The sequence below is a fragment of the Pinus tabuliformis genome, chromosome Q (assembly GCF_031772625.1).
Source record: "Pinus tabuliformis cultivar Carrire ecotype Pingquan chromosome Q, CPIR1, whole genome shotgun sequence".
Lineage (NCBI taxonomy): Eukaryota > Viridiplantae > Streptophyta > Pinopsida > Pinales > Pinaceae > Pinus > Pinus tabuliformis.
The window spans coordinates 127,255,126-127,327,214 of NC_142296.1; positions in this window are offsets into that span (position 1 = coordinate 127,255,126).

The following is a 72,089-nucleotide window of genomic DNA, read 5'->3' on the forward strand; positions in this document are numbered from 1 at the left end:
AATGTTGGTGTGGGGTGAGGGTTTCGTTCCTATAGGAGTTGGTGTTCTAAGTAACATTAAGCTTCAAGGAGAATTTCAGTCTAAGCCCTTAAAATCCTAAAACTTTCTAATTCTAAGTGCTATAGGAATTCACAATTGTATATGGGACCAGATACCTTATCATCCGGTGAGAGTGTATCCGGGTCAAATGTACTTAAGACCTAACAGATGCATCCACGAGTCTGGTCATCCAATTAGGTTTCACTTGTGCATCTTATGGAATGCACCAGGTTTTAAACAACCTAGATATTTTGCAGGGAAAGTGAGAAGGGGTGAAATTTGGTGTGGGGCCCACCTGTGGGGAGCTAGATAAAATGTTGTATGGCACATGTATCCAGGAATATAGACATCTGATCGGTTTTCAATTTTTCACTTTGTAAATGCATCGGATTTGGTAATAACCTAGATATCCATTAAAACTAGATAACAAAGGAAATTAATGAATTGCATTAACAAGGTCGGGCCCATTGGGACCCACTGGCTAGGCGTAGGTGGAAAGAACCATGAGGACTTGGTGAGGCTATGTGGATGCCACATGAAGATTCTAGAGGGACGTGGATTTTTTGACGTGGCCAGAATGATAATGTGGAACATTATCAACATGACACATGGTAAGTAGAAACGACCTTTTGGAGTGGCCAAGAGACCAATTTTTGGATGACATGTGGTACCATCAAAGGATGCCACATGGTAGGGTTACATCACCATGACATCAATGTAACATCATCAAGACATGGATGGAAACGTGACATTGAGATTAAGTGAAGTGAGCATCATGTAGATGCCAAGGTGGCACCACGTATGACATGTACATAAGTGTGGTGGGGACCATGGTTGCATAAATGAAAAATAGCAAACCCCCCCTTGTTATCTAACGAGAAGGCAGAGGGGCCTCACTATTAATATAGGCCATCAATGTAAAGAGGTGGTCACATGGAGAAGATAAAGTAGGGGGGAATTGTGAGGGGGTTTAGTCGCAAAAGAAATAAATTATGGACCCCCCTCTGTTAACTATCAGAGAGGTAAGGGGATCTGCAATTAATATATGTTGTTTATCTATTCAGTTTGGTCACATGAGAGCTTTAAGTTGAAAATGGTTTAACATTGTCCACGTAGATGCCACATGGCACCACCTGATTAGTTCAAATTTGAAGGGACATATTTCTCAATCTAGAGGTCATATTCATATATAAAATATATCACCAGAATTCTCTTGATGAGATGAATGCAATGGTATTATCCAAAGTTAATTATGTCAACTTTGAAAAAGAAGAAATTTTGTAACCCCAATTCCATAGTGAGACCATGGAGGTTGGGTTAGTTAAAAGTAACACCTCCCATCAACTTGGAAAATTCCAAGGGTGTGGGAGGGAGCATTACAGAGTGGTATCGAAGAAAAGGTTTTACATTGGACCTTTGGAGACATTGGCACTCTACTACAAATTATGGTATTTAAAAAAAAAAAAATTGTGAAAAATGTGTGTTGGTTGTGGTATTATGATTAATGACTTTGTGTTATATGCATGTGTTGATATCATAATTGTGAAATGATAGGAATGGTAGATTCTGATATGTTAGTTGTTTTCTAATTAGCATACTAACTTAAGGTTTTGTGTTTTATATAGCCTCACATCCACATGCTTATTATAAATAAGCCTAAGTGATGGGTACAAATTTGTTACTTATATATGTTATGTGTGTGTAACAGCACATAAGAAGACACCAAGGAAAAACAAAAGAATAAAGGCATGAGAAGCAGAATGGTGTAGTACAATATTGATAGATCCCATCATGGTTAGGAAGAAGAGTCAATGGAGAAAAGGAGGAGGAAGGCTCCCCTAACTGAATGGACACCCTCAAAAGTTTAAGGGTTGAGCTAAGAAGTTGCAAGGAAATATAATTGCAATCCCCTGATGATGGACTCACCTTGAAGTCTGAAACATTGGGTTACAAATCTCTTAATAGTTTTTTCCATATAGCTTTATAAAATGAAAAGATTTCGAGAGCTCAAGAAAAGAAAGAAAAGAAAATGCAGTTATATTGCAAATTTTATCAGATTTGCAAAGATAGAAGTAGCATGATCTAGGTTCCATCTACCTAGGGAAGTATCAGTACAATCAGATTCCATCAGGACTTGGAAACCATTAATTAAGGATTTATAGTGCAAAGCAATATATATAAGAAAATGCATAAGTGGACAAGTGAAGATACAGTGAGAGGTGGAACTCCATTAAGTACTCCATATAGGATAATAAGCAATCATGGGCAACGGTCTAGTGCTACAACTATGAGACACTACGAGTGAAAAAAGAAAGAGAAGGATTTAATGCCAAAAGAATTTAAATATGAAAAACCTCGTGTATTTGATGGAGAGGTGAAGAAGGTTGAGGAAGAAGAGGCATGGTTATTATGAATGAAGGAGTATTTCAATGTGTGATTACCCTGAGAATATGAAGCCAACAGTAACCATTTTCATCTTGAAAGAAAAGGTTGATATATGGTGGGAATACCTAACGAATGTCAAGGAAATTAGAGAAAAGGAGTTGTCCTGGAGGATATTTGAGAGGTATTTTTGGGAGAAGGGCCTATATAATAGGTACTACGATAGCAAGGTTAAGGAATTTCATGAGCACAAATTGGTGTAATTGACAATTAATGAATATTCAAACTAATTTTTGGATTTGTTGAGGTTTGTGCCTTATGTAACATCCCCTGGTTGAATTTCCATTAAAAAAATATAAGACCAAGGTCATGGTACATGTATTCTAAGATGAATGGTGGGAAAAACATCCTAGTGGGTGTTCATTTGTTTTATTATGGAAAAGGAAATTGGCAAAGGAAATGGCAAAGGCAAACAGGCATTAATTGGCATTTATTTATGAAAATAATAGAAAATAGGAGAAAAGGAAGGTGAAAGGTCACAGATTGCATGTGAGGAGGAAATTCAAGGGAAAAAGAAGGAAAATGAAGAAAATAGAGGCCTCAATGATAAAAAGGCTTTTGAGGATTAGGTCACAGGATTTTTGTTAGTAAGTTTTAGCTTGGAGCTCTCTATTTAATTCTCTCTCTCTCATACCCTTGCACACTTTGAGTTTTCTTGGAGAACTCTTGGAAGAGTGTGGGATACTTGAGATTTGGAGCACGAAGCCAAAGGAAAAGATGGAAAGCACAATGGGATCAACAGCTACAGTTGGATTGCTTTGTAGGTACCTAAATATTGCATGTATGATTTCCTTGCCAGTTTTGGCATGCATCACACATGCATGTGGTTTCTTAGTTTTGATCCATCATTGGCATGGAGGATTTCCTGGATTGACAGTGGTTTTTCCTAGCCTTTCCATTTCCTGGATAGCCATGGTGTTGTGGGTTTATCTTTTTTTCTAGTTGGTGATCATGTTCCTTAGGGTTGTGCGTTGAGTTACTAGTTCCTAGAGCCTTGGTTGGACAAACGCTCTGGAAGCCCTGTAACAACTTAGGTTGATTTACTAGTCTTAGAAGCCTTGGTTGGTCAAACTCTTTAGAGCCCTTAGTGGATTTATTTACTAGTCCTGGAAGTCTTGTTTGGACAAACGCTCTAGAGCCTAGCAGAAAATGTGTGTTGAGTTACTTGTCTTGGAAGTCGGGTTGGAAAAATTCTCTAGGTCCCTTGACAGCTTGGATGGAGACCGATCTCATGATTGTTAGTGATGTTCAATCATGGGGTGGAATCAATAGTTGAGGGTTAAGGTGGTTTGGCCTTTGGAAGCCCTGGTTTGGTTTTTTTTTTGTTATTCCATGAAATCTCACATTCATGCTTGCAATATGGTACGGTTGAAAGAAATATTTGGTTCAGCCCAGTGTATGGTTGGGTGGTACATGGAAGTCCCTAACTTGGTTGGAATTTTCATATGTAATAATATGTGTTTCCTATTGTGATCTATGAGAATATGTATTGATTATGATGGTGACATTATGGTTGAGTTTCCATGGCTAATATGTTTGTTATTGTTGGGTTACATGTTGGTTATTAGTTGTTTATATGTTGGTTATATGATGTATATTGTTTATTGCTCTTGAAATGTTTCATGAATATGTGATTAGTTATTGAATGAAGGACCTAATATATGTTATTGCGGCTAATATGAGATGTCATTAGACCTTATTGATGATTCTCATGTAAGTATGAGACCCCTATGTTCAGATGCATATTTATGACCTGTAGATTTCATGTTCATCATGTGTTTAACGAAACGTCTGTCATGGTTAGGATTGTTTAGGTGAAGTCCTTGATCAATTTTTTTGTTAGAATCTTTGTCTTGGTTTCTTTTTTTTCTTGGAAAGTCTCATCAAGTTATGGGTAGTGGTCTAGAGACTAGCCCTGAAAAAGTGGCTAAAATCTCATGGTAGCAGACACATAACTAGCTGAAAAGATTGTAGTCTCTCCCTTGTAGACATATAGGAGTGAATGGAGGCCTACAGTTGCATGGATGCAAGCTTTTGCATGTTACTGGGAGTCTTGTTAGTGAAAAAAAAAAATTAGGCTAAGGTTTTGGGCACTTGGAGGGGTGGTTTAGCTCCTGTGGGTCTTATAGCTCCTGAGGAAGGTCAGTAAGTTTGTGGCTTATCAATTCCACTTCCTTAAGGTGGTCTAGGAGGTTGAGTCATATCATAGTAACTCTTTGTCACATATTTACCCTGGTGGACCGGTAAGCTTGGGTAAGCATGGGAGGAGGGTGTTACACCTTACATCAAGGATGAGAAGGGAAAGATCCAGAGGTACCTCAATGGATTGTTGCAGGCTTTCAAGGACATAAATGAATTCGATGAACCTAAAAAATTAGAGGACACCATCGGGAAGATGAAGTATTGCTATGAATAGTAGAAGCATAGGACTGAGTCCTGAACTGATTGGAAAACAAAAAATAAGCCCAGCTTTTGAGGGAAAGGGAAAAAAACTCTGGGACATCATCCAAGAGGAAGGAGTGTTAAGCTTACCACTCAAGTCAAAGGTGAACTTCAGTAAAAATCCATGACTGTTAATAAAGATTGGTTCTCTTGCTCTATAGGGGAGGAATTAGGGGGGTCCATAAGAGAACCTATGCAATGTCGGGCATGGAGAAAATCACATGAAAATAGATTATCCTCAACAATAGAAGAGCAACCCAAGGATGTACAATGTGCAAGAAGTGGAGAGAGTGAAATATGTGGCTCAAAGTGTGCCATGAAATTATCCCTCGTTGGACAACAGGTAGGGAGATCACCAAGCATCAGTGGTCAAGATGGAATTCATGGTCAATAACTAGCCTGTTTCAGTTTTGATAGACCTAGGTTCCAATTTCAGTTATGTTAGCCCAAAAGTTGTATATAAGTGTGCATTACATAAGATAGCCCATACAACATCGTGGTTAGTGTTATCCCTTACAATTTCCTAGGCTGAGGAGGAGATCGAGAAGGGTAACCTTGAACCACTTTCAGCTCAGTAACTAGCCCTACTGAGCCAGAGAGGGATCTCTCAAAGTTTTTTTCAATGAATAGCTTTAAAGAACCATGTTTTTAGGCTAGATAGATATATTTGTTTGTGTGTTGATGAATTTGAGATTTTAGGGTTTGTTGGACTAGGGTTTAGAACCAGTGATTAGGTCTAGGCTTTAGGAAGGTAGAGACAAATATAGAAAGGAGCTAGATATCAGAAGGCCATGGTGTACTTGGAATATTGTCAATGTAGTATAGAATAGAAAGTTTTGAAGAGACTAATGAGTATATGAAAGTATGAGTTCATTAGCTTTTAGAAGAAATAAACACAACTATGAAAACCATATAAACAGAGCTTGAAATCAAGAAACATGTCTATTTAACTCCAAGGTAATCCATAGAAAGAAGACAAAACGTGTGGAAAAAGATTATTTAACCATTAAAAAACTGATAGAAAGAATAACAAACACCATGCACTCACTGGACTAGAGTTCCTTAAAAATAGCTACAACTGCCTCTGTATTAGCTGAAGAAAACATAAACATGTCAGCCTCCTCCACAAAAGTCCAACCTTTCTCTCTGAAAGAGAAATTATACATATAGACTCACTTATCCCACTTCTCCACCTTCAAGAGTTGAATTCCTAGGTGGTGGAACTGACTCTAAGATTCCCTCAACCAACAGGTGAGAGTGAGAAGGTAAAACTCAAACACTTCTTGGAGACTTTGTTTAGGAGTTTGCTTCCTCAATGAGGCCTATTAAACATCAAAAACAACCTATCATGTACATTTATTCATGCTTACATCATCTAACCTCAAAAAAATTTCCACTACATTAAGAGTTTTGACTTTGACCAAGTCAAACTGAAAGTTAGAAAATTTACATAGTGAAATTTACAATAAAAAAACACAGGAAATTGCAAAAGCTAGCGCCGACTTTGAGACCACTCTTAGGTGCCTTAATTAGGTCAAAATTAAGCTCTAAGAGAACAGTCATCTAGCCTTTTAAGTCTAGTTTCCAAAACAACTTAAGTTTTGAAACTGACCCATGAGATGACCTTCAAAAATCAAATCTCCCAAGGTCGCTCCACGCGCGCATTGCCTGTCAAAAAGAGGTCCAAAAAGCTGATTTTTGGCCACTTCTTTTCATTTTTCTCAAAATTTAGGCCTCCTCTGGAAAATATGAAGAAATGGGTTTTGAGAGGAGGCCAAAGGGTTTCCAAAAATGTAAAATTTTCTTTAATTTAGTGCCTGAGGAAAAAGCACAGCGCCTGGAACTGCTAATTTTCTGCATAAGGCACCAAAATTTGTAAAAAAACAAAAATGATCAAAATTTCCTCAAAATTGTTCAAGAGTTGTAAAATGAGGCATGTTAAGCCCTCATGGATGCTTAAGCAAGCATCTCCAGGTTTCCTTTATCATTTTGGTCCTTTTGGGCTTCTTTGAGTTTGTTTTCAAGTTGTTTGACCTTGACATTGCAAATCATGTTCTAAGCCTGGTAATGTTGTGCCATGTGCCTTAGCAGTTGATTGTCTCTATTAGCTTTGTATATAAGCTTCTCCAAATGGTCATTGACCCTTTTTACCTAGTACTCTTTATCTTGATTGACCTCTAAAGCAATTATGTCCTTTAGGTCTAGCTCCTCATTCAGTAAGATGTGTTTTTCTTCTTCCTCTAATGCCTTCTTAAGCCCTTTAGTTCTTGGCCTCTTTCTTTTACCTTTTTCTTGTGTTCCTTCAGGCTCATTTATCTCCATGACTGCTTTTCCCTTTCCGGCTTGCTGCAATAGTTTGGTTTGCTCTTTCTCCATGATCAATTGTTTTGCCTTCAGTTGACTATTTTCCTATTCTAGGAATGAGATGATGAACCTTGCTCTTGCCATGTTGACTATGAGTTCCTTGATCTGATAATCTTTGTCTTTGATCATCTGTTGCATGCTTGAAACCTAATTTTCTACCTCTTTGTCAACCAACTCAAACTCATGCTCAACCAAGTCCTTATCCTCCGTTGATGGTCCCTATTTTGCTGATGTAGAAGACTTGGCCCCTTTCTCACCATGAGAAGCAAACACAAGCCTATGTCCTCTTTTGTACATCCATTTCACCTCAGGTTTAGGTGCTTTAGGAATTTCCACTGATTTTCTAGAAGACCCTATTTCCATTTTTTGTGTTGGCATGCTAGAAGGATGAGTTGCCACATTGGATTCATGCCATTTCAGAGCTATCTCCGAGAAAGATTCCCATGTCATATTCTTCTCTGCAAGTTGATGAAGGACTATATTCTTGATCAGACTATGATGAAATAGACCAGGATATTGTTCTTTGTTCTTCATTTGTATCCTCTCTGACATCTTGGTATGGCTCCTACAAAGGTAGTAGCACATATTGAGTGGTTTCTAAGTTGTAAACTGCATTAGAAGCCGAATGTGATAGGAATATAGTCTAGAGAATCTTCCTTCACATGTGAAGAATCTCATGACAACTTTCATCAAAGGAGCATACTTTTTCCCTGTATGGTGTTTTCAAGAAAGGTCTATAATGTTCAAGATCTAAGTTCATCCCCTTGAACCAATATTCACTGTGATGTGGTAGCCCTGTAGCAAGTGAAATAGAGGCCACTGAAAATGTGAAGTCAACACCAGCAATAATGGAACTTTCTCCTTTCAAATGAGTAGCAACCCAATCTGTCAACTGCTCATGGAAACCCACTTCACACACCCTTTTGCAAAAATCTAAGCAATTCACATCTTCAAAGCATTGTTTGATAAAGGGTGATGAATTGATCTCATTGCAGTTTGAGGGTTCATATCTAAGAATTTTTCCTCCCTTGTGATGTTTCTTCCTCTCTGGTGAAGAGTCTCCTTCCATGGTGATAGAAATCCTAGCAGTAGGAAAATGAGAAAAAACAGTGAGGGACGAGTGAAAAATGAAATGAAGGGTAGGTGGAGTTGAAAAATGGCAAGGGGAATTTTTAGGAGGTGAATATGAACTATGAACAGCTTATGAAGATGAAAGGAAGTGAAATGAAGGAATGATGTATTTGTGGAAGGGGAAAAACAGGGTTTCTAGGAAAACTGTCCAAATCCCATAGGAATGAGCTAGGGTTTCATTTTTAGTGAAGTAATTTAATGTTTTGAAGTTGGTTCAGTGGTTCATGTAGCATATTAAACATGTGTAGAGGTGTAGGATGAGGTTTTACATGTTTAAAATCATGAAAACTAAATGACCATCATCAACCCTATCATCATTTCATGGCAAACTCACTAGAAACCCTAATGAAGAAATCTTAGCTTTGAATTCATCTTGCAAACTAAAAAGTATAGTAAGATGGTATACTTACTTGTAAATGAGTCTAGGATTGCAATAAAAAGGATGTGCAAGCTTAAAAATCTGATTTCGGTGAGTTTCGAGCGATTTTGAGTTGCTCTAACACAAGCACAGTGCAGTCTCTGGGAGCGCAGCGCCCAAGTGTAGCACAGTGTCTGGGAGCACAGCGCTGGCCTCCCAAGCGCAGCGTGGTGTCTGGGAGCGCAGCGCAGTGTTTAGGAGCGCAGCGTGGTGTTTAGGAGCGCAGCACCGGAGATTTTTTGCTAATTTTGCCTAGGAAATCGAGTTTTTCTCACCAATGGAAGGGAGAGCTCGATGCACAATGAGGAATGAGAGGCAAATAAGATGAGTTTGGGGATTTTTGGTTTATATAGGCAAATTAATTTCCTTTTTGAAAATAAATGGGACCCACAAACCTTTGAAAAACTAATTTTTCACTTTTAAAACAAAGTCACCTTAGAAGGCTGAAACCTGGGCTATATTTTCACTTTTTGAACACTGGAACTTCTTCTTCTGGAGCCTTTCAAACTGAAATCATGAAGAACTTGTGAAAAATCAACAAGTTAATGTCAAAGAGCTGCTTGTCATGCTTTATTCACTGTTGGATTTACACATGGTAATGATGGACCTTGGAAACCCTAATGACCTAATGAAAAACCTGAAACTAAATGGAATGATGATGATGACTGATATGAGGAGAACTTGCTTTTATTATGACAGCTTCATGTGAATGAGATAGGTGACTAGCATAAGTGACTTTTCCAAAAGACTGAACTCATTCCTAGACCAACTAACCAGTAACCAAATTTTACTCTGTAAACCTAGTGACATGGTAAAATTTGATTTTGAGACTCCTGACAAGCTTAGTAAAAGCACATTTGATCACTGGTGATAGGCAAACAAGACTGACATTAACAGTTAGTTCAGCTAAATGTGGGGATTAATATGCGAGTGGAAGACATGGTGAGAGTGTCCCTAGTGATAATAAAGGACATACCTACATCAGCAAATTTGAATATGTTACCACTATGTTCTCATGATGTGTTAGTCGACATGGATTGGCTAGTGAGCCACAAGGCTAAAATCAAATTCTATAATAAATTGATATAATGCATAAACGATGAAGGGGAGAGAGTAACGCTAAAAGAGGTAAAGAATCTTGTTACTATTCAACAAGTATTGTCACTACAAATAAAGAGGTGCAGCCAAAAAGGATGTGAGTTTCACAATGTCCAAGTGACTAGCGAGTCAGAGGTTGACAAAGACAAAATGGAAGAGTACTTGATTCTAAAATAACTTAGTAATGAGTTTCCTGAGGAAATCCCATGATTTCCATCAAGAAGAGAAATCAATTTTTCGATTGAGTTATTACCCAGAGCAACACCAGTATCAAGAGCCCCATATCACATGAGCACATTGAAGCTAGTGGAGCTAAAATCGCAATTAAAGGAAATTTTGGATAAGGGATACATCAAACCTAGTGTATTTCCCTAGGGAGAAATATTATTCATCAAGAAAAAAGACGACACCTTGTGTATTGACTATAGGAAATTAAATAAACCCATGATAAAGAAAAGGAATCATTTGCCTAGTATTAACGACTTCATTGATCAGTTGAGAGGAGTTGCAATATTTTCAAAGATAGACTTGAGGTCTAGGTACCATAAGGTATTAATTAAGGATGAAGACATTGACAAGATATCCAATATGGTCATTACAAGTCTTTGGTGGTGTCATTTGGACTCAACAATACCCTGACAACTATAATATACCCATCCTCTAACTCTTAAATTAACTATTTTGCATATGCAGCTATATATAGATATTATTTTAAGAGGATTATTTAATATTTAAATTGATAGGATTCTTATGAATTTATAATATTGACTAAAATAAAACTAGTGTAGTCATATAAATTAAATGGTTGATACACACAAATTGGAATCAATCCATAAAACACATTAAAGAACTTATTTCATAATACATCTCACATTGCCAAAATTTATTAAAAAAATCGTAATAACTTACTAAACTAGCACAACCATATAAATTAAATGGCTAGTAAACACCAATAGACATCAATCCATAATAAACATCAAAAAACTTACACACACTTCACTATGGAGATTCTTAATTTGTAAATAGGTTTTGTTACAATACCATGGGCTAATACTATGGCTTATCAATACCACATGCCCAAAAATCATAACGCATTTCATATGGCACTTGTTCATGTGAATTTTTTCTTAATTAATCAATTTAATTTAAAGGGAAAAAATGGCATCAATACTTTGAAATTAAATTTCAACCTATGAGTTGTGTATACTATTATGAATATTCCTTACTATCCACGATAATTATTCAAAATTAAATTTAAATTCTATAAACTCTATTCCAAAATAGAAATGCCTAACTTCGTAATTATAACTTTATTTTAAATTATTATTATTATTAACTATAAAAAGAATTAATATATAAGTCAAACATATATATATTTTTTTAAAACATAAAATGTGATCTTATCCATAAAAGTTAACATTAATAATATTTCTTAGAAAGAAAAATGTGTTGTGTCTTTTAATATTAAAGGCTCATTTTCTCTTTTAAACAGTATAATATTTTCTATTATATATGTTATATTATCCCTTTCACAACAAAAATTATCATTACAAATACATTACAACATTGTATTACATAAATCACTTAAATACAAAATCTATAACTTAGGAGTTTTTCTAAAGATACCAAAAAATTCATTAGATCTTGGTATTAATGAATTATTCTTTAATGCATACCTTGATACACGATAGAATATATATATATAATTTAGTTTTTTTTATCCATATGAGTACATTTGTTACACTTATTATTATTGCACATAGTTATATTCCAACTATATATATTTATTGGAAAGAGAAAGACGTTTTTCTTCCTCCATTTATCTTTTACATTTAAATATATATCTATATTTATTAAAAAAAACTTCTTAGAGGTTATATATATATATATATATATATATATATATATTATATTATTACCAAATTATTTTCTAAAAAGTTATTTAAAAATTGCCATAATATCATAAGGAAAAAAAGTTTACATGTAGACTGTGAACAAAATCTTAATAAAGCATACTCTCATTATACTATTGGAAACAAATTATAAAAGATTTAAACATTTTTTTAAAGAGTAAAATAAAATAAAAGTTACCTAAAAATATGGTTTGATAAATTCTTTCCTTCTGCGTTCCTCCCAACTATAACTTTTATTAAAAAGAATACCTCCTTGTCACTGCCAATTCCCAGTGCCCACTTCTATTATCTAAAAAAAAGGTTAGTTTGGCTTCTTCACTTTCTTGATTCTCACTTCTATTATCTAAAAAAAGGTTAGTTTGGCTTCTTGATTTCCACTTTTCTTTTATTAGTTTCAATTCTTCATTTATTGATCTTTTTACTAGCACCATCTCTAGGTGCTACCGTAGAAGAAAGTATCTCTTATTTATATTTAGCATAATTAGTTTCTTTTCCTCCACTTAGCAATTAACTACCCAAAAATAATGATGCCTTATTTTGCACCTTGGCCAAGGTTTTTTCATGCTATTAGAAACATAATAACTAAGAAAAATAAGCTTTTAATATTTTTTTCCAAATTTCAGGTTAACCCTAAAAACAACTTCCTTAAAATGTGTCACCATTAAATCTTTTTACAACATAGAGTGTTTTCTTTTTCGCACGTTGTATAGGTAGGAATTTATCAAAACTATTTTTATTTATTTATTCAATTATAATATTTACGTAATTAACATGCTATTTAAACAACTAATAATTGTAGCATTTTTGTCTTTTAATCAAACAAATCATACTAAACTATTTTCATATGGCGTATCAAAATAACATTTATGTGTATGATGAACAATGTTTTAAGTCCATATTTGGACAAGTTTGTGTTGGTCTTTGTAGAAAACATTTTTGTTTATTCGAAAACCAAGGACAAACATGTAGAACATTTGACAAGTTTTACTTTGTTGAGAGAGAACAAGCTTTATACCAAACTCAACAAGTGTGATTTTTCCCAATCACACGTTTAGTCTTTGGGAAAAATTAATTCCAAGGAAGGAGTAGCAGTGGATCCTAAGAAGATCAAATTCATCATGGAGTGGCCTACTCCTCATAATGTGGCAGAGGTTGGATCCTTTATGGGATTGGTCAGGTATTATCAAAGGTTCATTCAAAAAATTTCAAAGATCAAGCATCCAATCATAGTGATGCAAAATAAAGGAGTCAAATGCCACTGGACAGCAGAATGCACAAAAACTTTGAGAAATTAAAACATTTACTCCTACATGTACCAATATTAATAATAGTAGAACCGGAAAAATATTTTGTGGTATGCACATATGCTTGCAAACAGGGTTCAAGGGAGTCCTAATGCAAGAAGGACAAGTGGTATATTACGGATCATGGGAGTTGAATGAGCATGAGAGAAATTATGTCACTCATGACTTGGAGATAGTAGCAATAGTGCATGCATTGAAAATGTGGAGGCACTATTTTCTAGAGAGAAATTTTATCTTGAAGTCAGATCATGGAGGGCTAAGGTATCTATTTGATTAACCGAAGTTGAATGCAAGATAGGCAAGGTGGGTAGCCCTGATCAGAGAATTTGATTTTGAAATAAAGTATATTAAGGGCAAGGAGAACAAAGTAGTGAATGCACTTAGAAAAAGGCTACAAGTGGCTCATGTGGCAACCATTAGTACTTGTGAAGTTGACATCAAAGAAAATATTAAAGAAGCAATATTGATGGCCCTCGGTATTACAACAAGAATGTTGAAACTCCTAAGGGACTTAACTTTAATTATCAACTAACTTTAATTATCAACCCAAGGTTCATACAAACTTAAGACGTATCAGAACCATATATGAAGTGGGAAATATATTATACTTTGGCTTATATAATGCAATTGAAGAGAAGCTAAAATGCACAGAGACCACTTTTGTTATCTAGGGTACAAGAAATGCTTAGAAAACTAGTGAACAAGAAATAGATCTAATCTAGCTTGCAGGAAAGAAACAAAAAATAAAGGAATCCCTATTATATCTACAGAAAGAAAATGACAGAAGACGTCCCTAATCTAATTGCAGGAGGTAAATGACAAGAAATAAACCTACTCTATTTTGCAGGAAATAAATCTATGCTAACTATAGGAAAGTAAATGACAAGAAGGAAACATATGCTAACTACAAGAAAGCAAAGCAAATCATTTCAATAATGTTGGAGAAAAATCAATCCTACTCTATGATGCATGATAAATCAACTTGCAATTGAAAGAAGAGATACAAATAAAAAACCCTAATTGTAGAAAGAAGCCTACAACTACTAGGGTAAATTTTCTAAGGGGTTTTTAAACCTATAAACTCCATATCCAGGGTCCAATGAATGTTGTAACGTGCTTAGGAATGAAAAACAATATTTAGGTGCAAATATGGAGGTGTTCAAAGGCAATCTACGTACTACTACAGGATGGCCCTATTTTGCTACAAGAAATAGGTGAGAGCATCTTTATGATGTCTAAATGTGATCTAAAGGGTGAGGAAGGTGGGGGAATTTTTTGTAATGGTAAATGGATCATTTCCAAGCTCAGGTACCTCAATGGATCATTTCATGCAAGGAATAGTCAAAATTGGAGTTTCATGTAGCTCATTTACGGAGAAATCAACTTGCTAGAAGATTTCAAAAATGTGTAACAATGGGTGAAAATATGATGTTGTCGGTGAACTAAGTGCATTAAAGCAATACTAACTATACATAAGAATCAATACCATCCAAATTGAAGAAAAATGCATGATTGATGTAACACCCTCCTCCCACATTTACCCAAGCTAACCTATCCAGCGGAGTAAACATGTGACGAAGAGTTACTATGATATGATTTAGCTCCCTAATTGTAATTAAGGAAGTGGAACTGATGAACCAACACTTCAGAGACCTCCCTCAAGTGCTACAAGACCCCTAGGAGTTATTCCACCACTCCAGGTGCCCAACCCTTGATTTAACCTATCCTTTCAATGAATTAAACCCCCATTCACTCCCATGACATGGGCGTGCATTCGTTTGGGACCCTCTAGTCGCTCCCACCATGCCTGCAAGGGAGAGACTACAATATTTTTCATCCAATTATGTGCCAGAGACTGCGAGATTTAAGCCACTTTTTCAGGGATAGTCTCCAAACCACTGCCTAGAACTTGATGAGACTTTTTGAGACAAAAAATGACTCCAAGACAAAGACTCTAAAACAAAACTTGATCAAGGACTTGACCTAGCCAAGCCCAACCATGACAGTCATTTCTTCAAACATATCACAAATATGAAATCTACACGTTTCAACAACATATATGAGCATAAGATTCTCATACCTATCTGAGAACCGTCAATAAGGATTGATGCCTTCTCACATTAGCTACATTATCATCTATTAGGTCATCCATTCATTATTATTTCACATACTAATCAAAACATGATGAGATCCATACATCATAATTGTCATAAAACATGCTTATAACCAACAAATAACCAAAGATATATCAATGAGGAAATAACCATTAAAGCCACATAACATCAAGTACCTTTACTCATGAACATATCGGGGAAAAAATAGCTCTTATTAACATATGCAAATCCAACCAAGTCAGGGACTTCCACGTACCACCCGACCATAGACTAGGTTGAACCAAATATTTCTTTTAGCCAATCACCCCCATGCCATATTCCAAGCATGAATGTGGGATCTCACAGAATAAACCAGCCAAAATAAACTAGGGCTTCTAGAGGCCAAACCACTTCAACCCTCAACTAGTGATTCCACCTCAAGTCAGAATCACTAACCATCACGAGATCAGTCTCTACCCAAGATTTCAGGGAATCTAGATCATTTGTTCTAACCTAGATTCCAGGACTAGTAACTCAATCCACAACTACTATCAAGCTCCAGAGCATTTTTCCAACCAAGTTGGTCTCTAGAGCGTTTTTCCAACCAAGGCTCCAAGACTAGTAACTCAACCCACCAAGGGCTCTAGAGCGTTTTTCCAACCAAGGCTTCCAAGACTAGTAACTCAACCCAAGCCATTACAAGGCTTCCAGAGATTTTTTCAAAGCAAGGCTTCCAAGAACTAATAACTCAACCCACAGCCAAAGGAACATGAGCACCAACCAGAAAACAAAGATAAAACCCATAACATCATGGCTATCTAAGAAATGGAAAGGTTAGGAAAATCCATTGTCAATCTAGGAAATCCTCCATGCTAATGACTGATCATGACCAAGAAACCACATGCTTGTGCCATGCATGCCAAAACTAGCAAGGAAACCATACATGCAACTCGATACCTACAAAGAAATTCCATTGTAGTTTTTTATCCCAAAGTTAAATAACGCTTTCCTTCTCTTCCTTTACCTTCTTTCTCTAAATCCCAAGTATGCCACACTCCTCCAAGAGTGCTCCAAGAAAACTCTAAATGACCAAGAGTATGAGAGAGAGAGTAGAAAATGAGAGCTCCAAAATTGAACTGACAAAAGACTATGAACTAATCCTCATAAGAATTTTTATCAATGTGGCCTATATTTTCTTCACTTTTCCATTATTTTTCCTTCATTTTTCTCCTCACATGCAACATGTGACCTTTCACCTTCCTTTTCTCCTAATTTCCATTATTTTCATGAATAAATGCCAAATAATGCCTCTTACATTTCTAATGCATTTTCCATTGCCTTTGCCAATTTCCTTAGCCATAATAAACCGAAATTGATATCCACTAGGATTTTTTTCCCACCATTCAGCTTGGAATACGTGTTCCATGACCTTGGTCTTATATTTTTTCCCATGGATTTTTAACCATGGTTGTTATAGTTGACTGGTAAAAGCAAAGTGCATAGATAACCGATAAGTTACTAATGTGCAGAGAAGTAAAATGGAAAAAAGTATGAGTTGGATTTTAAATGGAGAATAGCATTGTATGAAAGAATTTTTTTTTTTTTAGTCAAAGAAAGCTACATAAACAAACTCAAAAAGAAGATTATTCATTAACCCTCCAAATGGAATACTTTTCTAAAGACAAGATTTGCAGAAAAGCATAACTAAATTAAATGCATGGAATGTAAATGTACAAGAAGGGGTCTTGAGCACCTGGGTTGGGCCTTAACCCAAGGAGACTAAGGTCCCTTAAAAAATAATTAGACTTATGACAAAAGAGTGATTTTCATTAATAAACAAGTGTGTTCATACATGAAACATGAAAAACTAAAATAACAGGAAAGGAAGCATTTCTCTACCGTTGACTATATTCTTTGAAGTTTTGAATCCCTACAAGGCTATGAAGACCTATTATTTATACAAAAAGTGCTTGAGGAGAAGCCTCCTTGAAGAGGGGACTACTTCCCTCCAAAATCCCTAAAATTTGGATCTAGTTCCCTAGTGGCCTCGCAGCTACAAGGAGGTGGAAAATGTCCTTGAGCCAGTCGAGTTGTGATTATCCTTTAGTAGGGGACAAGCCCCATAATATTCTCTTGTTATACTCCTACGTTATTTGCATAAGATATCCTCAATATCTTGCACAATTAATGCATTAGGCACACAATATATGGCAATTATCTCTTAACCTTCCTAAGAACATATTAAAGTTGAAAAATGAATTATCAAGTGTAGAAGGAAAGTTTAAATATTCATAAGGATGGTTAAATAGGCCTTAAATTATACCTATTTGGGAGGCCCATCAAATGCAACAGAATTAGAATTACCAACAAGTAAAATAATGCTTGTAGCAAGAGCTAGGAGGAACATTGAGTAAAAATTACTCACTCATAAATGATGGAATGCTAAAATTCAAAGGTCGGTTGTATATACCTTGCATGGGAAACTTGAAGAATCTCATCTCTAATGAATTCCATAAGATTTTATTTAGGTCATCCTGGGTATTAGAAGATTTTAACAACTATGAAAAAGATGTAATACTATCCAAGCATGAAAAAGGATGTTTATAAGTATTTTCAAATGCTTGGAGTGTCAGCAAGTGAAAGTGGAATATATACATCCAACGGGATTGTTGCAACCAATCCCCATTCCTGAATGGAAGTGGAAATTCATTTATATGGGCTTCATCACAGGGTTTCCAAAGACATCTAGGCAACATGACGCCATAATGGTGGTGGTAGATAAGCTAAGTAAGGTAGCTCATTTTATAGTTGCTAATTCAAACACAAGGCAATTGATATTGCTCATATATTCATGAAATAAATATTTATATTACATGGTATACCCAAGATGATCATCTCAGATCAGGATGCCAAGTTTTTTTCAAAATTTTGGAAAGATTTGTTTCCTAATTTTGGAAGCATGTTAGAATTCAGTGTCGTGTATCATCCTTAAGTGGATGGATAAACTAAACAACTAAACAAGATGTTAAAGGACATGTTTAGAATGCATGTCATGCATTGGCCTAAGAGGTGGGAAGATTTTATTCCTTTGGTAGAATTTTCCTATAACAATGGGTACCAAGAAGCATTTAAAATAAGTTCTTTTTAGGCGTTGTATGGTAGGAAATGGAACATGAAATAGTTGTAATCAAGCATAAATTAAAAGTAGCTCAAGACAAGCAAAAGAGTTATGCATATCAAAAAATAATGCACAAGGAGTTTGAAGTGGGGTAACATGTTTATCTCTACATCATACCAAGGAAAAATTCATTAAATATTGGTTCTTGTGATAAGTTAACACCAATATTTTGTGGACCATTTCAGATCTTATAAAGAGTGGGGTCAGTGGCTTACAGACTAACCTTGCCACCCATAGTGAAAGCACATGATTTTTTCCATGTTTATTTTCTTAAAAATTATGTACATGATGCTAAACATGTTGTTTATTGGTCTATGATATAGGTGGAATCCAAGGGAGAATTCCAACCAGAACCAATGTGCATTCTCGCACTCTAGAATCAAGTAATCGAGCAAGTCAATGTGCAAGCACTTTGTACCACATGAAGCCACTTAGGAAATGGTTGATCAAATGAAGGTATCTTATCTAATTTTGTTTAATATGTAATTAAATGTAAAAAAATTGTATATAAAGCTCGTTGTTAATTTTAAGTTTGGGTATAGAACATTGAGAACGATGTCCCTATAAGGGGTGGGGTCTATGACAACCCATTTTGTTACCCCGATTGTAATTGTCATTATGAATTGTAAATTCATGTAAATAATGTGGGAAAAAATATAAAATAATGATTGGCTGAGGAGCAGACACATATTCAGTGATCTGAGGATGAGGAGTTTGTTGTAAACCCATTCCACTACATTTATTTTATCACATATCCCCCTAATTAACTAATGTCCTTGTCGGTGCAAGCATTGAAGGGTATATGGGTAGCCTGCAGTAAAAGACAAAAGCTCATGCGGCCTCCCAGTCTTAGAGGACGTGTTGTGGAATTCAACATGTAAGGGGGAGATAGTATGCAAGGAAGGTATGTGGGGGGAGGCACACATACTACATAGAGTGGTGGATGCAAAAAAATATAAAAAAAAGAGAGAGAAAAGGTAGGTGTGCTCTCAAATAGAGAAACAAATGTCGCAGGCACAACGATGGAGGTTCAAGTAGATGAGTGAAGTTAAATCATAGTGAGTATGTTAGGATAGGCATACGTTACTTGTGAAGTGAACTTGCATAATGAAGGATCTCAAGGAGTAGTGTAAGAGCAAGAACAAAGTATACAGGTGGAGACACTTTGTTTCTGGATACTTGCAAGTTAGTGGGTGGAACACTGTGTGCTCTCGATTCCTATTTGACATAGTGGAGACTGTTTGAATTTGGATTCTTATAGGGGTTAGAAGGTGGAAGTATTGTGTGCTCTAGACACTTGCTGAGTAGGTGGAGACACGGGGCCTATGGTTCTCTATAGTAATTAGCAAATGGAGATATTGTGGGCTCTGATTCCCTGCAAGTTAATGAAGACATTGTGGACTCTAGATTCTTTGCAAGTGGGTGGAGACATTGTGAGCTATGGATTCCTCTGTGATTGGAATGATTGGAATTGGTGTGCATTCCCTTAAGCACTTTACTCCTCAAACACGGAATTTGTCTCAAGGGTGGTCAACTTCAAGAAATATGCAGTATAGTTGGAATTTGTTTGGGTTCAAAGTTGAAGCCCCTCCCTCAGTTGTCAGTCATTCAAACTAATCAAATAAGTTTACTTTCTTGTGTTGCACTATAAATAATGAATGATGTTGTTAGGTGTTATAACAATGTATGTAGTATCATTGTTGATGGAGGAATGGGTTATTATTGATTATGTTACAATGAAATGCTTATGTTAATTCTCTCATGGTTTTGAGGGGATTTCATATTATTGTGATTACTATTACTTTCCTAAGTTGTAGATCTATTTAAATGGTGATGTATGACTGCTTTATGTGCTCGGTAAAACGGTTTACATTATGTGAATTCCATTATTGGCATATCATGGATTTCTGATGGTTTAATGTTATTGATTGTCTTATCTAGTAAGGAACTATTAATGGCATAAAGTATGGCACATCAGTGGATCTAATAAAATTATTGGGATCCCTTCTATGGAAGGATTTGATACTACTATATGTCAATTTATAGTGTAATGTTAGCCACAGCTTAGTTGGTTTTAGTGCTTGTTACTGGGCATGTCGATAGCTTCTTTGAGTGCTTTTTTCTCTATGGAAACGTTTGAAATGTTGGTGCAAGAATGAGGGTGAGATTCATGGAGGATTTAGTGTTCTACGTAACAATAAGCTTCAAGGAAACGTTCAAGCTAATCCGTTGAAATCCTCATACTTTCTAGGTCTAAGTGCTACAGGAATTTGCAGTTGTATCTGGGACCATTTACCTTATCATATGGAAAGAGTGTATCTAGGCTAGATGTAATTAAAACCTAATAGTTGCATCTGGGCATCAGGGCATCTAGTTAGGTTGCACTAGTGCATCTTATGAAATGCACCGGATTTTAAAAAACTTGAATATTTCGTGGGGAAAGTAAGAAGGGATGAAATCTAGTGTGGGGTCCGCTTGGGGAAAATTATGATGAAATGTTGTATAGAAAATGTACCTGGGAGTCTGGGCATCTTGTCAGTTTGTAGTCATGCAATTTGTAAATGCACTAAATTTGGTAATAACCCATAAATCCCCTAAAACTAGATAACAAATGAAATTGATGAAGGGAGTCGAGCCCAATGGGACCCGTTGGTTGGGTTGTGTTGGAAATCATAATGAAGGCATGGTGAGGCTACATGTATTCCATGTGAGGATTCCATAGGGACATGGGTCATCTAGCATGGATAGACTACTGACTTAGCATATTGTCAGCATGACACATGGTAGGTAGAAACGACCTTTTGGGGTGGTAAAAATGTGAATTTTTGGATGACATGTGGCACCATTTGAGGATGTCACATGGTAGGGTGACGTCAGTGTGATGCTAGCAAGACATGGACAAAAGGGTGACGTCAGTGTGATGCTAGCAAGACATGGACGAAAGGGTTACGTGGAGATTAAGTGACGTCAACATCACATATATGCCAAGGTGGTTCCATGTATGACATGTACATAAGTGTGGTGGGGACCATAGTCACATAAACGACAAATAATGGACCCCCCCCCCTGTATTTGTCAGGAAGGAAGTTGCACCCCGCTATTAATATATCCCACTCATTTAAAGAGGTGGCCACATGTAGAAGATAGGGTAGGGGACACTACGAGGGGTTTAGTTGCAGAAGCAACAAATTACAACCCCCCTGTTAACTATCGGAGAAGCAAGGTGCCCCGTAATTAATATAGGTCATTCATCTATTCGGGTTAGTCACACAATGGCTTTAATCTCTAAAGGGTTTAACCATTAGCCATGTGGGTGCCACATGGCACTACCTAATTGGTTATACTTTGAAGGGGCACGTCTCTTGATGTAGAGGTCAGATTAAGATAATAAAAAAAAAATATTGCCAGAAACCTCTTGACAAGTTAGATGCAATGGTATTACCCAAAGGTATTTCTTCCAACATTGAGAAACAAGAAATTTTGTAACCCCATTTCCATAATGATACCATGGAGGTTGGGTTAGTTAAAAGTAACAAATCCCATAAGCCTGGTAAAGTCCAAGGGGGTGGGAGGGAGTGTTACAAATATGATACTCATTAAGAGCATGTGGTGTATTACCTAAGAGAAAGCTTCATTGTACCTAAGCTAAGGTTCTCACATTTAGAAAAGTTGGATTTAGCAATAGTAAATGACATCCCATGACTATCACATTATATTATTCTTTAAAAAACCATGGTATTGTAGATACAAATCCAAATCCCTTCTAACTTATGTTGACTTGATGAGTCAACAAAGGCAATTACAACAAGCGGATCATCTTAAATTCGCATCATCAAAGTTGAATAAGTATCTGGATTTCACCATATTGACATTAGGGTCATTGAGGGTGAGGAAGAGCTGGAGGCTAAATGATTTCCTTATGAGCATATATTCCTCATTACCTTGAGTAATATTTGGTATGGATACATACTTGTCTCTCCAAACTCAAAGTTCCCTTGTTGATTTCTCTCATGATGAGTGGCATTGTGTTCACCACCATGCCTAGAACTACTTTGTTACTAGTGACACTTTGTATCATGAAGGATTGAATTCATTCTTGCATCATTATTTAACACATGAGGAGGCCAAAAATTTGCTTAATAATTGGGAGAGTGGAGCCTATGGTGGTCATTTCTTTAGGCTAGAAATAGCCCAAAATATATTATATACTAGATATTTTTGGCAATCAATAGCCAAAGATTATGTCAAAGATATTAAAAAGCAACATATATGCCAAGTGTTTACAATGAAATTGCACAAACACATAACTCCACTTTTTACTGCCATCGCACCCAATCCTTTCTCCAAGTGGGGGATTGATTTCAAAACCTATACCTAGGTTCAACAAGTGGGGACAAGTACATTAACATGGAAGTTGGCTACTTTATCAGGTAGGTTGAGTCTATGCCAATGTTATTGAACAATGGTGAGATGAAGGCACAATTTAGAGTCAACCAAATTGTAGCTAGTGCTTAAAGAGATAGTCACTAACCATGGTAGTGATTTTCAAAATATGATGATGTCCAAGTTGGAAACCAAGCTAGGTTTTATTAGGCGCATTCATCACCCTATTATTTGTAGGTAAATAGCCAATTACAAGCAGTAAATGATTCCTTCAAAACCATTCTCCAATGAAAATTAATGTGAGTGAACCCAACTAGAATTTAATGGTATTCCTATCACTCTATTCTTACTAAACTTCTTTGAATATCACCACAAGGTTCACACTTTTACAAATAATTCATGAGGTGGAAGAAATTCTCCCGGTTGAGTATGAAATTGTGACATTTTCCATTAAACAAAAATTTGTGGGCATTAGTAAACTTCCAAACATATAAAATTACCTTGAGTGGGAAATTAGTCCCCTATTCCTAGAGTGGTGGTTACTCCATGTGATTGATTCCAAAAGGTGTGGCGATTAGTCCAACACCTCCCTACCTTGATGTAACTCAGGGGAATTGAACCTAGGCCAAGGCTTTGATACCATGTTGAGGTTTTCCTTTACACCAAAACCTAGATGCACTAGTAAAATTTCAAACTTGTAACAATTCCTTGAGTGGGAAGTTAGTCCCATGTTCCTAGGGTGGCAGACCATGTGATCGATTCCCAAAATTGCAATGATTAGAAATCCCTTCACTCAAAATAGCCATTGAGCTCCTCCTTAACACCACTACTTTAGAGGAGCACCTTATTCACCTGGAACAACTCAATAAGCAATGTAGAGATATGGCCATGGAAAATGAAGAAATGTGTCAATCCCCCCAATGATAAGTTTGTTCACCCTCCATTTTTCTCTAAAGGGCACTTGGTCTTGGTATATGATCAAGAAAAATATGTCTTGGGAGCAAGAAAATTTAACCCCATGTGGCATGACCCTCACATCATGAGGTGTGTCCTACATAAAGGAGCCTATGAATTAGAAGGCTATGAGGGGAATGTGCTAGATGAGCCTCACAATGGGCTATACCTCAAGAGGCATTACACTTAGGCATTAATGCCTAAGAATCCCCACTAGTAGTTGTTGTATATTAGTAGTTTAGCTTTAGTTAGAATTTGTGCTTTTGTCTTTTCAATATTTTCTTATCATGTTTTGTGTTTGGTTGGAAGATGTCATTGGATACACATGTTTTCAGGATTCACAAATGTTTCTAGCTACCATGGCCAAAACCTTTCCATGTATCACTTGGATGATCTATTCTCCCATAGAACAAACCATACCCATGGTAGGTTTCTTCATCGATCAAACAATCAATAAATAAGGTGGTCAACTATAGTGACATAATTGAACTACTTTAAAAAATCATTTCATATGGAATTCAACATATAGTAATTCAGCTAAATTCATAACTAGCAATGCCATTGTTAAATGGTCTGTAAAAGGTCTGTGATCCTACACTTCTTTGGAAGTTCTTATAGTTGAAACTTCTCAAATAATATTTTGGATTTATTATATACATTCAAGTTTCAATTATTTATCTCATGCATTAGCTAATTACCTATTAGATTTCCATTTGTCTCATTAATCAAAATCAAAGCATTCATGTACATTCTCCTGGAAAGTAAATGAATCATCATTAAGAATATAAGTAAAACTAAAAGTATGGATATATTATATCATAATATTATCAAGTATAAAATTTGGAGTATGGTTTAGAGAAATGGGCATCCTAACCACTAATAATACATATATACAAGATTGGTCATACAAAAATAGATCCAAAAATATCTAAGCCTCGGGCCCTTTCTCAACATGGGCCTCATGGTAGCAAACTATGGCATTTTACACCTTGTGAAAAGTCACACCTAGGATCATGGTACTCCAACCACCTAATGGTGGTTGTGCTTGGGAAGGTATTTGATCTATGCCATAGGTACCTAGTAGGTTAAACGCTCCAGATGTTGATTTTATAGCATCGGAAAGTATTCTACATTGGCTTTGTGTCTTAGCATGTAGAAGATATCTGATTTCCTCTTTATATTTTTAAACTAGCGTAAAATTGTAGTGTTCGTCGTTATAATTCTAGTGACACTTGAATCACCTCAATCCGATGTCGTATGACAAATTTGATCTCAGCAAGCCTACTAGGCACGTATAGACCAATCAAGGCTTACCAAGTGGAAACCTCGTACAGGTGAAGGAGGTCATGTTCTCATTGGTCGATTTTGGATTTTTGTGGTCTAATTGGAGGATTCCATGTGGCTCAACAAGAGGCCACCATGTGGCACCTCGTGGTTGGATAAATTCTTTATATTGGCTCCACAGGCCCAGCGGGATCGAACCTGTGACTGAGCACTCTATAAATTTTCTTAGATTGAATAGAGAAATCCCAAAGGTAGCCAAAAACTTCTTTTAGGCTAAGGTCCAGCCCCCCTAGCCTTGGAGAGGGCTCTCTCACTATGTTCTCCTATCAATCAATTGAATGACTGATGGGATCTAGGTTTTAGGCTGGTTATGATGATCAGAGAATGGCTTTGAGTTTGATTTATTGAAGGTGGGTGTAGAGGACAAGGCAAATCAGGATCAAGGCACTATTGAAGATCTAAATGAATAAGGGATATGGTGGCAATCCTCATAGGGGAAAGATAGTCAAATCTATCAGTAATATTTGAAAATCATTGTAGTGGTAGGATGAATGAGGTAGAAATGACAAACTGAGCATCTATCAAGGATGAATTCAATCTATCATAGAGGAAAAACACTTATAATGTTCAACAAGTTTATTCAGAGCAAACTCATTTGAATTCTGAAAAAAATAAAATAAAAAATAAAAAATAAAAAAATAAAAAAATCATCAAATTGAACATGAAGAGATAAAAAACATGGATCTATGAGATATAAGTATATCTAAAGAGATAATATCACATCACAAAGACAAACAACATACCAATAAAATCCAACACAGGTATCCCTGCTCAAACCGGCTCCTACCTTCTTCTATTCATTCATAAAAAGATGTACAATTTGCAGAATAGTAAAGCCTAGCCTCTAACACTCCAACCAGAACATTTTCCATGTCTTTCCATTCATATATACAAAGATAAATTCTAAATTACCACCTAGGTGGCTGAATTCCCTTCAAAAAAGTCAAATAGGCCAAATACAATGTACCTTTACTCAATATGCAGAAAAATAGGGATTGTTTTAGGAAAACCAATGAACTTTCATAACATAAACTAAAAGGGAATTAATTCTTAACCACTTATATTACATGACCTAAGATATTAAGCCACATATTTAACCACTAATATTCCCTTCTAGAACTCCAAGAATTTGAAATTTGCAAAGAGCTAGTTGATTGTCATACTAATCTCACTTAGAAAAACTATGAAAAGTGAGTCTCAAAGTGACCCCTGCAACTCCCAAATTGTAACATGTGTAAAAATTGATGGAGGATTTTGTATATTAAATTTTTATTGATATAAACCTCTCTCATTTTACTCAAATTCTTCTCTAGCTCCTCATAGTCCATTCCCCAATATCATGACTAAAACAGGAAATTACAAAGACTAAAAAATAGGCTTTAAATATGCATTTGAATATCCCAATATATGACACCTATCTAGATAGAAACTAAAGGAGGTTTTTGTTATTTTGTATTTTCTAGACAAAAACCTCTTCTGTTTTTTCAAAAATTCATCTCCAGTTGGTTGGAAAACGCTTTTGAAAATGGTGTCTAAAATAGTCACTTTGCACAACAGTTGCACAGCAGAATGTGGCAGACCTCCAAGCTTGGCATGGTTGTTGATGGTTTTGAATAAAAATGAGTATATGGGTGTGCTTGAGATGATGGTGTGTTGGTGTATAATCCTTTAAGTGCTCCTTTCCCCACTTGTAGGCTTCCAAACTGACCGATCCTAGTTTACGTAGCGAAGCATAACAGCTTGAGAAGTAGTCTGTGTTTTGGGCATATCTTCAAAACGGTGAGCCTAATTACAATGAAATTTTTATAGAAAATTAATATCATCATGACACTCCACAACAAAATTGAGCCAAATCCAACTCATGTATCTCAATAAAATCCAAAAATGGTTAGGTGACAATAGCTTGTTTTTCAAAAATCGTGAAGAATTTTGAGCTGAAATTAACTGAGGTTATTCATATCACCCCCATACATCTACTATGAGATTTTCAGGGAAAATGGGTACAAGGTTTAGGAGATATAGTGAAACTATAGTGATTTCGTGAGCATGCAGTGAAAAAGAGCAACGCCCTTCCATCTCCATGCTTTGACCAACTACTAACCTCCTTTGCACTTTTTCTTCCCTTCTAGAGACCCAAACTTCTTCAAAATTCGAATCATTATTGAGATAGATGATAAATGAGGATAGTTTGTTGAAAATTTTGATTTTTATGCCTTGTACATGTCCCTTTCATGAAATGATGATGAATTTTGAGTGGAGGGATGAGGTGACATGGAGAGAATCTTGTAATGATGATAGGTACACCTCACTAATAGCTTCATAACCACTTTTAACCAATTGTACCTGACTGACACGACTGACAAATGTGACCTATGATAGATTAAAACTCATGAAATGACCCCATTGTATAATAATGACACCCTTTTCTTTCCATGAGTGAAAAAAATAAAAATAGACCCCCTTATGAACCTTAGACTCTTATAAATTCAAATTAGGGCTTAAAGACCCCCTTTCATGACCCATATACTTGCAATAATTTGACCACTTCGACCTTTTTACATAAGAAACTCTCTTTAGACTATGACAATAGCAGTAGTTCATAGGCTAGACTACTGCTAAAAAACTAAAAATGAATGAATGAGACATTTAAGGTATTTGACCTCAAAACCCTAAGACCCTAACGTTGGCTCCAATGGGGATGGAAACCTCCTAGTGAGGTTCTAAGAACAAAACCATAGACTAGTAGTCTAATTAGACCATTAGGAAATGAAGTCAACATAAAAACTAAAAAATGTAACTGACTCACTCAAAATTAATTAATTGAATGACTTACATATGGTAGCAGATCACCATAAACTTAGGGCCCTCTCCTCGGGCTTCAAGTTCCAATGACAATTGTCCACATCTGCTGAAGATATATATACACTCATGTGAAGTGATCCCTCCAATGTAGCCAATCAAGAAAATGGCTACTTGCTTGAATTATGCTCACACTTTCCTTGAGCAGGAAGAAAAAATAAGAGAATGAGAACTCAAACTATAACTGAGACTGATATTTTGGTGTAGGAATGCTGCAAATCTAACTTCATTGATGACTGTAATAAATTCGCACGAGAATCTTGAAAATAATGAAATATTACTTGTTCTTGATGATCAACAAAAATAAAGGAGTTGTCTTCAAAAATAATGGCTAATTGTTCTTCTTCATTAGACTCCTCATTTTTTGAAACTTGATTGACTTTTCTTGTGTTTTCACTCTTCTCATCTACAAGAAAAAACTTTAAATTTTCTTTGGAGAGTGAAAGTGGAACAGATGCATCATGTATAACAATAGTATTAAGAGTTAACCTTTCATGTGCTTCAGAAAAAATATGATTTTGATCTTCAAAATATTTGTGTTTGTTACTTCAAGAGGCAAATTTTTTTGAATAAAGTCTTCATTTGAAAAATGCTCTAGAACAACTCCATCTTTTTCATTGCTTTCCTTTTTAATCTCATTGTCTTGAGATGCATTCTCATGCTATTGAGAATAATAAATTTCAAAAGGATTTATAGTCTACTTTTCTTCAATAATTGACCCAGAATATGAATAAGTTGATTGATTGTCTATTTCCTTCTCTTGATCATTTAAAATCTATTGAATATATTCCTCAAAATCATGAGGAAAAACTTGTTGTATTACTTCATCAATCTCAAGAGAATGAACATGAATATCTACATCAAATTCTTTATCAATTTCATCTTCAGCTAAGGAAGAAATTATTTCCTATTGGGAATCCACCTGAATATCATGGCAATTGTCCTCTACTTTTTCCTTCTGATTTTGAAAAGGATTCTCATGAAAGGCCTCTATAATATCATCATCCATAAACTCATCATCTCCATAAAAAATTTCCAAATTCTTAATGAAATTCTCAAAATGATTGCAACAATTTTGAACAAGTAGCAGAGATGGGTAAGATCCTTTATAATTTTCAAAAAAATATTGTATGAAAAATCTTTGAAGAACATAAACTAGCAACGGGTAATTGTTCATACCATGATCTTGCCTTTCCTTTTAGAGTATCCATGAACATCTTCATGATACAATCTTCAGGAAATTGAACCCACAGCTTGCATACATGTATGTGAAATTTAACCAAATGCAAAGCAACATCACCTCCATCTTCGTCTTTGAATCTTGGCAAATAATTTTTCCAATCTACACAAGGCATGTGGTTCAGAAAGCCAAGTATATGAGCATGATTCATAGGGGAATACCTCAAAGCTGAATTCATTTTATGCCAATAGAATTTCTAGGAAACTCTGATTTTTGGATCCTGTTGCCAATGGAGTCTTTGGATCAGCTTAAATATTGATTAGAGTCATTAGGTGAATGGTTTAGCCTACATATGTTTAACTATTTTCCATCATCGGCAATCAGATCTAAGACTTTAATGATCTTTCCTAGAGAAGATAGAGCTTTTGCTCATCGGCAATGGTGCCACTATGTTAGCACTCCATAAATTTCCCTAGGCTGAGTAGAGAAATCCCAGAGGTAACCACAAACCTCTTTTAGGCTAAGTTCTAGCCCCCGTAGCCTTGGAGAGGGCTCTCTCACTATGTTCTCCTATAAATCAATTGGATGGTTGATGGGATCTAGGTTTAGGTTGGTTATGATGATTAGAGAATGACTTTGAGTTTGATTTATTGAAGGTGGTTGTAGAGGACAAGTCAAATCAAGAGCAAGGAACTACTGAAGATCTAAATGAATAAGGGATATGCTGGAAATCCTCACAGGCACAAGATAGTCAAATCTATCAGTAATCTTTCAAAATCATTATAATGGTAGGATGAATGACGTAGAAATTAAAAAATTAGCATCTATCAAGGATGAATTCAATCTATCATAGAGGAAAAACACTTATAATGTTTAGCAGAGAAAACTCATTTGAATTCTGAAGAAGAAAAAAAAAATCATCAAAATTAACATGAAGAGATAAACAGAATGGATCTATGAGATATAAGCATATCTAAAGAGATAATATCACATCATACATAAAAACAACATACCAGTAAAATCCAACACAGGTATCTTTGATCAAACCGGCTCCTGCCTTCTTCTATTCATTCATAAAAAGATGTACAATTTGCAGAATAGTAAATCCTAGCCTATAACAACCCAACCAAAACCTTTTCCATGTCTTTCCATTCATATATAAAAATATTAATTCTAAATTACCACCCAGGTGGCTGAATTCCCTTCAAAAAAGTCAAATAGGCCAAATACAATGTACCTTTACTCAGTATGTAGAAAAATGGGGACTGTTTTAGGAAAACTAATGAAATTTCAAAACATAAACTAAAAGGGAATTATTTCTTAACCACTCATATTACATGACCTAAGATAATAAGCCACATATTTAACCACTAATATTCCCTTCTATAACTCCAAGAATTTGAAATTCGCAAAGAGGTAGCTAACTGTCATACTAATCTCTCTTAGCAAAACTATGAAAAGTGAGTCTAAAAGTGACCCCTGTAAATCCCAAACTGTAACACGTGTAAAACATGAAGGAGTATTTTGTAAATGAAATTTTTATTGATAGAAACCTCTCTCAGTTTGCTCAAGCTGTGTTCGATCTCCTCATAATCTATTCCCCAAGATCATGACTAAAACAAGAAATTACAAAGTCTGAAAAATAGGCTTTAAATATGCATTTGAATCTCCCAATCTATGACACATCTGCAGAAGATGGAGGTTTTTTTTGGTCTGGACAAAAATATCTTTTGGTTTTCCAAATTCATCTCCAGTTGGTCGGAAAACACTTTTGAAAATGGTAGCTAAAACAGTCACTTTGCGTAACAATTGTGCAACAGAATGTGGCAAACCTCCAAGCTTGGCATGGTTATTGATGGTTTTGAAAAAAACTGAGCAGATCTGTGTGATTGAGATGATTTTTTGTTGGTGTAGAACCCTTTAATTTGTCCTTTCCCCACTTGCATGCTTCCAAACTGATTGATCCTAGTTTGCAGAGCAGTGGCGCAGCGAAGCATAACAACTTGAGAAGCAGTGTATGTTTTGGGCATATCGCTTAAATGGTGAGTCCAATTACGTTGAAATTTTCACAGCAAATTAATATCATCATGACACTCTTCCAAAAAAATATTAGCCAAATCCAACTCATGGATCTCATTAAAATCCAAAAACGGTTGTAGGTGACAGTAGCTTGTTTCTCGAAAACCGTGAAGAATTTTGAGCTAAGATTAACTGAGGTTATTCATCTCAACCCCATACATCTACTCTAAAATTTTCAGGGAAAATGGGTACAGGTTTTAGGAGATATAGTGAAACTACGGTGACTATGTGAGAATGCAGCGCAAAAGAGTAGCGCCCTTCCACCCCCATGCTTTGACCAACTACTGACTTGCTTTGCACTTTTTTTCCCTTCTGGATTCTCAGACTTCCTCAAAATTCGAATCCTTCCTAAGATGGATGATAAATGAGGACAGTTTGTTGAAAAAAATGAGTTTTTTTCCTTGTGCATGTCCCTTTCATGCAATGATGATGAATTTTGAGTGGAGGGATGAGGTGACATGGAGAGAATCTTGCAATGATGATAGGTACACCTCACTAACATCTTCATAACCACTTTTAACCAATTGCACCTGACTGACATGACTCACCAACGTGACCTATGATAGATGAAAACTCATGAAATGACCCCTAAAGTCTAATAATGACACCTTTTCTTTCCATGAGTGCAAAATTTAAAAATATAACCCCTCATGAATCTTAGACACTTACAAATTCAAATTTGGGCTTAAAGACCCCCTTTCATGACCCATATATTACAAACATTTGACCACTTTAATCATTTTACATAAGAAACTTTCTTTAGACTATGACAATAGTAGTATTTCATAGGCTAAATTGTTGCTCAAAAACTAAAAATTAATGAATGAGACAAATGTGTTTGACCTCAGAACCCTAAGACCCTAACACCTACCTAATCAAACTTTCAATCCTTACCACTAAAACATGTGATTGTTACTTAACATGTACAGTTGACAGATTATTGTTAAAGTTTTATTGAAGGCGCATTTTGGGAGAGGGGTCGGGTAGTGAGCCATGGTTCCCAGTCACCTACAACCCCATAAGATTGATGGTGCAATCAAGAGGGGCTACAAATTAAGCCTAGCCCCAATTCATAGGTACTTCACACGACCCTGGAATAGTTGTTAAGGGAGCTAATGACTAAGGGGCCAGCCCATGGTCATGGTGGTAGCCACATGATCCTGGCAGAAGACCTTCGAGTGTTGAGGGGAGAGGTTTTGGGGATCAGCCCCAACCCTTGGTCATATTGCACCACGGGACCACAGGTGAAAGGAATGAAGGCCATGGCAAAGAGGGCTAGGCATAAGCCCCAACCCATGGTCACATATGTCACCCATAGGACCATGGTGCAAATCAGAAGGGATTTGGGTGGAGTCATAGCCTCGGCCCTAGGCATATGGAAGCCCATACAACCATAGGCAGACATATGAGAGGGCTCTGGCGATGAGGGTAGGTGGATAGCCCCGGCCCCTGACCACATTAACGTCTACATGACCAACATCCCAACGGATTTGGGGCCTAGGTTGGTAGGGGCTAGAAGTTGGCCCAGCCCTCGACCTTATGGCACCCATGTGGCCCTGATATTGCCCTAAGGGTCATTGGAAAAATTAATTGTCTAACAATTTTCACTAGATGCGGGCGAAATTTCTGCCTCCTAGGCAGATTTAAGGGTGAATTTGTCACTCGTTTAGTAGGTTCGTCCAATTTGGAGGATGAAATGTAGCAGAAACTTGGGTGAGCCATAACTTGATGATTGCTTGACCTTTTGGAGCTCAAGAAGAGTCCAAATAGGGGTTTTTAGACATGTTGAATCCAATGGAAGCCTTTGTTCACTAATTGGAGCACTTCTGAAGAGACTTTTTGTAGGTTTGATTCTATGGGTGTCCAGATCAATTTGTGGGTTGAAGAAGTTTTTAAAGGATTTTAAGAATGGAGAGGACCTTGTAGGGTTTTTCCAACCTTCATATATGTTGACGGTGCTGGACCCGCCAACATGTCAAAGGGATCTCCCCGGTAAGAAATCCTAATTAGACCACAGACCATTTGGTGTAGGAGTACCAGCAGTGGGTCATAAGGTAATGCCTTGACCGAGATGTCACATAGAGGCAAGTAAGATAACTCTATCAGTAGCAAGGGTGTGACTGCTGCAGTGAGTCAAGGAAGGTGCATGAGAGGTTCAAACACAAAAGGGGGTGAGATAAGTGTGCCCCTTGACAACCTGTGTCAGTACTCAGCTAGGAAGGGAGCACACGAGCAAAGATGCATCACAAGCTGGAAAGCGGAGCAATCGACAATCCAAAGTGATGGTTAAAACAAAAACACATTTACAACAAGATTCTTATAATTTCATACGAATCACTTCATACACAAATACGTAAGTTAAACAACATATATCATTAAGGCAACCAGAATAGTCCAACTACAATAACAACATATGCATGAAAATGTGTTGGCTCTTATTATATAAAGAAGTGTAAGTTGCATTCATACAATACATCCATTTAAACCTGCTAGCCCCATTAGTGAAACGTTACAGCCACATCCGCCTGCTCCTCCAAAGAGATGTACTAGCTCTGTGCAGTGGAGAAGCCAAGGCACGTTACAATATTGTCCAAGATTTCTTCAAGATAGTCTTAATAGAAGCTTGGCTGACCAAAAGCCTATACAATGAGTTATGAGGGACTATTTATAGCAAAGGGTGGGGTGACCCTTGACATTCCCCTTTGTGACCATTCAACTACCCTCATGACTCTTCACCTACTCTATGACTGTTACATCCACTATTGAGACTTGTCTTACACTTGACATGATCCAGATTTAAACAGGAACGCAAAAAATTACAGAGATAACCATATACACAAAGATGCAGCGGAAATAATACTTCATTTCATTAATGGAAAATACTGAAATATGCTTACAACCAAAAATGGAAATAAACCAACTAGGGCGATGGTAGCTTATCTCTGAGAAGAAATGTGGTGGCTACATGCCTCTCAACTGTGTTACAATGAGGCTCAAAGGCCTATTTATTGTTGAGAAACAATGGAAAACCCTTCACATTCCAAAACCTAACCCTAGGAGATGAAACGCCAAACTGTGGACCCCGTTTGGGTAAATTGGTACATCAACTTCCCGGGGTCGTAACTTTGGCATACAATCTCCGTTTGACGTGCACAATAGCTCGTTAGAAAGATCTATCTGAGCACTACCACTTTGGGAAGGGAAAAATCGGTCCATGGACCCTTGTTGCCCCCAGATTTCCCAAAAAACATCATTTAGGGCCTCAAAACGGCTATAGAAGTTTAGGACCCGAAAAACTGCTAAAAATAGTAAGTTGTGCTACAATTAAGGAAACTGAAAACGCTGAGAGAAACAATGGTGGGGGTCCAGGTGGACTTGGAAGGTGGCCACCAATATCCACCTAGATCATTCCTCCCCCCTTAGGAAGCAATGGTCCCCATTGCGTTGAGTTCCTCCATGAGATGAGGAAACTTTTACTGAACTTGTTCCCTGGTGAGCCACTTTCCCTGCTGAAGGAGTTGGCCTGCTTTGACAACTCGATACAGTTGGATATTCTATTGGCGAGTGTTCTTGATCTGTGTGTCCATGATTCGATCAGTTGTAGCTTGTTCCATGCACTCTGGATTTAATTCTGTGGGTTTGAGTTGTTCTGCAATGTCGGATGTGTCTAGCAATGGTGGAAAGTATGGCCGAAGGCGGTCCACATTGAACATTGGGTGCAGGCCAAGGAATGGGGGAATGTTGAGCTCAAATGCATTATCTCCCATAGCCTTAGTAATGGTGTAAGGACCATATCGGAGTGGTCTCAATTTTCGATAGGCTCCAGTAAGGCATTCCTTTAGCAAATGCAACCAGACTTTGTCGCCCACCTGAAAATTGTGTGGCACCCGATGTTGATCATGTCGTTGCTTGTACTTGGCATTTTATTTCTCAAGAATGTCATGGACCTGCTGGAGAATATGTTGGATGCGCTCAATGAAGCTGGTGGCCTTATCTGTTTCGGACTGGACATGAGCTGAATTTATGCTAGTAGCTGCAAGTGGCATGGCCACATCAATGGGGCATAGTGGCTGGAATCCGAAACCCACCTGAAAAGGGCTATGGCCAGTGGAGCTGTGAAGAGCTCGATTGTAGTTGTGCTGAACATAGGGAAGGCTCTCATCCCATGTGTGTGGATGTTTTGAGTTATAGATGCGCAAAGTGTGCACAATCATCCTATTGACAACCTCTGTCTGGCCATCAGTTTGAGGATGGAAGGCTGTGGACTTCGTGAGTTTGGTGTCCAGCATTGACCAGAGACTGGACCAAAATGTGTTGAGAAACTGACTGTCCCGATCTGAGATGATAAACTGTGGGATCCCAAAGTGCACCCACACTCGTTCAAAGAAGAGTTTAGCAGTGGCTTCTGCTGTGATATTCTTCTTGCAGGCCGCCATAATGGCCATCTTCGAGAACCTGTCGACGACCACAAAAACACAGTCATTTCCATGCTTGGTGGAAGGAAGGCCTGACATGTAATCCATGGAGATGGATTCCCAAGGTCGACTAGGGGTAGGCAACGGGGTATAGAGGTCGTGCTTCTTAATGGTCGGTTTGGCAATGGCACAGGCAGTACATGATCTAATGTACTTCCCAACATCCTGTCGAGATTCGGCCAATAGAAATAATTTTGCAGTACTGCCACTATTTTCTCGACCCCGAAATGCCCAGCAGCCCGACTATAGTGTGCTTCCAAAATCATCTTGGCACGCTCACTTGAAGGAACACAAAGGTGACCCAGGTGGCATAACAAGGCATCTTGGAGGTGAAAATCTGGAACATGCCGACCCTCCAAGAGTTTCTGGTATGTGTGTCTGAATTCTGGATCGCTTTTGTAGAGAAGTGGCCAATCAGAAGTCTCGTGCCTGTTAGCGCTTGGAATTCACCTAGGCTGAGATAGACAAACTCTCAAGGCTACATCAAACCATTTCACCTCGTAGCTAGCCCTACGAGGTATGAGAAGGCTCTCTCGGGTCAGATTCGATAGATCTTTCAATATGATTAGGCTGACCAATTAATAATAAAGATTTTAGGCTAGTAAATTGATAAGGGGGTTGATTTAATGATTTTTGGGGTTTTTGGTGGCAATTGGTGGAAGTGCAATTCAAGGTGCGGGGATTGAGCACAGTTTTCACAGGGGGATCTAAGGGGCAAGGTAGGAATGAGTGCTGATGCCTTAATCTGAGATGGATGATCAGAGATGATAGAGGAGAAGCTAAAGAGGGCAAACACACAATTCGAATCCTCTCTAGACAGTAGAAAACATTAAAATTGAACAAACTAAAAAGCTGAGCATGTCAAAACATGAATTCAAACTTTACCACTTCATCTGTCCAATTTAGAAGCATAAGAGAGATGTGAAACACATAAACAAAATTACAAGAACATGTAGAGAACACACCATCAACAATCAGATCCACAAGAATCCTCAAAGATGTCTGTAAAACCCTGGCTTTCCTTGCCTTCAATTGCAGAAATAGATGCACAATATACAATAAAGCTTCCTTACACAAGAGTCCAACCATCAAAATGAGAAGGAGAGAGCATAATATAGACCATCTAGACCATCTAACTCCTTTCCCCACCTCTAGGGGTCGAGCTCAGCTTTCTAGGAGCAGTTTGAACAAATTCTAAACTAAGAACTAGAAAATAGGCAGCCAAACAACTTGCCTCTATTACTTAGCTAACTCATCCATGCATTAATTTTTCACTTTTTACATCATGGAAGCTTCTAGAAGGGTAAAGAAAGATAAAATCTACCAAAGTTCCATGAAAATATTACATTTATCCATCATCTACAAGTAATAATAGTCAACCATAGTCAAAACAGTGTTTTTTGACCAAAAATGGCAATTCTGGCAAATCTGGAAGTTCTGGTCGCGCCCCTGGAAGTTCTGGTCGCGCCCCTTTACAGCTGTTTTTGAGTGGGTTCCACTAGTCCAAATCAGGTGCAAGATGGCTCATTGGAAAGCTTGGCCTGTCTACTTTCCATCCCAAGTGGAATTTTTGAATTTGGTGTTGATTTGACCCCTCAAAAACCATTTCTCCCAAGGTCACTTTCTGCAACTCAAAAAGTGGGCAGAAAGTCATTTTTTAGGTGTATTTTGAGCTTTTGGAGGCTCAAAACTCAAAATCAGGCTTCTCCCAAGTATTGGTAATTTTTCTTTTTGAATGCCCTTTCCAAAAATGCCAAGTTTGCAAAATTCCGAGCAGCCCTTCAAACTGGTCTCACCCGGGGTGAGACCAGTTCTTGGGAAAAACCTGTAATTTTACCAAAAATTTTCAAAATGCTCAAAAATCTTCAAAATTTTCACATTTTGGTGCTGGATCAAGGCTGATCAGTACCATGATGAGTGAGGGAGGCTTCAGCCAAGATACGGAGCGGATTTGTCCTTTTCCTCCTCTTCCGGGCCTCCGATAACTTTCTTTGGAGAATTTTCATTCTCGCCTTGCAAACATGTAATCTTGCCCAGTAGTGTGTCTTCATGTTCCGGAGCAGCTCTTTGTCACGGTTTGCCTTGTCTAACAGTCCCTCCAAGTGCCAATTTGCTCGGATGAGCAATAACTCTCTATCCTTGGGCAGTGGGTCCCCAGGCCTCCTGCGGTTGATGTCTCGGTCGGTTCGAATCTTCCATAGCTCTTCCAACTCTTTCTCTGTCTCCAGCTGTTTGGTCCGCTGCTCTAGATAGGTGATGGTCCACTGAGCCATCTCCAGCTTCCGCTGCAACACTAAGTTCTCCTCCTCTCTCTTCCTAATGAGCTCATAGAAATCTGAAGAGGAAGGAGAATGAGCATCACGACCAGTGAAATCATCATGTGCCTCGCCAACTGCCTCATCCTCAACCATGGGCTGCTTGCCCTCTCGTACTGCCTGTGCCGATGAAGAAAGCGAGGCCCCTTCCACCTGGTGTGGAGATAACACTCGCTGCTCTGATGATGAAGACGAGACCCCTTCCACTGGCTGTAGAGAAAGTACTCGTCGGGCTGCTGCAAATAAGGTCCTATGACCTCTCTGATATGTGACCCGAGGAAAAGAAGCCATGTGTCTCGGAATGCTGGTCTCGGGCTGATGTGATGGCCCTCCCTCCTCATGAACTGCCTCCGGCCCTGAATGTGGCTGTGTGAAAACATCTCGGGAGATGAAATCCGCCCAAGGGATGCCCTGCTGGCTCAGCTGATGGGAAACTACTAGCTGAATAAGACCATGATGGCATAGGCTCCGAAGCTGCTGTACTGGGGTCTGTCTCCAAAAGGTAGTGGCCATCCTCTGAATGTCGTGAAATAAGTATGCCGAGATGTTCATCATCCTCACTCTGGTGAAGTGCATCATCATGCGGATATGACAAGAAAATACTCGAGAGAATCTCCCCTCGCATGTGAAGTAGTGCATAATGAGTCTCATGGTGTCTATATACTCTGCTCGGAGGAACTTGATAGGAAAGTTCCTTGACAAGTGATGCAAATAGGCAGGCCTAACATATGGCTCATAGTATACCAGGTCCAGCCACTTGCGCCTTGGCCATACCTCACCCACATTGGGTATCCCGGTAGCATCTGTGATAGCCTCTGGAGAAAATACAAAATTCACCCCTGCAAGGGTGACCTGCCTGTCATGGAGATGGAGGACAAACAACCGGGCCAAGTCCCTGTGATGCTGGATGTGTGACAGCCTCTCACAAAACTGAAAACAAGCCATATGCTGAAAGCAAGATAGTGCCAACGGGCAAGCCTGCAACTCTGTCAATGATATAGGCTCCTCCCTCTTGTGGTGACCACCCTTGCCTCCCCTACAAGGCCTCTGCTGTGTATGAATCTCAGAAGATGATGATCGGTCATCACCTTGCTCATTAGTCTCAGTGGTTGACATGGTGTTATTGAGCAAGGTGGAAAAAACAAGTCAAATTGACCGCTGCCCTGCCTGCAAAATGCTGTGAAGTATGCTGTTTTCAAGGGGAAACATCATGAGGGATATGTTAGGGGAGGGAATTTACATGTAGGAAAGGGAAAAGTATATACATAAACAGGGAATTCTGAAGGAAAACATCACATAATGCTAAACATGTCATTCCATCTTTCAACATTTGCAAATTAATACCTTATTTAGGGAAACTGTGATTTTTTAGCACCAAGGGAAAGGACAATGAAAATCATCATGATGGAGGGGAGGATGTCATAAGCATAGGGGGATAAGGCAGCATCATCTATGTACAAGTAACAGGCAGCTCATTTCAATTTGTTTTGAATGTCATTGAGGAGCATACTCTGTTTTTCATAATTTCAAAATGACCATTTGATGCTTTGGGAAACAGGGATTTAGGGTTTCTGATTGTAAGAGGAAGGGAAGGGGTTGTTGTGATCATAGGAATGAGGGAAAATAGAGGATATTAGGGATTAGGTTTAGGGGGACAATGGAACCCATCAACAAAGTCTGCTGCCAACCAATTTATATAACAGCAGTTCATTTAAAACAGAGGCAGCCTTATTTTTTCATTTGCCATGAGTAATTAGGGTTTCACTGTGTGATTTGATCATAGGGAGGGATATTCAATTGCACAAGGAGTTTAACTGAAGGGACAAGCAATTGAATTAGGGTTTACATAGGGAATTAGGTAAGGGAAAAAACAGAGTTTTTGAGGAGGGAAAAAAGATACCATGTTACTGCAAACCCTAACCACAGCAAGTCTGATATCTTTGATGGCTATGCAAATGAATTTTGTCATGACTTTTATTTGAGCTTTGAAGTCTTTGACATATACACAAGATGACCTTTTTCTTTTGTTTTTTCTAAGGCTATGCAAGTGGCAAATTTCACTGTTTTTACAATTTTTTGAGTGCATGCCTTGTCATCACTTTTTTATTTGTTTTTTATAATGTTTTCTTTTCATTCACTGCTGTACATTTACATAGGCATTTTGCTGAGTTACTGGTGCTTAGGGTTTGATCATTATACATGGGGAAAAGGTAGGGTTTATAGGGTTTGAAAGGACTAGGGTTTGCAAATGATTTAGGGGTAGGATTTGTATAATTGACTTGCAAATGAGATCAATAAGTTTGACATGTTAACATATGCAATTTGTATGGGGAAAATAAAAGGAGGGACAAAGGGAAAAATTTCCTTGAAAAATAACAAACTGTCACACATATTGCTTGCAAAAACAACTATTCATTTAACCTATTTCTTTATGGATTTCTTGCACAAAATTCATGATCATTACCTTCCTTTCCAATCCCAACACCATCATCAAACATGTGAATGAGGCATACCTTAATAACTTGAGAGAATTTGAGGGTGATTTCAGCGTTTGAGTGAGTTTTTAGGGCAAACAAAAGTTCTGGTCGCGCACGGGCTCAGACTGGTCGCGCCCCTGTAACTGGTCGCGCCTGTGTTATTTAACACTGCGCGTTGGCATGTAACTGGTCGCGCGCACCCAGATGGTCGCGCACGGTCTCAGACTGGTCGCGCGCACCTTTAACACTTGTGCTTTGCAGAAACTTGCCCGAATTTGCTCCTTCCGCCTCTAACACATATTTTTGACTTTCAAATGCACAATGAGAGTGAATTTAGAGGGAAATCAGCTTTTATAGGGTCACCTTAAAAAAAAAATTAACTTTAGAACCCACTTTCCAATGTTTTGAACTTGCTTTGCTTTTAAACACTGTTTAGAGTCTTTTTGTCCTGAAATGAGCTCTTTTAATGCATTTGACTCCATTCTTTTTGCAGTTTGACCGCCTGATGAACTGTAGCGAAGGAACCAGGGTTATTGCCGGCACTTTTACAAATTTTTGAGAATTTCTTTATTTTTTCAAATTTCCACATGGCCTTGGACTTAAAAACAGGGTTTTTAAACCCAAGGTATAAAATGAGCTATAGCTGAAGAAAATGATAATGAAACGTATGTACAAGACTCCTTCCGGCTTGCTGGGCACCTACTGACCATGACTCATGACCTTGAAATGATTTTGACTCAAAACCCTAGACCTAAGACCATGGGACCTCAAGACAAAAACAAGAACAAGCCTGACTCAATTACATTGTTGTATGACCTGATCCAGCGAAGCCTGAGAAGGGAACAAAGACCGGCTCCTCCATTCAGTGTTATGGCATGCCTAATGAGATGCAAAATTGACACTGAATGAGACACCTAACTATGCATATGCAAAGAGCTATTGATCACTGATGGAGGGCTCAAGACCGACACTAACAGTGCCCACAAGAGTTGAGCACAGTGGTTAACGCCATGATCGGTGGTCGACTGAGGCAATCTGCAACATTATTGGTGCTGCCCTTCTTATACTTGATATTCAAGTGGAACTGTTGCAGGTATGTAGACCACTTCTGATGGCGAGCATTCTGCAATTTCCCTTGGGTCTGTATGAACTACAGGGGTCTATGGTCTGTGTGGATGACCATTTCCTTCCCCAAAATGTAATGCTTCCATTGTCGGCAGGCCTGTACAATGGAATACATCTCTTTATCATAAGTGGGGTACTTCCGGACTGTTTCTGAAAGTGTTTCACTGTGATATGCCACTGGATGTCCATGTTGAGTAAGGACTGCCCCAATAGCATAGTTAGAGGCATCTGTCTCGACCTCAAATGGTTGTTGTAAATTTAGTAACGCGAGCACTGGTGTCATGCGGATGCGATCCTTCAACTCCATGAATGCCTTCTGTTGAGATTCAGAACAAAAGAATTTTGCTTTTGCCCCTCCCTTGGTGACTTGACTCAAGGGCCAAGTAATATGAGAAAACCCCAACACAAACCTGCGGTAGAAGTTGGCAAGACCTAGAAAGCTGCGAAGCTCTATTAGAGTGGTTGGAGATGGCCAATCCCGAATGACTTGGATCTTGGCTGGATCGACATGCACCCCCTGCTCATCAATGATGTATCCCAGATACTGAACCTGGGTCATGCCAAAAGTGCATTTCTCCAAATTGGCACATAGCTTGTGTTGCCGCAGTGTTTGGAGAACCTGTCGGATGTGGTGGAGGTGCTCTTCCCAACTCTGGCTGAAGATCAGAGTGTCATCCAAGTATACTACTACAAAGGAGTTGGTGAATGGCCACAAGATGTCATACATTAGCCTCATGAAGGTTGCAGGAGCATTCGTCAATCCGAAAGGCATAACCAACCATTCGAAAAGGCCCTCCTTAGATTTGAAGGCAGTCTTCCACACATCAGAGGGTTCGATTGGTACCTGGTGATATCCTGACTTTAGATCGATCTTGCTGAAATATTCCGCCCCCTTTAGTTGGTCCAGGAGGTCATCAATCCGCGGGATCGGGTACCTATTACGGACAGTGATCTTGTTCAGCGCCCGATAGTCAATAGAGAGTCTCCACATCCCATCCTTCTTCTGTACCAACATGATCGGGCTCCCACAAGGCGATGAACTCAGACGGATGTGACCTTTCTGTAGGAGCTCCTGAATCTGCCTCTTGATTTCATTGTTCTCCAGAACGGAGCGCCGATAAATTGGTCGATTGGGTAGCGGCGCACCTGGGGTCAGATTGATGGAGTGCTTGACCTGACAGTGCAGAGGAACCCCTGCAGGGGAGGTGAAGATGTCCTCGTACTCCTCCACAACCTTGTCCATCTATAGTTGTCGTGCAGAGGGACCCCGTCTGGAGGCCGCGGCCACCGTCTTCTTCTTTCCTTGAGGGCGTATCATCAGGAAAACAAATTTCCTGGTTTTGGAAATGATCTTACTGCATTGTTTTGCAGTAATCAAAGAGATGGCGGTAGGTGGTGCTACCTCTGGTATCCTGTACAACTTATTTCCCAATGTAATAATAACAGCACGGGGCCTTGATTCATACATAGCATGTCACTTCCACAAGTATGGTTGTCCTAATAATACATCACAAACTTCAAGGGGAGCAATGTCACACAATACCTCATCCGTGAAGGGCTTGATGTTGTATGGAAGGCGACACTGCTGGCTCACGCGAAGATCTCGTCCTTGGTGAAGCCACACGATGGTGTATGGTTGTGGATGTGCTGTGGTCGGTAAGCCCAACTGCTTCACGACCTCTGCCGAAATGAGGTTCTTTTGACTCCCACTATCAACAATGAACTGTATCGTGGAGCCCTTTACCCACATCTGGGAGTGGAAGAGACGCTCCTCCTCCTCTGGATCTTCGGGTTCATTTTTCTGGATCTTGGCCGTAGCAACAGTGGCGTTGGGATCCGCATCAATGATCTGCTTCCATTTTTCATTCCCCTTATCGAGTTCTGACTCAGAGTCGGAACATGCATCTGATTCTGAAACCTTTAACTCAGCCATCAGTGACTGCTTGGCCCGACACTCACTTGTGTTGTGAGTGGAGCTCTTATGGAACTCACACCATTTTCTAGTGTCCTTTCTCGGCTTCGCGGCGCTGTGCTTGCAGCTTCGGTGGGTTGTCTTGAGCTGTCCCACCTTGGCTTTGTCCTTTGTTCTGTGGTTTAGGGGCACCTTTCCCCTGCTTTGGATTCGCAGATCCAAAGTCTCGCTTCTTTTGTTTAAACTTCTGCTCGACCTTGACGGCATATCGGTATGCTGTGCCGAGCGAGGAGATGTTCAGGAATTGTATTTCTTCCTAGATGTACTTGTGCAGGCAGCCACGGTATTTGAGTATCAAATGTTGCTCCAAATCCTTGATACCCAACTTTGTGCGAAGGGTATGGAAAAGATTGGTGAACTTCAGCACGTCTTGGTCCCTTCCCTGCCGCAGCGTGGTCCACTTTATGTATTCATCCTCATAGCTTCTGACAGGGTAGTATTACTCCTTGATGGCATCCCGGAATGAATTCCAGGTGGGTGCGGCTGAAAATAGTGAGCCAGTACTTTCATCCTTCTGCTCGCAGTAGGTTTCCCACGAGTCCTTGACGTGGGGGGCTGCGAAAACAATCTTTTCCCGACTCGAAAATTCATGAACAGAAAAATAACCCTCTAGCAGATTTAACCATTTATCTACCGCATCTGCGTCTATCTAACCCTCGAATATGGGGATTTCAAAATTGACTTGTACCTTAAAGGGCATGGGGTTTCCAGAGTAGCTGCTGGAAGCTGATGCGTCGCTTCTGGGTAGCCGCTGAAGGATCTGGGCAAAGTTGTCCATCATCGCGTTCCGTTGTCGCTCGAGGGCTTCTTCGAGCAAGATTTTGATGGGATCTCCTGCCCCCTTGTCTTTCTTCTCATCCGCCATGGGAGGTCGTCGGGGTTTGCGAGGCTGGTCTTGCAAAGGTTCAACCAGTTCAAGCCCTAAATCCTTATATCCCGACCTTGTTGGGGACATGCAAAGAAAAACAGAGAAAAAACACACCATTCTGATACCACTAATCCAGATTTAAACAGGAATGCAACAAATTACAGAGATAACCATATACAAAAAGATGCATCGAAAATAATACTTCATTTCATTAATGGAAAATACTGAAATATGCTTACAACTAGAAATGGAAATAAACCAGCTAGGGCGATGGTAGCTTATCTCTAAGAAGAGATGTGGTGGCTACATGCCTCTCAACTGTGTTACAATGAGGCTCGAAGGCCTATTTATTGTTGAGAAACAATGGAAAACCCTTCACATTCCAAAACCTAACCCTAGGAGATGAAACGCCAAACTGTGGGCCCCGTTTGGGTAAATTGGTACATCAACTTCCCAGGGTCGTAACTTTGGCATACGATCTCCGTTTGACGCGTACAATAGCTCGTTATAAAGATCTATCCGAGCACTACCACTTTAGGAAGGGCAACATCGGTCCATGGACCCATGTTGCCCCCAGATTTCCCAAAAAACGTCGTTTAGGGCCTCAAAACGGCTCCAGAAGTTCAGGACCCGAAAAACTGATAAAAATAGTAAGTTGTGCTACAATTAAGGAAACTGAAAATGTTGAGAGAAACAATGGTGGGGGTCCAGGTGGACTTGGCAGGTGGCCACCAATATCCACCTGGATCATGACATGACTTAACAATACAATGCACATGTACCCATGTGAACAGTGGCTTAAACAAGCCAAACTAGACATCATTCTGACTTAGACAACTATAGAAGTCCAACTGCTCGACATCCTCATGTTGATCAACAGTAACATATTGATGCCAAGATAGGTAGTCCTTGATAGTTTCCGTGTGTTCCGCCGTTACTTCTGTCTGAAACCTAAAGCTTGCCTCCATAGCATCCGAGTACATTGCTCGGGCTCCTTTGTCCAACTCGTTTGAGAGCATGCTCATCATTGTCTTCAATGTGGCCGGACCAGTAACATACTTGCACATGATGTCTGCACTGATAGGCAAGTCTGGGCTAGTGGTGGTTCGCATCAACTCGTCGAAGTACGAGTCAAGCTCCTGTCAGACCAGCTTCTTTGTCTTCACTTGGGTGAGAGTCCCAAGTGATGGGATCACATGTGTGTGCACTATAACATCCATGCTCTTGAATACTCGTGCATGGGAAGCCTGTATGATAGTGATGAGCTTTGGTAGGTCTTCATAGTTCCGGATCTGACTCTGGATACATGCTTGCAGCTCGACCGCATTGGCCCTCATTATCTTTGGCAAGTGAAGCGGGGCTCCCTTGTACTTCATTGTCCATGTTGGCATGTTATCAATGGTAGCATGTATGTTCTTCAATATGCGTTCTCTTCTCACACATCACTGCTACCATCTGTGGAGATGGATGACTACTTGTTGCACGATACCAAACTTGGATTACAATGCTTGCATAACTGTATCAAGGGAAAATACTTCATCTAGTATTGCCTTCTTCAGTTCAACTCGGCAGACATTGTCACCAAGTCTCCTCTTTGCTTGTCCACTTGTATTTCCTTCGCCATTCGCTCATTCTCAGTTATGAGGAAACGAACACTTGAGCTAGTGGCTTCAGCGTATACTATAGTTGCATCGACCAAATTAGCTGGATGCTTGTGTACATCAGTCATGATAACTTGTTCTTCAACTTGTGCAGGAGATTTTTGGTCCTTCGGAGTTAGTACTTTGTGAGACTGCACAACTCTGTGATGAGATTCATCAAAATAGATGTTGTGCACCTCTACTTCTGGCTGACCACCAAGGATCTTAGTTCCTCCTTGGTCATTCAAGACTTTTTCATCATCTCGATGCATTGAAGCAGGAGAGTCAAACTCTTTGTGGTGAGGCATGAGTTCGGTGTCCTATTCCAACTCTTGTTGCCCCATGTCTGCATCCAACTGTTCAAGCGCTTGTTCTATCTCATGAGTAAAGTCTTGCCCCTACAATGGTTCACCCTGTTTGCCTGATTCCAATTCTTCAGATGAATCAACCACTTGTACGGGTGTTGCTTCATCTGTCTGCACATGATTCGCCCCCTGTTGTATTTGTTGCTACTGCGCTTCCTTCTCCTGTTGGCATAGCTCTTGTTCTTTTCAGAGTTGCTCCCTCAGCTCATGCAACTCCTTCTCTGGTTCTTCCATTATCTTCTTGTCCCTCTCCCTTCGCGCAATACGCTTGTCGCGCTACTGCCTCTTTGCCTGAATAGCCATTGTTGCTTGTTCTACAAGTGGATCTACTCGAAACTTGTAGCTTTTCTCCTCCTCCATGTGGTCAAAAATCTTCCTCTTCCCTTTGTCACGCACAGGTATGCATGGCTCTGCTCCCTCTACTGTTGTTGCTACTGCTCCTACTGTTGGTGCTCTTTTTTATGCTCCTTCATGCCGCTTTGCTAAACACTCTACGGAAAAGTCGACCTATTCATTTGGTCCGTAGGAATTATAGCAATACCTCCATGAGTCTTCCTCGTCCCAATGAAATTCCCCATGGATCCAGTTGAACTGAACTCTCAGGTAGTGATCCTTCACAATGCAGTGTGGGTCATATGGTTTGAAGCTTCGGAGGTTGAACGGGTATTTCTTCATTTGTTTTGCTTCGAAATCCACTTGCTTGATACCTTGGATCTCATATAACCCAATCCACAACAGAAGAGTGGGCCAAGGTGCCTTCTTCTTCTATTGCAGTCTAGCTACCAATATTGCCGAGATATGATAAGCTACTTCCTGCATGACCAGTTCGTCCAAGGCAAACTTTGGTAGAACATGTGGAGGCTTCTCTGCACTGAACATTCGGATGAAAATGTGGGATAGCGAGGCATACCAATCTGCAATGCCTAACAATGCCTCAAGTGCTTCCTTTGACATGCAAGGTGGATCCTGTTCGAATATCATCTTGTATGCTGGGGTGACAAAATGGTCAAACAGTCGTATGATTACTCCTCTAAAACTGCATTCGGACAACAACTTGAAATACGTGTTCACAACAGTCTCCGCAAGTGACCATGCCCACTCCAAGCTCAGGAACTCATGTTGGGCATAGACTACGTCTAGGATGTAGGTGGACATATAAATCTCTGCATGCATACCCTCAGGTGATTATCGAGCCTTCAAGACTTATTCATTTAGTTAATGAGCCAATATGTCGGACCAGTTGCATGGTCTTCCTTCTCTAGCCAGTTGGTCCAATGCGATCACCCAACTCTGGGGAAAGGTTTCAGTGCTTTCTTGGCCACTCAGTCGACATGCGAATATGACCAAGTATTGGTACACCTTCCTCAATATCTTTGTCTTATAGATCTAGTTGGGTGTCATCCTAAAACGAGTTGGCTCCTTTACCCATTCCTTCAGAGTGTCTCTGGAGTTACCTCTGCTGCTCGGCAAGGTGAATGGAGGACTCATGACAGTCACGGGCTCTGACATTTGATACATCTCATCATAATATCGTGCCCATAAGGTTGCAAGCTTCATCCCATTGACACTTCTCAAGGTCATCGTGTTGGGGTCAGTGTGAGAGACGATCCAGTGAATCATGTCCACGGATGGGAATGCGGGGTATCAGCATGCAATTTGGTACAAACCAGACTTGAAAATTTTCACGTACACCTGATGGTCTTCGAGGTCTTCCCCAAAAGTTCTTGTGAATGTTTCATTAACCTCTTGTCACTTAAATTTGATGTCCTTGTCTAGATATAGATTCATATCTTTAGAGATCGACAGACTAGAGGACACCTGCTCAACTGCAACTCCATCAGTGTCCTATGATCCTATTCTCTTGGAAGCCATTGAGATAGATGAACACCTGAAAGATCTGGAAACAAGAAGCATGCATGGCAAGAATTATTTCAATGGAAACAAAGAAAATCCGGGGAAGGACACAGCACATACCTAGGAAACTGATGAGCAAGATTGCGCAAATTTTACTAGGAGGTTAGGTGAATGATTATTAGAACTGCGCAAAAGGTAGTCTAGACTATCTAGGAGGCAGGACTAGCTACTGGATCTGCAAAATGCACAATCCAGTCAGGCAGTTGGTTGTTGGGATTGCGCAATGCGCAATTCTAGCTGGGAAGGACTATTGGCCCAGGGACATATTTGCGCAATTTCTTTTGCCAAGAAGCCATTTTCCTCCAAAAATGTGCAAAACAGTCCTGGAGGCTAGTGCTAGGCAAGAATTTTCATTTCTGGAGAGGAAGGTGAGCCTTCCTTCCCCAGATTGCACAATGCATCCTTGTTGAAGGCATAACCCAGGCCAAGGTTGGCCCGGCTCGCCGACAAGCCACTGAAAGCAACTAAGACAGTAAATGCATGGTGAAACTAAGTGACAGTAGAAGTGATTGACAGTGCATGAAAAACATGAATGAAAGACTCAGCAAACAAATCAACATGCACGTGGGTGAGGCAGTTCGCTGGTTGGGCGAATGTCCATGCAAAACAGTTTCATGCATGCGACAACATTGAGATAGAAACGAAACTTGAAACAGAGCTAGGACAAGCTAGTATACATGTAAATGACAGCAAGAATTCAAATAAATCAAACAAATAGCACTCACACAAGCGAATACAAAAAAAGCGACAGAAATGCTGAAGAAGACAAGTTGAGGCCAGTTACCCGTGAATAGTTGAACCAGATGTGTCGAAGAGTCCTGGATGTGTTTTGGGATGTCAAGCTCCAAGATCAATGTGAATGAATGAGCTTTGATGCATCGAATAAATAAGTTTGGTCTCATGACATGCATGCCACGCATGCCACAAATCTAGGAAAAAGCGACCCTTAGAGGGAAACTTCTAAAACAACTTTGCATGTAACCCCTGACTGCTAAAAATAGCTCCCCGAATCATGGGATGCCTTTTGCATGTTATCTCTTTCTATTCCTGGAAGAGCAAGTCATGCATGCATGCAAGTCAAGTCGCCTTGGTCGCAGGTGGAATTAGTCAACCGAATTGTTCATGCATGCAGGTGCTCAACTGCTTGGGAAAAATGTGCATTCTTGGTTGGGCGCTGGGCTGAGTCCCTACGAGGATTGCACAATTTCTAAGTAGAGTAATTGACTGCTACCCAGATTTGCACAAATCCTGGGCTGAGAAACCCTGCTGGGGAAATTTGGGCAAATATTTCTAGGAGTGTTGATTGGAAGGATTGTGTAATTTTGGAGCCCAGGAGGTTGCCAAAGAGGATTCCGTAATTTCTGGAGGAAAGGTTGGCTACCCTCCAAAAATGCGTAATTTTCAAGGGGAAGCTTCTCACCCTGCAGCTGGACCAAGTATGAGTGAACATCCTGTGAGGGAAATGGATCGACTGTGATTGACAGGCTGCCTTTGTGCGAGGAAAACATTGAAGCTTGAGTACTTGATGAAGCAAGACAAAGTTTTGTGAAAGGTTGGTAGGGAGGCTCCAAAATAGGCTAAGGAAAAATTTTGGAGGGTGGTTGTAGCCACTATAACACTTGGCGACACACTGGTAGAACTCTAGCTCTCTAAATGGACCTTGTTCATGAAAGGCAAGTCTAACACCTACGAAAGTATTGTTCAGCTTTCAACTCATCTTGGCTTCACACTAGCTTGATTTTAAGATGTAGCATTTGCCAAACCCTTGTTCGATTGACACACATTCCAAGCCAAAGCAACATAGTTCATGCATAGCACTTATTCATTTTCACAGTTCATTTTCACTATGCATAGCACTTATTCATTTTAGAGGCCAGAGAGAGATCCTGACTTATTGAGAGAAGAAGAGGTTGTTCCAGCAGAGAAGTAGTTTATTGTATCTCTGACGTGTCTGTTAAGGTTTTCCCCCTCACCTTACTCCACTTGACTAGGTTGATAAGGGACCCAAAAACAACCTACTAGAGAAGGTGACACTAGTTAACACGCAAGCATTGTGTTATCACCAAGGTTCACTTCGAACAGTACGCATTTTCCTTCGATGTATCATGGACTAAGAGTAACAAGCTCATCATACAAAGGAAAGATGACAAATAACCAAGTAGTGATAGATGTACAAGACCTCTTGTACTTTAACCAACTTGCTTCAAGAGTCATACATGATTTCATGCAATACTAACCTACGAAGGAAACAAATGAACTAACAGACATCAAACCAAAGAAAAAGTAGAACTGAAAGTGAAAGCAAAGCAAGTAAGAAAACAAACAAGCAAACAAACAAGCAAACAAAGCATGTAAGCAAATGAGCATGCAAGCAAACAACTGAAAGCAAACACTACTCCTACTCCTACACTAATGGTGCATGGGCCTAATCACGTGAAGTGATACTTCCAATGCAACCATCGGCACATTGGTAAACCCATGTTGGTGAAGGCTTGGTCTACGAGCAAGACAATTGTGTGAACCAGCAAGCAAGAAAGATATAACAATGAAGACAGACACACTTCATGTTTCAAAGTGCCCACGGGACATAAGTGAGTGCATGTGCATGACGGGAAATCTATGGACTTACCATGGTGTTGTGTGACACTACGTGCAACTTTGAAGCATACGCACACTCTTGATTGTGACATGCAAGCAAACGAAAGAAACAAAGATAACTTGCGTCGTGAACGAGTGCTTGCAATGTAAGACTCCTCCAATGCATGAGCAATGGGATCGTGCAGTTTGAGTGGAGGAAGTGTGATCTGTTAGTGAGATGGATCTTCAATGCATACAAATGAGTGATGAGGAGCCTTGGATGATTGAACAATTTCGTGATCGGAGGTGAGACTAACCCCAAGAGAGCAAGGACCTAACATAACCATCAGCTCAAGCTGAAGTGCCTCGACAATATTGGGTGTCTCAACTTCATCATCAAGTAGATCATCATAAATGGGTGGCTTCGAAAGATCAACTGCGATAGATTCATGATCGTGATCAAAGATGGAATTAAATGGATCATGACCGCCACAATCAAAAAAATCAATGAATTTTTCGGCATCCTCATGATCAAACAAATCAAGCAGAGGGGTAGATGGAAAGTGAAAAAAATCATCCTTTGCATCTCCAGAAAAGACAGATGAAGGATCAAGTGGATCTTCAATGAGTAACTTATCCTCTCTATTGTTTAATGATGGACCAACATCTGGTGAGTCATGCGAGTGATCAACAATGGGTGCATCTGTGGATGAAGACACACATGCAAAATCCTAGATTGCAGGTTCACCAAAGAGGTTAGGATAGAACTAAGGGGGCTCGGACGGAAGGGAGTCATCCTTCGCCAAGTTTTGATGCTCAATATCCCACTCATACTCTTCATGAATGATAGCGCATGTTGGTTGTGCAACACCAACTCCGTTAATGGGTTGTTCCTTGTTCACAACAAGTGAAGAGTCCGGAATGGACAAACACAAGACAACATCATTCAGAGGAACACCCAAGTGTGAAGATAGAGTTCGTAGACAAGAATGCATATGAGAACTCAAAGGACTCACAACCAAATATACACAAAAATTGAGTGAAGTGATGTTGGGAGAGTGTGCAAGATGAATAAGTGTGTGAGTATGCTCTTCGACGTCACTTAGCAATGGTGGAGCTATTGAATGAGAGGAAGGCGAACAATCAGTTGAGACGGTGTCCACATCCACATGAGATTGCGCAATTCCATCAATGAAGAATGTTGAGCGAGGCTTGATTTCAAGCTTTCTCTTTGGAAAGGTAGATTTCTTAAGGCAATACTTGAACTGGTCCCAAAGATAAGAAAATTTCATCTGGCTCCTCTGAGCTTGAAACTGCAAGTCACGGAAGCAGTGCCAAAAATCAGTAACTAATTCATGTGGAGCCCTCCATTGTTGCAACAGTTTCTGGTCAATATGGTATGGATCAAAATTATAGAATGTTTCTTAAATGAGATCACAGAAGTGCTCAAATGAGTGCACGGTGTCAGCCAGTAGGCTAAGCACCCAACGAAATGGAGATTTGCGAAGTGTGGATGCAAGCAGAAAACCGGCATGTTCATCAGAAAACTCATCTTCCTCATGAAGCATGGAAAGAAATTTATGTAAGTTCTCAGGCTAGGCCACTTCACCTTCACCATCATACGTGTGAGTGGACAAGAGATGGAAAATCTTCCCTATGATGGAGACATCTTCACGATTCGAAAAACACTACGGGGGAAGAAGAGTGCAAGACTTCATGAAAGATGTGAAAAGGTTCAAAACTGGATGAGAGGACACAGCTTGTCATCAAGCCTTCCTAGCGCCAGAAATGTTGACAATGCTGAACCCGCCAACATTTCAATGGGGATCTCCCCAGTAAGAAGTCCTAATTAGACCTCAGATCGTTTGGTGTAGGAGTCCCAGTAGTGGGTCATAAGGTAATGCCTTGATCGCAATGTCGCACAGAAGCAAGTAAGATAACTCTGTCAGTAGCAAGGGTGCGACCACTGCAGTGAGTCAAGGAAGGTGCATGAGAGGTTCAAACACAAAAGGGGGTGAGATGAGTGCACCCCTTGAAGACCTATATCAGTACTTAGCTAGGAAGGGAACGCACAAGCGAAGATGCATCACAAGCTGGAAATCAGAGCAGTTGACAATCCAAATTGATGTTTAAACCAAAAACATATTTAAAACAAGATTTTTATAATTTCATATGAATCAGTTCATACAAAAATACATAAGTTAAACAACATATATCATTAAGGAAATCGGATCAGTCCAACTACAATAACAACATATGCATGAAAATGTGTTGGCTCTTATTATATAAAGAAGTATATGTTCCAATCATACAATACATCCAGGTAAACCTGCTAGCCCCATCAATGAAACGTTACAACCACACCTGCCTGCTCCTCCAAAGAGATGTACTAGCTCCGTGCGGTGGAGAAACCAAGGTGGATTACAATATTATCCAAGTTTTCTTCAAGATAGTCTTAATAGAAGCTTGGCTGACCAAAAGCCTATACAATGAGTTATGAGGGACTATTTATAGCAAAGGGTGGGGTGACCCTTGACATTCCCCTTTGTGACCATTCAACTACCCTCATGACTCTTCACCTACTCTATGACTGTTACATCCACTATTGAGACTTGACTTACACTTGACATGACTCAACATTACAATGCACATGTACCCATGTGAACAATGGCTTGAACAAGCCAAACTAGACATCATTCTGACTTAGACAACTATAGAAGTCCAACTGCTCGACATCCTCATGTTGATCAACAGTAACATATTGATGCCAAGATTGGTAGTCCTTGATAGTGTCTGTGTGTTCCGCCATGACATATGTCTGAAACCTGAACCTTGTCTCCATAGCATCTGGGTACACTGCTCGGGATCCTCTATCCAACTTGTCTGAGAGCATGCACATCATTGTCTTCAATGTGGCTGGACCAATGACATACTTTCTCATGATGTCTGCACTGATAGGAAAGTCTAGGCTGGTGGTGATGCACATCAACTCATCGAAGTACGAGTCAAGCTCCTGTCGGACCTGCTTCTTTGTCTTCATGTGGGTGAGAGTCCCAAGTGATGGGATTGCGTGTGTGTGCACTATAACATCCATGCTCTTGAATACTCGTGCATGGGAAGCTTGTATGCTAGTGATGAGCTACAGTAGGTCTTCATAGTTCCGGATCTGACTCTGATACATGCTTGCAGTTTGACCACATTAGCCCTCATCATCTTTGGCAAGTGAAGTGAGGCTCCCTTGTACTTCATCATCCATGCTTACATGTTATCAACAGTAGCATGTATGTTCTTCAAGATGTGTGCTCTTCTCGCACATCGTTGCTACCATCCGTGCATATGGACGACTGCTTGGTGCACTGTACCAAACTTAGAGTACAATGCTCGCATAACTATATCAAGTGAAAATAATTCATCTAGTATTGCCTTCTTTAGTTCAGCTCAGGTAGACATTGTCACCAAGTCTCCTCCTTGCTTGGCCACCTATAGTTCCTTCTCCATTCGCTCATTCTCAACTATAAAGAAATGAACACTTGAGCTAGTGGCTTCAGCATATACTCTAGTTGCATCAACTAAAGTAGTTGGATGCTTGTGCACATCAGTCACAATCACTTTTTTTTCAACTTGCGCAGGAGATGTTTGGTCCTTTGGAGTTGGTACTCTATGAGACTGCACAACTCTGTGATGAGATTCGTCAAAGGAGATATTGTGCACCTCTGCTTTCGGCTGACCACCAAGGATCTTAGTGCCTCCTTGGTCATTCGAGACTTTCTCATCATCTGGATGCATTGAAGCTGGTGAGTCGGCCTCTTTGTGGTCCTGTTCCAACTCCTGTTGCTCCATGTCTGCATCCAACTATTCAAGCACCTATTCTATCTCATGAGCAAAGTATTGCCCCTGTGATGGTTCACCCTATTCACCTGATGCCAGTTTTTCAGATGAATCAACCACTTGTACGGGGGCTACTTCGTCTATCTGCACATGATACGTCCCATGCTGTATCTGTTGCTACTGCACTTCCTTCTCCTATTGGTGCAACTCTTGTTCTTTCCGGAGTTTCTCCCTCAGCTCATGCAACTCCTCCTCTGCTTCTTCCATTCTCTTCTTGTCCCTCTGCCTTCGCACAATGTGCTTATCGCACTACTACCTCTTTGCCTGCATAGCCATAGCTACTTGTTCTATAAGTGGATCTACTCGAAACTTACAGCTTTGATCCTCCTCCATGCTGTCAACAATCTTCCTCTTCCCTTTTTCGCACATAGGTATGCTTGGCTCTACTGCCTCTGTTGATGTTGCTACTGATGGTGCTCTCCATGATGCTGCTTCATACTGCTTTGCTAACCAGTCTATGGCAAAGTCAACCTGTTCATTGGGTCCAAAGGAATTGTAGCAATACCTCCATGAGTCTTCCTCAACCTAATGAAGTGCCCCATGGATCCATTTGAACTAAACTCTCAGGCAGTGCCCCTTCACAATGCAGTGTGCGTCATACGGGTTAAAGCTTCGGAGGTCGAATGGGTATTTCTTCATCTGTTCTACTTTGACATCCACTTGCTTGATACTATGGATCTCATATAACCCAATCCACAATACAAGAGTGGGCCAAGGTGCCTTCTTCTTCCGTTGTAGTCTAGCTGTCAATCCTGCCAAGATGTGATAAGCTACTTCCTGCATGACCAGTACGTCCAAGCTAAAATTTGGCAGAACATGCAGAAGCTTCTCCACACTGAACATTCAAGATGAAAGTGTGGGATAATGAGGCATACCAATCTGCAATGCCTAACAACGCCTCCATTCCTTCCTTTGACATGCAGGGTGGATCATGTTTGAATATCATCCTGTATACTGGGGTGACAAAATGGTCAGACAGTAATATGATTACTCCTCTGAAGATGCACTCAAACAACAACTTGAAATATGTGTTCATAGTAGTCTCTGTAGGTGACCATGCCCACTCCAAGCCCAGTAACTCATGTCGGGCATAGACTACATCTAGGATGTAGGCAGGCATATAAATCTCTGCATGCATACCCTCGGGTGATTTTCGAGCCTTCATGACTTGTTCCTTCAATTGATGAGCCAGTATGTTGTACCAGTTGCATGGTCTTCCTTCTCTAGCCAGTTGGTCCAATGTGATCACCCAACTCTTAGGAAAGGTTTCTTGGCCACTTAGTCGACATGTGAATATGACCAAGTATTGGTAAGCCTTCCACAATATATTTGTCTTGTAGATCTGGTTGGGTGTCATCCTGAAATGTGTTGGCTCCTTTACCCATTCCTTCATAATATCTTTGTGGTTACCTCTGCTACCGGGCAAGCTGAATGGAGGACTCATGACAGTCACGGGCTCTGACATATGATACATCTCATCATAATCTCGTGCCCAGAAGGTTGGAAGCTTCATCCCACCAACACTGCTCAAGATCATTATGTCGGGGTTAGTGTGAGAGATGATCAAGTGAATCATGTCCGTGCATGGGAACGTGAGGTATCTGCATGCAATCTGGTACAAGCTAGACTTGTGAATGTTCACGTACACCTGACGATCTTCGAGGTCTTCACCAAAAGTTCCTGTGAATGTTTCATTAACCTCTTGCCACTTCAGTTTGATGTCCTTGTCTAGATACAGCTTTTTATCTTCATAGATCAGCAGACTAGAGGACACCTGCTCAACTGTTGCTCCAGTTGCAACTCCATCAATGTCATGTGATCTTGTTCTCTTGGAAGGAATTGAGACAGATGAAAACCTGAAAGATCTGGAAACAAGCAGCATGCATGGCAAGAAGTATGTCAATGGAAACAAAGAAAATACGGGGAAGGACACGGCACATACCTGGGAAACTAATGAGCAAGATTGCGCAAATTTTACTGGGAGGTTGGGTGACTAGTTTCCAAAACTACGCAAAAGGGATTTTGGGATGTCTGGGAGGAAGGATTGGCTGATGGATCTATGAAATGCGTAATCCAGTCAAGCAGCTGGCTGTTGTGATTGTGCAATGCGCAATTCCATCTAGGAAGGATTGTTGGCCCAGGGACATATTTGCGCAATTTCTTGGGCCAAGCAGCCACTGTCCTCTAGAAATGTGTAAAACAGTCTTGGAGGCTAGTGCTAGGCAGGAATGCACATTTCTAGAGAGGAAGGTGAGCCTTCCTTCCCCAGATTGCGCAATGCAGCCTTGGTGAAGGTAGAGCCCGGGCCAAGGTTGGCCCGACTCACAACAGGACACTAAAAGAAACTAAGACAGTAAATGCATGGCAAAACTAAGTGATAGCAGAAGTGATTAACAGTGCATTCAAAACATGAATGAAAGATTCAGCAAACATATCAACATGCATGTGGGTGAGCTAGTTCGCCGATTGGGCGAACGTCCGTGTAAAACAGTTTCATGCATGTGACAACAGTGAGATAGAAACGAAAACTGAAACAGAGCTAGGACAAGCTAGTATACATGTAAACGACAACAAGAATTCAAATAAATCAAGAAAACAACACTCACACAAGTGAATACACAAAAAGTGACAGATATGCTGAAAAAAACAATTTGAGGCCACTTACCTGTGAATAGCTGAGCCGGATGTGTCGAAGAGTCCTGAATGTGTTGTGGGATGTCAGAGCTCTAAGATCAATGTGAATGAATGAGCTCTGATGCATCAAATAAACAAGTTTGGTCTCATTACACGTCTGCCACAAATCTAGGAAAAAGCGACACTTGGAGGGAAACTTCTAAAACAACTTTGCATGTAACCCCTGACTGCTAAAAATAGATCCTCGAATCATGGGATGCATTTTGCATGTTGTCTCTTGCTATTCCGGGAAGAGAAAGGCATGCATGCATGCAAGTCAAGTCTCCTTGGTCCCGGGCGGAACTAGTCAACCAGACTGTTCATGCATGCAATTGCTCAACTGCTTGCGAAAAATGTGCATTCCTTGTTGGGAGTTGCACTGACTGCCCAGTAGGATTGCGCAATTTCTGGGTAGAGTAGCTGACTGCTACCCATATTTTCATAAATCCTGGGTTTAGTAGCCCTATTGCGAAAATTTGTGCAAATCCTGCTGGGAGTGTTGGCTGGCAAGATTGCACAATCTGGAGCCCAATAGGCTGCAAGAGAGGATTGCATAATTTCTGGAGGGAAGGTTGGATTCCCTCCAGAAATGTGCAATTTTCAAGGGGAAGCTTCTCAGCCTGCAACCGAACCAAGTCCAGTTGAACAACCTGTGAGGGGAATAGATTGACTGTGATCGACAGCCTACCTTTATGCGAGGAAAACACTAAAGCTTGAGTACTTTACGAAGCAAGACAAAGTGTTGTGAAAGGTTGGTAGGGAGGCTCCAAAACAGGATAAGGAAAAATTTTGGAGGTTGGTTGTAACCACTACAATAATATGTTATCTGCAGCAGTTGTGACATCATGGTGCAGCATATGTTTCTCTTTTCTCATTATGTCTTCTTGAGGAAATATTTCTTTTATTACTTCAATGTGGAATTATTGTACGTGTTATGCTCATTTTCAGATGGAATACAGGGTCTGGATGTGGGATCTCTTTTCTTGTTGATTGTTTCATGATTGATTGTGGGTTTTCATGCTTTTTAGAGTGAGAGTTATTTCTAGGAGAATGTTTCCTTGAAGGGGAAACTAACCACTCGTTTTGTCAACACACTTTATGTACTTTTTATCACTGAAATCTATGGAGCGGTCTAGTTGTGTTAACATGCCAGAAGATGTAGCCTGGGAGGGGTGAAATCCGTCACCAAATTTTGTGTTTTCTCTCTTCATGTTTTCTTTTATGAGATAAATGATGATATGTTGCCTATTTAAATTTCACATGAAAACTAACTCACTATCCTTGAAGAGAACATAAAACTTGTGTTTACATAATGTTGAAGAATCAAGGGAAATTAAGTGTAGTTTGATTCTTCTTGACTTGATAACAATTTGTGGAGTCTTTTTACTTTTTCTTGTTAGCTTAATATTCTTCTTCTTATTATTAATAAATGTGTGTGTACTTCATCAAACTGCTACAAAAAACATAAGAACAAGAACACAATATGTTGGCTCTCTGCCAAGGGCCAAAACCTCTCTTCTCTTGAGAGGAAAACCCTTTAGTAAATTTATCTTATTGAAGCTTCTTATTGATCAATGCCAAACCCTAGACCCCTGACTATAATGTCCTATAAGCACAAGTCAAGTCCTTCCTCCTTTCTGCACTTTGTTCCCCGGCACTTAGTCTTCCTTCATCCGGCACTTCGTCCTTCTTTCAACTGTTGTTAGACCTTGTTTACGTGAGCTCTAGTTGAGATGCTTCTCTTCTAAACTTGGAGATAAACTTCACTTATGTAGACACCTTCCTTCTTTCAACCAAATGAGATTCTTCTTGGGATGTAGGTGTAGACTGAAGTGACTGTACAATAGCCCTAGATTCTCACACGTGTGGCAGGTAACCTTACAAATTAAGGTCCTTTCACCTTCGCTTGAGAGAGCCTTACCTTCGCTTGAGTAGGAGGCCTTATAGGCCTAAATTTCCACCCCAAACAAAGATAAATAGAGGAATGTATAGAGGAATGCTATGTTGTTGCAGTTATGACTATGGGGATGCTCCTTTGTACTTGCTTGTTCCCATGCTTTGATCTAGTAAACCTTCATGACTTCATCCTGATATTGCTTCAACATTAAATGGTGATTTTGTTAGATGGATTATTCATCATGACATATTCGTAGAGTAGAATCAGTTATCTGCACCTTTCTTATCCCTAAGGCGTTCATAGGTGTTACAGGGAAAAGTGTCTATGCAAAACTGCTAATCCTACTAAGGTGTGGTAGCTACCTTAGAAACAAACAAAGTAAAGCTACTTTCGTTTTCCTTTATGTAATATAGATGAGAGAAGAATAAAGGAGACCAACCTATGTCTTGCGCTTGGTTCCTAGTTCGATTCCTCTCTCTTCTAATAGTCATTTGCTACTTGCTTCCTTGTACACCCAGCTTCACAGAGTACCTGTAGAATCAAAGTAGCATAACACTATACGAGAACATGGATCTATTATCATAAACAATCTAGGATCAGATGTAAATTGACCATACAAATGTATGAAACATAAATGACACAAGAGTATGGAGGAAACTTGAATAGCTTTATTGATAATCAAGAAAGAGCCAAGAGAGTTACAACCAGTTGTTCTGACCCAGCATCATCCTCTCAGCAAGTAAGCCCTTCTTCACCTCATGCAAAGCTTAGATCACCCAACACTATGATGTTGCCTCAAGAAACCAACAGCCATTCCTTGCAAGATGCAAAATTCCAGCCTCTGGATCTCTGGGATGAGGGATCCATATATAGATATCTGTAAGGGAGATGAGTCAGCTTGTGATTTGATTAGTGTCTTCCCTTTGATAGTTCTTGCTTCCACTTGGAGATTGATGATCTCTTACTCATCCTTGGTCGAATTCAGAGAGGCAAGTGTCACAGGAGAAGTTTCTGGAAGATTCCATGCCTCTCCACCTCGCGGATTGATACTGCCATTTGTCACTTCTCACCCATCGCACCCCATAGAAGGGCTTTTTGAAATGCAATGCACCCACAGAGTGTACTTAGGTGAGATGCAACGCACTTTGCCTATGGAGCAGGTGAAATGATCCTGTTTTGACCAGTTCTGAGCAGTTTTTCATGGAGAACTTCTGGGAGAAGATGTAATCAGTTGACCTTGTTCCTTTAGGGGTTAGAACAACACTTTTAGGGACTTAGGAGCCCTTGGTTTATGGACATTTTATGCTTGGGGTTGCAGTGCCCAAAAATGTCTATAACAGTTGCCCCCTAAAGCATGAGGTCGTTAACCTTTTTTGATGTCAGGCGAAATGCTTTATCATGAGGATCTGAAGTTCTTTCAAGCTGGGAGGAGACCTGTAATAAGATACAATACAATACATAATCTTCATAATATTTTCATGATCTAGCTAAGGCGGGCATTCCCATGCTCAACTTTATAAATTCATTTTTATGTACATATGACAGACAATCGTCTGAGTGTAGACTGATGATTCTGGTAGATCCATCATCCCTTTGATTGGATGATTATCTGTGCAGCAATGATGTACATTTGATGTCTTTATTTCCCTGAATATATATCACAGCCCGGATGGATGAAACTAGATCCGGGGTCTTCAATCTCGTTCGATCTTCACTCAAAGTACAAGTCGATCCATGTGAGAGGTGTTCTGGAGTCGAACATGGAAAGACATCGCCTAATTACCAGCCAATGATGTAAGTTGTTAACAGGCGCGAGAGGAATCACCGATAATGATAATGACCCTCAAGGTACTGCAGTACAATTCACGTGGTGTGAATAAAGGACTTGGCGTCGAACACCACGCAAAATCTTTCGGTCGAAGGCCATTGATGTAAACCTGTCGGCGAAAGTGAGAAACTTGCCATTGAGGCATGCAAGCTTCAAAGTACTGAAAGGGGTGTTCCCAGATCGACTTCTTGGATAATGAGCTGATGTCGACAAGAAGTGATCCATCATAGGTGGGCCTTAATGAATCCCACATCAATGACACGGAATGGAGCAAATGATTTTAATGGAGGTGAAAATGATCTGGTGATATAAGGTTCAGGGTGGTGGTCATGAAAGAATGGAGCGTAAATGTATTGTAGCGGGTGAGACACAGGTGAATTCTCTGAGTGACTTCTCTTGAACATATCGGCGACACTGACGTGATGGATTGGTAGCATTAACCTCAAATGTGGATGGTGTGATGGGACCATGGTGATGTGACTGGTGAATGAAACAACCCAACCCGACTTGGATGCGGAGTGAAAGTGTCATGTTCAAGAGCGACTTGCTACCAACAAAGTTTCTTCAAGTTTTCTTCCCAATTTTTCCCCAGTCATTGCTGACCAGTACCTCTTTATTTTTTTCAAGCTTGAGGAGGATAACATATGCTTGTTCTATAATTTTCCCTTCGGGCAAACCCATCGCTATGTTTTAACGAGCCTAGCGATAGTGAAACTCGTTCTTGTCTGCTATGGACAAGTTTGTCGCTATTAGGTTTTAACGAGTTTAACGACAAAGATAACTCAGTCCTTTTCAATTTTAGAGAGTCTGAAAAGGGACATAAAGGAAACTCCAAAAATCCTTTTTCATCATCTAATCCCTTAAGTCCGAAAAATTATAAAACAATACAGAAGGGATGAATTTTCGATACTTTTAACGAGCCGAACAAAACAAGCGCTCGATATTTTTGTGTAATAATCCCTCAGGTCCAAAAAGATTAAAATCTAAAGGAGGGATAGCACTTCCGGTGCCTTTAACGAGCTGGAGAGGCCAATGGCTCAGCAATATTTTCATATTTTACGATTCAGTTGGAAAGAGCTTAAAGGAGACTCGTCTTTGAGGAACGAGTGATAAAATTGGGTAGCAGCTGATTCCAGGTAAGGTTTGGAATTTTCCAATCATGGCAGTGTTACAAGGATGGCTAGCGGGATCACTCTTCGCAGCTGTTCCTCAAAAGGGGTAAACAATCTAATGGAGGTGAATGATCGGCCGATACATAGTGGAGGTGATGATGGGAACACGACCAAGGCTTTAAAGGCTGAAGTACTACATTCACGATGGTTATTTACCGAGAATTGGTTCATTTTTTATTGAGCTTAAACGCTGGGGGAAACATTTTCTCATTGCTTATGTTTATTTTTTAACGAGCATGAAGTCCGCGTTAAAACTGCTCGATGCGGGTTTATTTTTTACCGAGCTTGAACCCTGCAGTAACACTGCTCATGGCGGGTTTATTTTTTAACGAGCTTGAACCCTACAGTAACACTTCTCGTGATAAGTTTGCATGCCCCCAGAATAATAACGCAAATCGAGTTGCATGCCCCCCAAGCTTCATTACATTCAACTCGGTGGTTGGAATGAATGTTTACCTTTGAGATTTGGAAAGGGGAATTGTTTCATTTTTTAATGAGGTTGACACAGTAAAAGAACTATCCTCATGACTCCTTGTTTCATTTTTTAACGAGGTCGACACGAGATAAGAACCATCCTCGAAATCCACCGTATTTACAGTATTTGATAGAAAATAAAAAACTGATGGATGATTAAGGTTGCTGGAATAATCTTCGTGGTAATCCAGAAGATGGGAGCGATGGTGGTAATCTTCCCATGGTGCCTCTCCTATCATCATTGATTGAATGATTCCTTCGTCTGTAGAATGTACATGCGACCAAGGATCTGAAGAGGTGTCATATTCCTTAGACCTATCTATCCAAACACTCGATGAGCGTTGATTTGGGTTTGCCCCCCAAGCCAAGAAAATTGATTGCTACAATATTTCTAAAATGGCGATGATCCATGCTGACAAAATGTTTAGGAATCTTCTGAATCTATTAGATATAGAAGATTTCATATTGCAGGTTTCCACTGTGGCCACTTCCGCCAAATTACTTGGAGGCGGTAGGGCAAAAGTACCCATTAAGGCGGGGTCTTTTAGGAGGCCTACTCCAATATTTTGAAGCAAATGATTGCTTCCATGGATCATTGGAATGCTTCCCGTTACTTGTGAACTGTTGGGGAGAAATGTTTGTTGGTCGACGATTATAATTCCTCCTTGAAAGGGAAATGCAATCTTCCTGAAGTAGGTCGACACAACTGCGGCCATGGAATATATCCAGGGCCTTCCCAGTAGGATGTTGTAATCAAGGTTTCCGTCAATTACTTCAACATCAATTTCTACTGTTTTGCCCCCTCGTTCAACTTGCAAGTTACTTAAAATCCCGTATGGAGTGTATGATCGTCCATCAAATGCTTTTAACATTGTTGATGATTTCGACAAGGGTGGTGAGCCTAAATTTTTCCAGCAACTCATCGACATAATACATGTAGATGCCCCCTCATCAATAATTGTTCGATGAACAGTTTTGTTAAGGGCTTTCACTTGAATAAGGAAAGCTACTTGAGCTGGTAACTGAGGGTCATATCCTTTGTGATTAAAGGATACAAGATTGGAATCCGTTGGGTCAATCCCACCTATTACTGATAAAAGATCCTGCTTTTGGGAGAGGCAATTTTGTGGTACCTCAAGTGTCGACATAGCAGACGGCGATTGGGCCAGGTCCTCTACTATATTATAATTCTGTGCTACTTTCACACGAGGATTAAATGTCGATTTGTGTACTACTCCCTTTGGCAGCTTTATCATTGGTTCAAGAATGATGGGCGGCACAACTTCGGTCAAAGTTGTTGTTGAACTACTAGGTCGTTCATTAGCCTTGTTATTCGACAGCTATGGATTCCCGTAATCTTTATTCCTTGTAAAAGGATCATTTTGCTGCTTTGAGATAGACAACATAAGCACTTGGGATCGGGAAGCATTTTGATTAGCAACCAGTTTGGTTCCCGGGTTATGAAACGGATCAGTCAATACTGCTGAGGTTTTTGAACTCTTAAAGAGTTTCTTAACTTCAGCTTTATGTGGACAATCTCTCGTCCAATGATCCTCATTACATATAAAGCATGGATGATTTGGTTTCCTATTTCCAGAAGGGTTTACAGAAGATTTTTCAGGAGACGACTCCTCCTGTTTCTTCTTCTTCCCTTTCTTTTTCTTCTTACCTCCTGGTTGCTTCAATTGTATGCCCTTGTCGGTCGACACGGCATTTACCCCCGAGGCGAGAAGTTATTCATTTGCATTTTGATCAGAAATCTTACGGGATTTCTTAGATGTAGCGTTTGTTGATTTCGTGTCTGTCGCGCCAATCACGCTGTCGCCGGCATGAGAGTCATTGTTCGATTTAGGAGGAGGGGGGACCGAAAATTCCGGTCTGGGCACGTCAGGTATTTTATCGTAGAGTGTGTCAGACTGAGTGTAAATCAAGTCCAAATATTGCGCACGATCAATAACTTGCTCTTCGGTGACGACTCCCCCTTTTGCCACATCTTCTGTAATGGAAGGTAATAAAGACTTAATAAACCATTCAGCTAAAATCTGATCAGGAACATACATTTTTACCATTCTACGACGACGTCGCCACTCATGTATATGATCAGATATGTGAGTGGTCGTTGTTTGTTTGAAATTGGTAAGAAGTTCTGTTCCCGTTTCGTACCTTATCGGTAACTGAAAATGGGTTAAAAAGGTTGTGGCTAGGGTACTGAAGTTGTCAAACGAAGCTCTGGGTAACTCGATATACCATTTTGCTGTTGGACTAGTTAACGTCCTCTGGAAAAGGCGAAGCCTAATTGAATCATCATTTAGGGTGTTTGATGAACACCACAGATGAAATGTCATCACATGATTCGACGTGTCTTCACTCGAATTTCCATTAAATTTAGGAATATCTGACGGAAGTTTATGCGGAATCGCTGGCCACCAAGGGGCATAAGCAATTGGATCATTCATCAGCCAGTTTAGATCTGGTAATTCTAGAGTTGCTACAAAGGGAAACTATTGATTCAGGTTAGGTGAAGCATACCCAGGATAAGATGGAATCGCCTGAGCAGTGGGTCTTTGCATACCAGCATAATGTATTTGATGCTGGCAACTTTGACAAGGTTGATGGGCATAACCATTATAATATGGTTGTCGATAACCGCTTTGGAAATGCGGTTGCCCATTACTTACAAAGACTTGTTGCTCAGGTCCTTGATATGATTGCTGGAATGGCGGTTGTTGAGATTGAATCAGCCATGGTTGTTGGACCATTTGCTGTTGCCCAATACTGGATGATTGACCAAGATGAGAAGTCATAGTACTTGTTTGAGCCTGAGTCGCTCTAGATAAGGAGGCACTAACCTGAGGTTGTGATTGAGTCGTTGAGACAAGAGGTTGTTGTATTGCAACCTAAGAAACTTGGTGTTGACATACAACAGGTAGCGCTTGTACTTGCGACGCAGTCACCACAGCAGGTATAGTGGGAATATTCGACACAGGGTGGACTGGTTGCATTGAATATACAACCCTTGGTTTCTGAGGCAGTATTGGTACCCAACCGCTGGATGTAATTCCAGTTTGACCTGAACTTTGTTGTAAACTCCCATATGGTTTTTCTTCGGGAGGGAACAATGAAAAGGCATACTGTCCTCCACATGGTGGCAATCCATTACTTAAAGGGTAGATTTGCCTTTGAAGACACATTGGATCAATTTTTTGAGTTTCAACATAAGAAATACCATATGATAATCCGGATGAAGAAATAGGAACTGACCATGTCGTCGAAACAATCCCTGATTGGACTCTGGCTTGTTGTTGATAACTTACCGGGACAGATGGTATACCAGCGAACATCGTTGGAGTAGCAACAGGAGGCTCTGCCACTACTGCGTCGGATGACACATTCCTGGATGTCGATGGTTGTTCAGACATATCTAGTCTTATCCAAAAGATTTCCTAGCAATTCTACAAGAACTTGCGATGAAGGGAGACTAACTTCTAAGACCAATGAGGGAACAGTGACGTTATTCTGATTAAAATAAATTTTAGACGCTTTGACACAACTTGTTTTTTCAATTTTTTAAGAGTCGAGAAAAAACAAAAGATGACTCTAATCGCCTTCGATTTTTAATGAGCCTGAAGTGACAAGTGCTCAGATGGACCTTTTCCGTTAAGGAGTCTGAAAAGGAACGAAAGGGACTGCTCTGGAAATCTAGGCAGAGGGATTACCAAACCAATCGCAAAAATGCAGAATACTTTTTACGGTACGGCAGTCAATCTCCCCGAATGTTGTGTTCAGTGCATTGCAATCGATAGGGCGGCAGACACGGCTTCCTATGGATAAAGGATTAAGCCTATTGTGGTCTCCCAAAATATACTCGACGGTACGTGGGAGCACAAGTCCGTACTGGCACTTATCGTCTCAAAGTGGAGGAATCACCCAACCAACAGTGAGAACAACAGTTACCAGGCTTTACGACGCCGGAATACGTCTCTAGCCTAGACTTCTAGATGTTGTGCGTTAGGTTCCAAAGCGTTGTTAGATTCATTAAATTTATTTTATAGTTGATCTTGCTTAAGAAATTTGCCTTTCAGGTTCACCACGTGATGTAGATGTACAATTCCTAAAATGCAATCTAAGATGATAAACAGTCTTTTATCTTCTTTGTGCAATGAAAATCCTAGCTACTAAGGAAAGAAAGACAAAATTATTTCAACAAAGAGAAAAGAGCACACACTATATGCACTGTCCTAAATAAAATCAATCAAACAGTCTAAATGCAAATGCACATGCATGTATTTGTTTTCAGCCTTCTTAATATGTGAATGATAAAAAGAAAGCTAATGCGCAAATCTGAATTACTTTTCAAGCGACAATTACTGACAAGTTTCTTTTCAAAATCAAAAATGAAGACAATGACAACACTTTGTGATTTGGAAATGAAAACTTGCTTTCGACACTAGAAAAACTACTAATTCAGATCAAATACAATAGTAACAGGGTAATCGACTGTCAAGAGAAATCAGACTCTCTTCTATGACTAAAAATGACACTTGCGACACTTTCAAATCAAGAAACGACAGTACAATCACGTTATTTTTTGCAAAGGAGAACTGAAAATGACTCAACAAATACACAAAAACATTTACAGTTCTTTGCACAATAGAGGCGGAATATCAGCAAGGAAAGGGGTTTCAAACAGAGGTGTACTGACCATAGGCAGCAAAACTCATGAATAGAACTGAAAAGAATGAACACAGAAACCAAAATTCAGGAACAATGCCCGGTCTGATCAGCACACCTGTAACACAGTGAACTTGAAATGCAGCCACTACAACAAAATAGGCAATTTGCGCCAGCTTTAGCACCAGATTTTAGTGCATTTTTTTCTCAATTAGGATGAGCAGCTTGGCGCTAAATCTGGCTCTATTGTACAATTTTTAAAGCGTCCTTTTTTGCGCCAAATTTTGCATCTTTTTTTATGCCAATTTTTTCATCATATTTTGCACCAAGATTTGCATTTGGTTTTAAAACAAGTTTTGCTTCTAGTTTTGTGCCATTTTTTGCATCATTTTTTGCTTCCTATTTTGTGCTAGTCTTTCTTTCTAGTTTTGTGTCATAATTTTCATCGAGTTTTACACCATCTTTTGCATCTAATTTAGTGCCCTTTTTTGCATCCATTTTGGGCCAGTTTTTGCATCTAGTCTTATGCCATTTTTTTCTTCTAATTTTGTACTTATTTTTACATCTATTTTTGTGCCTTTTTTTACACCACTTTTTGCATCCAATTTTGCACCATATGTTGAATCCGATTTATTACCAAATTTTGCATCCATTTCTACACCATTTTTTGCATCCTATTTTGCATCTAATTTTGCATCATTTGTTGCATCCAATTTAGCATCATTTTTAACACCATGTCTTGCATCCAATATTGTATTCTTTTGAGCATCTAAATTTGCATCCCATGTTGAACCATGTGTTGCGTACTCCTTTGCATCCCATTTTGTATGTAATGTTGCGTTCAATTGTGAGCAATTTTTTTTCCACTTTTGCATTTGTTTTTGCACCAAGTTTTGAATCATTTGTTGCACCTCATTTTGCATCCAATGTTGCACCCAAATTTGAGCCATTTTTATGCCCATTTTTGCACCATTTTTTCTACTATTGTGTCCAATTTTGCACCATTTTTTCTCCTTTTGTGTCCAATTTTGCACCATTTTTTATGTCCAATTTTTCATTCTTTTTACTGTCTAGTTTTGCATCCTTTTTGGCATCCAAATTTGCATCTTTTTTTCTGCCACATTTTGTGTCCACATTTTCATCTCATTTTGCACCTAGATTTTAGTTAAATTTTTCATCTAGTTATGCATAATTTTTGGCATCCTTGGTTTCACCATTTTTTAGTCCCATTTTTCATCTTGTTTTCTTTCTATTATTACATCCTTTTTTCACCCAATTTTGCATCATAATTTTACATGATTCTTTGCCTCCTCATTTTGGTGTCCATTTTTGAATCCTTGTTTGCACTCAATTTGGTATCCTTTTGTAAGCCCTGTTTTGTTCCCTTCTTTGTGTCTAGTATTTCACCCTCTTTTAATTCTACTTTAAAAACATTTTTGTGTCATTTTTTGCATCTTGTTTTGATGGCTAATTTAACATCCAATTATACTTCCAATTTTTCATGCAGGATTATATCCACTTTTGTCTTCTTGTTTAGAGTTTTAATTTTATTTCTATTTATGACCCCCTTTATGGGTTCATTTCACTAATTTCAATTACATAGTGAAATATATTATAGTTTTTAAATATCATTTTATTGTAGGATTTAAAGCATGGTTAGATGAACATATAACCCTCTTAGTTTATCCCAGAAACCTAGGACATACTGATTAAGAGAAAGGTTGTTCTAGGGCTTAGGACTCTTAGTATATCAAGATATAGAGTATAGAATAAGAAAAAGAAAAGGAATTCTTGTGAGTCCTCGCATGCAGGTCTTGTTGGATTTTTTAGTGTAGCTGGGATGTGCTCCTACCTAGCTCCAAAACATGGTCCTACACATAAGAGAGAGAACAAAGAAACCTTCACAACATAATATTTTGATAATCGAAACTATCAGAAACATATAAATATTACTGATTAAATAAATATAAACCAAAATCATTTACATTCATTAGTTAAATAGAATAAGTAAATAATGAATAGCAGCATATGAAAGGAAGAACAAACGATCTATATTAATAAATGGGTTGGAGGAAAGTTACAACCATTAGATGAAGTTGCAACACTACCTCCCCCAAATCCTAGCTCCAAAACTCTCCCTCTCAAGATAGATCTCAGCAGCCTAACAATACAAGAATTCCCATCATTTTTTTAATGGCCAAGCCTCCAATATATAGGAAAGTAAAGGCTATGAATATTTCCCAAATTCCTCATTAGTTCAATTTGGGCAAAAGCTTTTGTGTAAATAATGTTTCCTCATATAAAAATGGCCTTTTCCACTTTTTAGATGCTTTTGTGCTTAGGAAAAAGCTTCCCCGTGCTTTATGGCTCTTTCCCACTTTTGTATGCTTTTCTTTTTTAGGAAAAAGCTAAAGATGAGGATAAAGAGATCACATTCCACCATATGAATTTCCGAAAGTGAACAAGAGTGTCACATTATAGTTAACTTGAGCTTTTTTCCTCCTAAGTGAGCATTTTGGTAACAAAAGTTAGATGAAGGGGAAAACTTGTTATAGACTAGGATAACGTGGTCCTCATGGTACAAAACTTGCATTATAGTCTTATATAGTCTAGGAGAAAGGGATATTTCAACCAACAACATAGTATTCTCCTCCTAGATGATGAGGATGTATTTTCATGTGTAACACATTTAAGAGGATATCACAATTCAAATTGATAACTTAATATTTGTAAACAAATTTAAGGGTAATTGACAACATTCAACAAAAAGATACAAGTGTCCTCATACATAACAATTCTCCATCAAAAAATCATTGACAATTTTCAATATACATATATGACTACTAAATCAACACTTATCGTAGATATCATTATTCCAAGATAAATTCACAACATTACATCCAAAAATAGTAATATTATCATACATAATGATTCTCCATCAAAAAGCATTAACACTTTTCAACACATATATAAAGTAACAAGATAATAATAATAATATCCTCATCATATTTAATCAAATAACTAAGATTCAAACGTGTGATTATCATATCAAAATCTTTTGTGAATGCCATTATTCTAAGGTAAATTACAGCATCCATCAAAAGATTGTAATATCATCATACATAATAATTCTCCATCAAAATAATGTTGATAATTTTCAATATATATATAAAATAACAAGATAAAAATGATAATATCATCGTCATATTTAATATTTAATCAAATCAACTAAAAGTCAATGTATTATTACCAAATGAAAATGTTTCATAGATATCATTATTCTAAGGTAAATTCACAACATCCATAAAAAAATAGGAATCTCATCATACACAATAATTCTTCATAAAAAAATATGTAAACAATTTTTAACATATTCATAAGGTAAAAAAATAGTACCAATAGTATCATCATCATTATTTGAATCAACTAAAATTCAAATGTATGATTACCATATTAAGACATCCCAACTAAATATAAAAAATAACGCATAGCTAGCTAGCACCATGAAAATCATAGTCAAGATCATCTTCATGATCATTTCCATGATTATCATCCTGACCATCTGGATAATATCATCCACATAATCATCACCAATTCCATCACCATCTGCATCGTCATCATCTCTGATATATCATGTAATCTAAGCATAGTCTATATCATCATCTTCGTGGTCATTACCTGTAGCGTTTTGAAAAAAAATCAATATTACATGTTAGTACTAATTCTATAGCACAATGCATATTTTTATTACAATGCTAACCATAAAATGAGGTAGGACATAATAACATTTAATAATACTAAAAAATAAAATGAAAATATTGTTTAATATATATTGGAGATCCAACTAAGATTACACTTGTAATTCACATTAAGTAGTAGAAGCATTTATTAATGCATATGAAGTAGGTACCCATTTGTTCTTCATATTATATTGTGAATGTTTCTTATGATGTCCATCCACGATTGGTAAATTAAGAGTTACTGGAAGCTTTATTTCAAATTACAATTGTAATTCAGATTAGAAATAGAATAAATTTTAACAAAAAAGAATGTCACATGAAAAAGTAAATTGTTTTTAATGAAAAATAAGTCACATACAATATGAATGTCACATCAAATATTGAGTATTTTTTAATGCATGTACTTTTCTCTATGATAAAATGGAGCCTAATATTCGTTCAAGAACAAATGATCACAAATAATTACTTCATTTTATCCATTATCACACTTAATCCATTATACCTAGTGACGACAATGATTCCATTCAAATTGCTTTGAACTCCCTAAATATAATGCAAAAGAGAAAACTCCATGACCATGACTGCAACCCCCTCCCTTGCCTCGTCCACCATCAGAGACAATGAACTTGGAGTTATGACCACGATAGCAACCTCTCCCTTGCCTCGTGTCCACCATCAGAGGCATTGAACTTGGAATTAAGAGTACTCATGTTTTCTTTGCTCTAATTAATCTTCAAGGAATCAAAACTTGATCAATATATCAAGGACTCCATCAAGGAATAGATATATCACATGTG